General features: G+C 40.9%; 1 protein-coding gene across 2 annotated transcripts; it reads right to left on the bottom strand.

Moving 5' to 3' along the window:
* Positions 1 to 18,785: 18,785 nt before the first annotated feature.
* zfr (zinc finger RNA binding protein) lies at positions 18,786 to 63,464 on the bottom strand. Of its 2 annotated transcripts, XM_030723461.1 has the most exons (20): positions 63,354 to 63,464; positions 63,121 to 63,202; positions 56,588 to 56,870; positions 55,276 to 55,414; positions 53,665 to 53,883; positions 52,940 to 53,175; positions 49,919 to 50,122; positions 48,948 to 49,260; positions 44,976 to 45,169; positions 44,775 to 44,894; positions 42,107 to 42,252; positions 40,376 to 40,541; positions 36,770 to 36,972; positions 36,142 to 36,292; positions 34,449 to 34,590; positions 32,358 to 32,455; positions 31,409 to 31,504; positions 27,251 to 27,362; positions 25,099 to 25,196; positions 18,786 to 19,928 (listed from the first exon to the last, which is right to left on the bottom strand). In XM_030723461.1, exons 1-20 carry the CDS (start codon positions 63,388 to 63,390, stop codon positions 19,746 to 19,748), a joined length of 3,222 nt encoding a protein of 1,073 aa, XP_030579321.1. In that variant the 5' UTR covers positions 63,391 to 63,464; the 3' UTR covers positions 18,786 to 19,745. The 2 variants fall into 2 exon arrangements, 1 of the variants encoding a protein (XP_030579321.1); XR_004019408.1 differs by lacking the exons at positions 18,786 to 19,928; positions 25,099 to 25,196; positions 32,358 to 32,455 and having other exon boundaries at positions 27,316 to 27,362.
* Between the last annotated feature and the right edge of the window lie 6,243 nt (positions 63,465 to 69,707).

The raw sequence follows: 69,707 nt of genomic DNA, 5'->3' as shown, positions 1-69,707 counted from the left end.
TCTTCAGCATTTTTGTTTGCACACTGCTTCAAAGTGTCCCGTTTTATTGCATTTTCGGCACCTTTTGTTCTGGCTGGGCAGGCCTGCGTTTTCCCATGTTGTCTGTTACAGCGAGAGCATGGAACTGGATTTTGGACTCACCGAAATCCTGCTTTCTCCGCCAGTGACCATCGTTTTTGCCCTTGTTTGTATGAAAATGCCGTCTCCCTTGACTCATGCCGTCCACAGCATGTTCCGCACGCAGACTCGCGCTCTGCTGCTTGATTTGTTCGCTCTGGCGCGCTATTTGAATAGCTCGTTCAAGTGTGAGGTCTGCCTCGAGCTGCAGCTTTTGGGAAACATCACGGTCCAATATGCCGATCACGATCCTGTCTCGGATTTGTTCATCTTTGGTCCCTCCGAACTCACAATACTGTGCTAGCTCGTATAAACTTCTAACAAACGCTTCGACTGGCTCTCCGGCTTTCTGCACTCTCCTATGGAAGCACGCTCTGTCGTGAATAATATTCCGTTTTGGCACAAAATGGTCGCTAAATTTTGCCATTACCGCATGTAGTCCAGCTCGGGATGAGTTTCTGCGGGTTCCTCATCTGAAACTTCTTGGTTCGTCTCCTCCTCGTACACGAACGAGTCGTAAATAGCCTCCGCCTCTCTTCCCATAGCGTAGAGAAGCGTGTTAACCTGTACTTCCCCGCTCTCTCTGTCCAGCTTTGATGCCACTCTGAAACGGTCGAAGCGACGGCGCCACATCGGCCATTCCGCCGGGCGGGAAAAGTCAAAGGGTCTCCGTGAGTATGGGTGGGTGAGTGAATGTGTATGTATGGCATATCTGTGTGTGGGTAAGTATGTATGGGCATGTATGAGTATCTGTGTATAAATGTGTACACGGGTGTCTGGGTGTGTTTGTATGTATGGCTGGACCTGGGTCTGGGCCTTGTGCCTTGCCTCCTGGCCACTCCTTGCTGGTTGCCTCCTCCCCCCTACCCCCTGGGATGGGGTGCCTCGGGGTTCGTGGGTGGGGCTGGGGGTTCTGGCGTGGGTACTGCCTGCCCCCCTTGGGGGTGCGGTGCGGGGCTGCGTTGGCTTCTTCGGCGTGGGGGGGGGCTCTGTGGAGGGTCAGGGCGGTCCTTGGGTGCCGTGGGCCCGGGAGCCCTGCCGCCGGCCAGTGCAGGGGGCTGGCCGCTGGGGGGGGGCTGGCTTCTCATCGCCTTGGGTTCCCTGGAGCCCTCGCTCCTCGACTGGGGGGGCTCCGGCTGAGCCCACCCTCTCCCGTCTGCTGGGGTAGGTGTGCGGTTGTCTTGGACTGAGTGGCCGGGGGTCTTCCTGGCTCTTGGTGGGCTGCTGGTGGCCTGGGGTTCCGGGGGCTTCCCGTACCTGCCTCTGGCTTCTGATGGGTGGAGCTGCAGCGTTTTGCCCTCATTGGTAAGTACGTTCCATGACACAGACACAAACATGACACAGACACAAACGCCCACTCAATCACAACTCAACAAAATTGTTGGTGTGCGTAACATGCTTTGTTAGTTTGTTTTTCACACACAAATTTATTTTTGCAAGTATTGATAGTATTTTTTTATATGTTAAAGTGATGAAGTATCTGATTAATAGACTTGTGCTCTTTCCCCTTTTTTTTTGCTCCCTTTCTCTCTCCCTTTTTCTTCTCTTTATTTTCCTCTTCTTCAGCCTGTCAGCTCTGGCTGTTACATAGTATGTGGAAAAATAACTCAGATAAATAAAATAAAGGGTTAAAACATCAACAAGAAGAGCCTATTGAGAACCTATAGAGCTCATCTTGAAATAGCAAATATGTTTGGCACAACAACGCATTCAGATCACAGTTCTGCTTGCAAGATCTACCAGACATGACAGGCTTTAAAAAAAAAAAAAAAAAAAAAAAGAAAAGTCAAAGGGTTCTGGCGGTCCGAACTTTGCCATATCTCACTCCGTAGGCGTCCTGTCGGCCACTTCTGACACCATGTCATATACGGCTATTGTTATTAAAGAGACGACGTGGACTATAGTGGTGCAGCTTGTCGAACTCCTCTTTATTCTTTTAGTGCCACCTGTGGATGTACAGCGCATTCTCACCAACAACTCCCGCACTACGGAAGCCTGTTGTGACATCTCACTACACCTTTAAATCCATTTAGTTCAGTTTTCAAGTCTTCATCTATTTCAGCCTCATCTTCACTCATTCACATCATCTCCAGGATCTGGACATTTTTCCATCGAAAGTGTGTTCTGTGTCTAAAGCTTCATCCAGATCAGTGTGATGTAACAGTGATGTTACAGTAACTACAGTAAATGTTTCAGAGGAACTGACTGACAGTCTGACAGCTGCAGCTGCCTCATTATAAATCCGTGACATCATCGCTGTCTCCGTCCTTACAGCCTGACGAGTGAACGACTGTAAAAGCTTCATGTTACAAAAATAACAAACTAACGTCTAACTGGGATTTCAGAGCTTGTAGAAACACAAACATCTGCAGATGAATTGGCTCCTCTGATCGCTTTGCAGCGTCTTTATGAATGAGGAAATGAATGGAGTGTCAGACAGGTGGTTCAGGTGCAGCAGGAGGGGAGGAGTCAGAGAGACACTCAGAGTTTGTTGGATAAAACCTGCCAGCGAGCAGGTTCACAGAGTCTGTTACCTCGGTAACAGTTAAGAAAATGTGTGGCTAAAACAAAATACAATACAATACAATACAATAAAAAGTCAGCAAGCCTTGAAATTTCCTGTAAAGCAGTACCCTAAACAGACCAATAAATGGGGCTCTTGCACCATTTACTCTGTGAAGTATCTCTGCTATACCCATTTTTATACTGTTTATGATTATTTAGGTGCATTGGCCTCTCCTTTATGGAAGTGACAAAAAACCAGAATAAAGAGAAAAACTCTATAACATAACTTAGACAGGGGTAGATGCCAGAGATGTCCAAAATTTTAATAGTAGATGTTCATATATCTACTAAATCTTTTGAAATTGACATAAACAAAAACATAACATAAAACCAAACAATACAAGACACCCATGCACACAGACACACAGTGTTGTGATCTCACATATGTGAAGTTTTGAATATGTAGAAAGTTTGGAAAGAAGGAAATCTTACTGTAACATATTTAATGTATACAATTCAGATATATAAAACAAACATATAATGTGTCACATTATGTCACAAAAATGTGTTTGGTCAGTTTTAATGAAAGTGGAATGTCCTGGAATAACATTAATTAGTGTTTAATAATTCAAAATGAGTAATCAGTATAAAATATGGAATATGTAAGAGAAGGAGAGACACACTTCAGACTTTATGGACCTTTTACTGCAGTGGCCACCATCGTTGTTTGGTGCTGATTGTACTTCATGGTTTGTGCTGCTGTCTTATGGTTGGTATTCAGAAATGTCCTGCCATTGGTTTATGAAATCCTGTCAGTTGCTAAAGTGTTTTCTTTTTCTTTGTGGTTTGAAATTTTGCTTAAAATAAAGTTTTGTTTTTGAAAGAAATGTTTGTGTATTTTATTTTTGGAGTAACCAGACTGTAATATTATGTTAGGCCAGCTTGCTGTCAGAGAAGAACAATGAGTGAGACCAACAACTGCAGCAAACTGCGCTAACTTCATATTTGAAATAGCATAACAGCTGGGCCCACTGGAGCCCACAGTGAAACATGAAGTTGACCCAGCCAGAATAAGGTAAGGCAAGGTTTAATGCACCTATTTATGTCAATGAAAAGTGACGCCTCTTTAGTTTCATTTGTAAACCTCTACATTTGACTGCAATGGGGCCCTATTTCAGGAAGCTGGTTTAGTTACCAACTCTGGGCTTGCTAACCCTAAAATGAGGAAAACTCAGGTTTTCACTTTCAGAAAGAGCATTAATTTCAACTCTGGGTCAGTTGTGGGGCTCCAGACTCTGTGAACCTAACCTGCTAGCTGGTAACCATCTCACTGGCATGTTTTATCTAACACACTGAGTGTCTCTCTGACTCCTCCCCTCCTGCTGCACCTGAAGCACCTGTTTAATGTTCCAATTCATTTCCTCATTCATAAAGTCGCTGTCAAAGCGATCATAGGAGCAACTTAATTTGCAGACATTTATGTTTTTATAAGCACTGAAATCCCAGTTAGACATTAGTTTATTTTTTGTACGTAACATGAGAGCTTTTATAGTCATTGTCAATATGGCAGAGACAGCGATTACATCACAGATTTATAATCAGCCCATCTGCAGCTGTCAGACTGTTAGTCAGTGCCTCTAAAATATATAGTGTATTTTACTGCAGCATCACAGTTCAATTTCAGTTCAATTTTATTTACATAACGCCAAATCACAACAAACAGTCACCTCAAGGCACTTTATATTGTAAGGTAAAGACTTACAATAATTACAGAGAAAACCCAACAGTCAAAACATCCCCCTATGAACAAGCACTTGGCAACAGTGGGAAGGAAAAACTCCCTTTTAACAGGAAGAAACCTCCAGCAGAACCAGGCTCAGGGAGGGGCAGTCATCTGCTGTGACCGGTTGGGACTGAGGGGAGAGAGACAGAGATTAATAATAACAAATGATTAAATGCAGAGTGGAGTATAAACAGAGAAAAGGAGGCCAATGAAAAGAAATACTCAGTGCATCATAGGAACCCCCCCAGCAGCCTCTAGGCCTATCGCAGCATATGTAAGGGATGGTTCAGGGTCACCTGATCCAGCCCTAACTATAAGCTTGATCAGAAAGGAAAGTTTTAAGCCTTCCTTTCTCTTTCTAGTCCCTGTCAGTACTCTAGCTGCAGCATTTTGGATCAGCTGAAGGCTTTTCAGGGAGCTTTTAGGACAGCCTGATAATAATGAATTACAATAGTTCAGCCTAGAAGGAATAAATGCATGACTTAGCTTTTCAGCATCACTCTGAGACAGGATGTTTCTAATTTAGAAATATTGCTCAAATGCAAAAAAGCAGTCCTACATATTTGTTTAATATGTGCATTGAAGGACAAATCCTGGTCACAAATGACTCCAAGATTTCTCACAGTGTTACTGGAGGCCAAAGTAATGCCATCCAGAGTAAGTATCTGGTTAGACACCATGTTTCTAAGATTTATGGGGCTGAACTTCAGTTTTCTCTTAATTTATAAGCAGCAAATTCTGAAACCTGACTGAAACTGTTGAAATAAACCGTTCCTCTGCAGATGATCAGTTAGCTGTTTTACAACTACTCTGTCAAGAATTTTTGAGAGAAAAGGAAAGTTGCAGATTGGCCTATAATTAGCTAAGACAGATGGGTCAAGTGATGGCTTTTTAAATAGTGGTTTAATTACTGCCACCTTAAAAGTCTGTGGTACATAACCAACTAATAAAGACAGATTGATCATATTCAAGATTGAAGCATCGATTAATGGAAGGACTTCTTTGAGCAGTATAGTAGGAATGGGGTCTGATAAACACGTTGATGGTTTGGAGGAAGTAACTATTGAAGTTAACTCTGAAAGATCAATTAGAGCGAAAGAGTCTAAACAAATACCAGCAGTGCTGAAAACAGCCGAACATGAAGATAAGTCTTTGAGATGGTTATGAATCATTTTTTCTCTAATGGATAAAATTTTATTTGTGAAGAAATTCACGAAGTCACTACTAGTTAAAGCGAAAGGAATACTCGGCTCAACAGCGCTCCGACCCTTTGTCAGGCTGTTCAAATCAAACTGATTTGAACAGCTGCAGAACACACTGATCAATGATCAATCATTTGTTGTTTTGTAACACTGATGGAAAAATGTCTGGATCCTGGAGACAATGTGAATATTGGAGTGAACATGAGAGTGAAATAGTTTTAAGGCTAATGTGTTTGAAGTGGCTTAAATGTTGTCATCATTTTGAAAGTTGTGGTGTCTGAAATTGAGAACATTAATCACAACATAATTTCCACTGAAAATGACTTCAATCTGTGATTTTGGTGCTTTGCTGGATCCATCCGATGGGATCATCAGCTCCGTAACAGATCAGCAAAACATGTCCGAGTCCAGCTCCACAGAAGGAAGGATCCAAAGCAGACGAGGGTCATGGATTCAGACCGGATAAGTCCTAGATCCACTTCAGGCTCCAGCCATTTCCCAGCTCATCCCTTCTGGATCCATTCATAATGGCTTAATTTTTCCTGACACGCTCTGCATTTGTTATTTTAAATGGCTCGTCCTCCCAAAACTGTACTGAAATATTTAAAACCTATAAAGCTGAGACATTTCTGATGTTTGACTTTTATTGATTTACCTTTACATTCTGTGCATTGTATAAAGCGCTTTGAGTGCTTAGGTGGAGTGGGAAAGCGCTATAAGAACCAGTCAACTGACCATTCACTATTACAGATTTGGAAAGCTGCTCTACAAGTTTTCAGTTAATATGAAACTGTGACTGAACTCTGACCTTTAACTCAGTGAAATATCTCCACTGTGGTTGTCAGACAGCCATCATGAATCAGTGAAGCTGAGATTAGATCAGTTGAGAAATGCTTATACTGAGGAATATTAAAGCAGTTTTTCTCAGCATTTTTATCCAGTAAGCATTTTTATCTAATGCTAGAAATAATGACAGATGTTTAAGAAACATTTTAAAAAGTGAGCTTGCTATTCCATTAATAAATGAAATTTCTACTGAATAATGATTCAAACAAAGGAATTGTCATAAACAGGAAGAAAAAGTGAAAAAAATCTCATGTAAAATAGGATTCAGCTTCATCTGGTGAAAATTCAAGTTGGGTAAATGATGACAACAGACATTGTAAAAGAAATTATATATTTGACATCAAACTTTTATGCTATGATGATGACAGAGTGGACCAAGCTGATCAAATGACTGGCTATAATCATAGACATATATACGTAGATGCCGCATTGAGCGTTAACTTTGCCGCCATATTTGATGTGGCAAACATAAAAACAGAGGAGCATTATTCAGGTGCTGCGTGGAGTTGTTCAAACCGTTTTACAGTCCAAACTGGATCACATGCTTACCTTTCACAGGTAAGAATGAACAACAACAACAACGACAAAATATTGTCTTTGGCCATTAAAATATTTTGAAAACAGAATTTGCAGACGTTGCAGTAATCTTGTAGTCCCGCGTGAAACCAGCCTCCAAACAATGAAGTCAATCTTACTTAACTACATTGCCCCGAACAACTACTACTAAGATTTTGGAGTGAGAAATCATAAATAATGAGTAGAAACAATCCCAAGGACAAAGGAGGTGCCATTTTGATGCAACTGACATCTGTGTGAACCATGTTTGTGTGTTTTATGGAGCTTAAACAGAAGCTCCACTTCTATGGCAGTTTCATTAAAGTGATCTAAGGCCACTGAAATGCAGATTGTTTTATCCATAGAAGCACACTGTGAAAGGCAGACTCTTATTTTTGCCTGATGTATACATTTTATCCTTGTGACAAATCATTTATCATCCAAAGTAACTTTATCACTGATATCTTTTCTGCAGGCAGCTGAAAGGTCAGAAGTGCTGCGTCATCCTCATAATTCCCCAAAGGGTGTCTTCCTTTTTAACAACCCCACAGCCTCAAAGTACACTTGCTGTTTTACCAGGTTACAAGAGATTATTATTATTACCCAGTCCTAACACTAATACTGGTTTCCAGTTTATAGACAAACAGGCTTACAGTTGCAGTTCTGCAGAAAAGAAGACGCGTTCAGAAAAATTTTATTTTTTTTTTTATGCTTATTTATTGAATGGTTAATATATACAATTGGTGGACAGAGAAGGGTTTCTGTGAGGCTGATGACTGAGCCTCCATGCTGCCCGTAAAGGGAGCGAGAAGAGAAGTGAAGAGAGAAAGAAAGAGGAAAGGGAGAGGGATCAGAGAGGGAGAGAGAAGAAAGGAAAGGGGTAGAGGAAAGGAGGAGTGAAGGTGGAGGTGGAGGGAGGATCACGGTGGAAACTACTGTCCTCCAGCCTGAGCAGAGCCACCAGCAGCTTCTTCCACACTTCTGTCATGTGAATGTTTCTTGTATCTGGCGAACCAGCGCCAGCCACCTCCTTTCTTCTTGTCTGCTTCTTCTTCCTGATCCACTTTTTCTTTAGCTTTCATGGCTTTTTTCTTGCCCTCTGCATCGCCTGACTTGGACCAGAAGAATTTGGAGCGTTTTTTCTTTTTCTTTTGTTTCTCCTCGAGCTCCCTGTTCTTCTCCTCCAAATTTGCCACTTCAAGCACAAATTTGACATTTTCCTCCTCAATGTTTTTACATTTCTCCCTGAATTTGTTGAACTCTTCAACCACTGCCTGGAATTTTTCTTCAAGCTTGCTATATTTCTGCTTGTTTTCTTTGGTCTCCTCCTGCAGTGCTGCTTTTCTTCTCTCCAGTCCCTTATGCTCTGTTTCAAGTTGAGTATATTTTTCCTCCCATTCCATGTTTTTCTCCTGGATTTCTGCATATTTGGCCTCCAGTTCTTGGTGCTTCCTCACCAGTTCCTCATAATTCTTCACTTCTTGCCTCTGCTTGATTTCTTGATTTCTTTTCTCCCCTTCTTGCTTCTGCTGGCGCTTCACAAAGTTCTGCTTTAGCATTTCGTGCATTTCTTCCACATCTTTCTTATTCACAAATTCTTTGTCATTCTTTGCTGGATTTCTTTTCTCCCATTCTTGTTTCTGCTGCCGCTTCACAAAGTTTTGCTTTAGCATTTCATGCATTTTTTCTGCATACTTCTTAATCACAAATTCCTTGTCCATCTGTTCTGGACTTCTGCTTTGGACGAGAGCCTCTTTCAGTTTTGCTATGTCCCATGTCTCTTCCACATTCACGTTTGGTTCCTTCATACTTTTGTTTTCCTCTTCCAGCTTTTTGTTCCTTTCCTGAAGTTGCTTCATTTTTTGGTGATTGAGTCAACTTCATGTAAGTGGACCAATTCTCTCCTTTCTGCTAGGAGCCCATAGATGCGTCCTTTCAGCTTGTGAGTGCTCTCTCGGAGGTTGCGGTTTTCCGTCCGGAGGCGGTCAATTTCATTAAGCGGAGGACGCTGTTCTCGTGAGCTCCACTGAGGAGGAGCCTCACCACTTCTCGGAAAGCTGGTTCCTCTGGACATGGCAGCAATCTGAGGCTCTGTCTTGTTGAAAATGCAATGGCAAACCAATGTTAGGGCGTTATTGCAGTCAACAACTTTTATTTTGTCAGGCACAAACCGCGGAAGTAGGACCTGTCAGAGATCGTTTTGCTGAATACACTTTCAAACTGGAAACTCACGGTGAGTGTCTGTGTTTACTGAATGCTGCGTCCTAACAACCAAGTTTAGTGAAAACGTGTCAGATACAAAGTTACTACTACAGCTCCAACCTTAACTGCCTTTGATATTTGATCCGTCGTCATAAGGGCGCCACAGAACGTTGGAATCTTTTTTTACACAAAGTAGTTTAAATGGTGCGTTCCATTGCTACCACTTGACATTAATGATTAAAATGTATTCATTCACAGTATTTGCATGGCGGAAGTACCAATAACGTTTCAGTCTCAGGAAAGTGAAATATGAAGTAGATCAGTGTCTATTGCTGTGTCTTAATTTAATTTAATTTTTTTTTTTTTTTAAATGACTGAAAATAAAAATGTGTTTTCAAATTCCTAAAAGCTGCAGATGTTATATCTACATGTCAGGATCTGGTTATTGTAGACATGATTACAGTAACAGTGTCACAACATTGGTAACAGAAAACATTAGAAATACATAGGCTGCTCTGATGCCTGCACCCTAACATACGTGGAGAATTTAACATTTATAATGATCAGAGAAAGTTACGTTATTTTTGGTGCCTCTCACTTTCCCAGAATATCATCGTGCACGTATGAATGAGACGCATTAACTTAAAGAACTTTGTAGAAAGGCGCTTTTTTTTTAAAAAAAAAATTTAATTTTATTTTATTTTGATCTCCATTAGCTGTAACAATTACAGCTACTCTTCCTGGAGTCAGTCAAACATAGTGCTCCTAAAACAATGTCTTTACAAGCCGTCACCATACCACCAACACAGTGACATAATTTTACCAATAAAATAAAATAAATAAATAAATGAAGTTCAGTCCATTTACTTGTGTTAGTTTACAGCGCAGATCTGGCGGACGCGCTGACGTCCCGCTCAATGCGGAGTAAAATCCTCGATCCACTGGATTAAAATAGAGGATGCTCGTTGCCACGGTGAATCCTTGTATCGGAGCTCCATTGATGATGGCTTTCTTTCCTTATATCGCGCACGCGCATACTCAGAGTTGATTGAACTGACTTTAATCAGCGATTCTGGGAAACTCAGTTATCGATTTCAGAGTTGATCAACTCAGAGTTTATTTTCAACTCAGAATTTGCTGAACATGCTTCCTGGAATAGGGCCCAGATGTGTTGTGTTCAGTCGCACGCAGCATGCTTATTCGGGCATAATTTTTAACTGAACTTTATTACTTTGTCTTCTGCATCAATCACCAGCAGTAGGTGGCTGTCTCCAAAATGAGTGCTGATTTTGGAGACAGCCAGAACCAGCATTCATCAGCAATACCCAGTTATTTGAGGGATGAGGGTAAAGAAAGTGAAAAAAAGAACTGCATATCCCACAATCCTTCGCGTTGAGATGATCCATATTTCAACAAGTTAGAAAATTTGAAACGACAGCTGCCTCCATAATGTAAATCACTATCTATTCACTAGCCTGTTGATATTATTATTATTACTGTTATATTATAGAGCCCATCGTGATCACGTGAGGTGGTCCTGTGTTTGGGAAGTACGGTGAGGAGGAGGCGGAGCTGGGGCCTATTCCAGGAAGCATGTTCAACAAACTCTGAGTTTAGAAACCTGCTCTGAGTTGATCAACTCTGAGATCGGCAACTCTGAGTTTCCTGTTCCAGAACAGCTTTTTTTTTTTTTAAGCTTTATTTATCGTCAGAGTGTCACAGTAACAGTAGTCATGAAAGAAATAGTGTACAGTAATAAACAAAGGACATAAAATGAAAGAAGAATATAGTCATAAAATACAGAGATAGAAAACTGTCAAAACGGAACAGAGGAAGAAAAAGAAAGGGAAAAAAAAATTACACAAATAAATGCGAGTTACAACAATAAGTTATAGTCTTTCCAAATACTCATTGTTTTTATAGCTTTTTTGTTAATTGAGTTTGAGATTGAGTCAAGATACAATTTTACATCTATTACGAAGAGGTCAAAAAGTGGTTTCCTGTGCATTATTTTACTTTTATGAATGTGAAATTTAGCAAGCAACAATATTAGATTGATAAGGTATGTGGGAGAGGAATCTTTCACCTTGAAATCTATGATACCAAAGAAAAATCTTCAAAAAAAAGAAGAAAATCTGGTTGAATATAGTTGGATATCAGAGCGACAATGTCTTTCCAAAACTTCTTCGAGCATGTACAGTTCCAAAACAGATGAACAGAAGTTTCTGGGTAGAGCTTACAAAAAAGAGCAGGAAATATCAATATCAGCTTTGTATTTCTGAAGAAAGTGCTTAGTTGGATAAAATTTATGAATTAATTTAAAAGAAACTTCTTTGACTTTGTTAGTGAGAAAAAACTTGTGTGAGAGAGACCAAACTTTTTTCCAATGAACATTCTGCACAAAGGAGTTCCAATAAGATACACAAGATGGGGATGAAACCAGATTTTCTTGGAATAAAGAACGGATTTTGGAATTAACAGTTTTTAATTGAGTTGAGAAACAAAGCTTACCAACAGCGGTCTGTTTAGATTTATAAAACTGATAAAATCTAGTTATTCAGCCTGACGGACAAACTGCAGGAGACAGAAAGGGAAGATAAAACTGTGGAGAAACAGCTCAGACTGAGTTTACTGACCGACCTGTGTGTTAGAGACTGAGACAGCAGCAGACCCCGGGGGCGGCGCTGACCTCAGGCCAGTCTTTATTTAATAAAAACTGTTTTTGCTGCAGTTTATGACAGTTCAGTTTATGGTTATTTGTTTAAATAATTGTACAGTAAAAATGGAATCTACTGATGGAATAGCAACCTCACTTTATTCATTTATTTAATTGAGGATTTCATTATTTCTGCCATTACTGGATAAAAATGAGATTTGGAGAAAAACTACTTTAATGTTTCCAGTTTAACCATTTTAATCTGATCTAAGATCAGCGGATAGATGACGGCTCTCTGACAGCCACAGCAGAGATGTTTCACTGAGTTACTGTTAAAGGTCAGAGTTCAGTAATAGTTTCATATTTAGCTGAAAACATTCAGAGCAGCTTTCCAAGTCTGTAATGAATGTAAAGTTTTACCAGTAAAGCAAACATGCTGTGATAAATGTCTCAGCTTTATACGTTTTAAAATTCAGCACATTTTGGGAGGATGAGACATTTTAATTAAAGAATGCAGATCGTGTCGGGAAGATGAATCCATTATGAACACATCCAGACTGGATGAGCTGCAAAATAACTGGAGCCTGAACTGGATCTGGGCCTTATCGCATCTGAATCCGTGATCCTGATCCATTTGGATCCTCCTGCTGCGCGGGTGGACTCGGACACAGTTTGCGGATCCGTTATAGAGCCTATGATCACCGATTTTGGTGATTTTCAGTGGAAAATATGTGGAAATTCACACTCTGAATTTCAGACAACGTAACCTTCAAAATGACATCATTTAGGTCCCTTTAAATCCATTTAGTTCAGTTTTCAAGTCTTCAACTATTTCAGCCTCATCTTCACTCATTCACATCATCTCCAGGATCCGGACATTTTTCCATCGAAAGTGTGTTCTGTGTCTAAAGCTTCATCCAGATCAGTGTGATGTAACAGTGATGTTACAGTAACTACATAAGAACCCATAAGAACCCACACCCATTTCTCCTTGGAGGAAAATTATGTGGGTCATCATTCTGAATGAACAGATCACAAAGAAAATATTTCTGACATTTTTTTCAAAACAACTCCCCCCAGAGTCAAAGATCTGAAATGTTACTGATATGTCACATCGGGCGTTAAAGGTACATATTATTCTCAATATAAAATGAATTTGCTTGATAGTCTTTTCTTGCTTTGTAACACTTACTCCCTTTTTATTATCATTTCCACAACAGTGGGTCAAAATAATAACTTTAGCTCTTGGATTCAACAACAAAATCCTCCTTAGAGTTGCTTTACAACACAAATATTTGCGCACAGCTACATATTAGAAATCTTCTTCACAAATAAGTGGAACTGTTAACAAAACTGAAAAAGTGACCAATAAACTACTCTTGGTCAAAACCTTTGTGTATGTGAGGTCCGCTTGGACCAGTGTGAAACCTTTTCCAAGTGAACATCTTTCCAAGCAAACTCATACTCTCTTTGGTGGTGGAGGTGGAGATGTGGCGCAGAGTGATGGTCGACCCCTTTGTGAGTGCAAGAGAATTAAGCTTGATGCCACCTCTGCCTGGAAGCACCTTTGTTTCATTGGCTTGTTGACTTCAAGTAGATTACAGTCGCGATGGTAGAGCAGCCATGCATTTACCACGGCCAGCATTATGGTCTGCCAAAACAGGTACAGGTACCACCTCTGTGACCTCATGTGGTACTTGTGTCTACCAACACATGCATCTAGGAGGTCTAACCCTCCCATGTATGTGTTGTACTCCTTCACAATGTGTGGCCTGTTGACTTCCACAAATGCTTTGTCTGATTTACTCCAGTGTTGAGCTTTGTCCTGAGGTTCTGCGGCACAGTAAGAGGAGATCAGGGCAACACATCTGTTGTCATACCACTTGACACCGGCAATGCTTTCTTTTTTTTCCACTCTGACATCAGCAGCCCCTCTGCCTCTCTTGGCAAGGCTTTTCTGATCCTCAAGCTGACAGCCAGCCAGGCGATTGCTTCTGATTGTTCCTACAAAGTAGATCTGCCACTGTAGAAGCTCAAGAACCAGTGCCACTGAAGTGAAAAAGTTGTCTGCAGACACTGTGTAGTTTTGGTTTGATGGCAGAGTTCTTCCTTTAACACCAGTATTTTGCTGGGCAGGATTCATCTTGGGCTGTGGTTCCTCATTTAATTCACTATCGTCTGAATCACAGGACTCACTAGACTCATCCTTTTCAATGTCTTTGCTGCTGGGAGTATAGTCAGGGTCTTCATCTGAGCTATCTTCACATCCCTCAAACTCACTGTCATCTGCTTGAATGATTTCTAGTGCATCCTGGACACTGTACCGCTTTTTGCTATTCATGCTACAGAAACTAATAAAATGGTAATGAGTTATAGTCAATATATTTTGCAGTAGAAACTTGTTTATTAATTAATTTTATTAATTTATATTTACTAGGGGAGCAGTAATTGTTTCTTAATTTAAATCAGCCAGATAACCTCAGCAGAACATTACTTCATTTCTTTTTGTGACAAATATGCCACATGGGGTTTTTAATGAAGATTTTTTGTGTAAAGTCCCGATGTGACATATATGTCACAGCTATATTTTCCTCATTTGTTTTATATCAAATTACTGAAAGAATTTGATCAGGACAGAATGAATACTATCAAGGACTTGTAATTGAAGGAAATCAATTGATAAATGGCTTGAATCTTACCTTTTGAAACAAAAAAACAGCTTTTTAAAATTGGCTTGCTCTGTGACATGAGCCAGTCAGGCACACGGACATCTTGGAAATGTTGTCAAGGTAACTTAAACTCACATGACATGTCACATGACCACATCAGGTTGTTCAGTATGTGTCACTTAGGGACTCCATGGGTTAAAATATGAGAAACAGTTGAAAAGGAAAATTTCCAGAACATTTGAAGGGGCGGTGACACCTGTGTCACGGTGGGTTCTTATGTCCATGTCAAAAGACATCGCGAGGTTGTGGAAAAGATGTCAAAGGGTCAAATCATTGGCATGCATCAAACATCTAAGGAGATTGCAGAAACTACTAATATTGGGTTAAGAACTGTCCAACGCATTATCAAAAACTGGAAGGACAGTGGGGACCCATCGTCTTCGAGGAAGAAATGTGGCTGGAAAAAAATCCTGAATAATCGTGATCGGCGATCACTAAAACCTTTAGTGAAATCAAATCGAAGAAAAACAACAGTAGCACTCAGGGCTATGTTTAATAGTGAAAGTAAAAGCATTTCCACACGCACAATGTGAAGGGAACTCAAAGGATTGAACTGCTGTGTAGCCTTAAGAAAACTTCTGAGTGAGGCTATCTGGAAAAAAAGGCTTCAATTTGCTACGGAGCATAAAGATTGGAGCAATGGAAGAAGGTCATGTGGTCTGATGAGTCCAGATTTACCCTGTTCCAGAGTGATGGGCGCATCAGGGTAAGAAGAGAGGCAGGTGAAGTGATGCACCCATCATGCCTAGTGCCTACTGTACAAGCCTGTGGGGGCAGTGCTATGATCTGGGGTTGCTGCAGTTGGTCAGGTCTAGGTTTACCAACATTATGTGCTCACAGAATGAGGTCAGCTGACTACCTCAATATACTGAATGACCAGCTTATTCCATCAATGGATTTTTTTTCTTCCCTGATGGCACAGGTATATTTCAAGATGACAATGCCAGGATTCATCAGGCTTGAATTGTGAAAGAGTGCTTCTGGGAATATGAGGCATCATTTTCACACATGGATTGGCCACCACAGAGTCCAGACCTCAACCCCATTGGGATGTGTTGGAGAAGGCTTTGCGCAGTGGTCAGAATCTGCCATCATCACTGCAAGATCTTGGTAAAAAATTAATGCAACACTGGATAGAAATAAATCTTGTGACATTGCAGAAGACTATCAAAACAATGTCACAGTGAATGCATGCCGTAATCAAAGCTAAAGGCAGTCCAACAAAATATTAGTGTGTGACCTTTTTTTGTTTTTTTTGTGGCAACGTTTTTTTGGCCAGACAGTGTAATTTATAAGCCCTTCAGTCACTACATCGCTACACAATTCTGTACATCACTTTCTACAGTTAAATATTGTATCATAATATTGATTTTCTGGCATCTAAAAAAAATTATGTAGGCAGATTAATTTAATTTCTGTATTGTGAGCAAAGGGACAGCAAATCATCTTGAAAGTTTTTCTGTGTGAAGACAAATGGGCCTGTGCCTTCTTTAGCAGGAACCGCAAAATTTCAATCCATTATGGTGTAGTGCAGGGATCCTCAAATCCAGGCCTCAAGGTCTGGTGTCCTGCAGGTTTTAGATGTGTCCCTGATCCAACACACCTGAATCAAATGGCTGAATTACCTCCTCAGTATGCAGTCAAGTTCTCCAGAGTACTGCTAATGGCTTCTATATTTGACTCAGGCGTGTTGAAGCAGAGACACATGTAAAACCTGCAGGACACCGGGCCACGAGGCCTGGATTTGAGGATCCCTGGTGTGGTGCATTACCAGTGGTGTTGTTGGTGACTGTGGTCTCCTCACCTGTAGTTCTGGGCTGATCTACCACCTTTCTCATGAATATTCTCACCCCATGAGGAACAATCTCACATGGACCTCCAGACCGAAGGCGATAGATGGTAATTTTTATATTTCTTCCATTACCCATGAGAGGTTTGAATGGAAGAAACTGATTCTGTGGACAGGTGTTGTGGTGTATTTTTATCATTCGACATCAGTATTCTCTAGCAATGTTTTTATATCATGGGCAGCACGGTGGCGCAGTGGTTAGCACTGCTGCCTCACAGTTAGAATAACATCTGGAAGGCCTGGGTTCGATTCCACCTTGGCCCAGGCCTCTCCCTCTCTCTGTGTGGAGTTTGCATGTTCTCTCCATGCTTGCGTGGGTTTCCTCCGGGTACTCCGGTTTCCTCCCACATTCCAAAGACATGCACTTACTGGGGTTAGGTTAATTGGCTAATCTAAATTGCCCATAGGTGTGACTGAGTGTGTGAATGTGAGTGTGAAAGGTTGTCTGTAACTCTGTGTTGGCCCTGCAACAGGCTGGCGACCTGTTCAGGGTGTACCCTGCCTCTTGTCCTATGACAGCTGGGATAGGCTCCAGCCCCCCCAGCGGAAGTGCGGAAGTGGGTGGATGGATGGATGTTTTTATATCATGTAATGTTACATATATTAATCACCCACATTGATTTAATGGTCACTTTATATATTATATGTCACCTATATTGTCACTCACACACTGGAACACTACATGCTTTAGGTGAGTGGAAAGGACTGAAGCCTGCTCTGCCCAAGGCCTTGGGTTTTTTCCACGGGTAGAACTGCACTCATTCATATTTAGAGGTTCACTTTTGTACACAGTGCACTTTTGACACAATATTGCCAGAGAGAAGGTCTAGTAGCGGGGAGTGTGTGTCCTGAAGAGGGGAGTTGATGCTCCACCTGAGCTACTGTTATAATGTAAGGAAAAGATATTGTGATATTGAGATAAGACCCCCCTAAAAGTGTTTCTTATAATGTGAAAATATGGATAGGAGTGCTCTGGTGGGAGGTATTTTCACATGGGAAAAGTTGTTTGTTTATAGCAGCCCAGATAACAGTCATGAAGCCAGTGCATGAGGATCGAACTAGTACGATACATAGTGGATTGGGAGCATTCTACTATGCCCATTGTTCCTGATAACAGCAGGAGGAGCGAGTTTGGGCGATAAAAAGCAGAGGCAAAGTTGAGAGAGGACTGCTTTTTTTGGCTCTATCGGACTCCTTTTAGTGCACTTGTTGCACTTTTATCTCCCTTGCAACAGCTCTAAAGGCACACACTCCCGGGAGGGCTTTTTGCTTTCTTGTACTTTGTTTAACTTTGTGCTTCAATAAATCCTGGAAACGAAACCTGCTCTTCTCCAGTGAGTTTTTGTAAGGTGTGGAATTTCTATCAAGGTGCATTTGCTGTCATTGGTCTCACTTCCGCCTGGTAAGAGAGGCAGCGGGAGAGAGCCGCAACCACGACCCGACAGTGTGCTTTGTACACATACCGAGCTGAGATCTGCAGTATCTGCAGTTGATTAATTGTAATCTGTGGGAGCCAGAATTCTGTCAGTGTTGTAGGGGATCACTCAATGACATGCAAATCTATTTATAACATTTTTTTTTTTTTTTTTAACTATTCTAAAATATAGAGACTGTTGTGAGCATACTTACAAATTCAGCAGGGTGATAGACCCTAGAAAGAAGTGAACCACCTTTGTAAAGCTGAAAACCCATCATTAACCCTGAAGCTGCATCTTAAAGTACCCTAAATAAGACAAAATCCTGCTTCATAGTGCAGGCCTCAGGCACCATTCTTCTTCCATTAAACAACTGTGGTAGGCTCATGTGAACTGTAGCAGTTTCCTGTTCTTAGCTGTGGTCATCTGCTACTGTAGCCCATCTGCTTCAAGGTTCAAGATGTATATCCAGAGATGCTCTTCTGCACACTTTGGTTGCAACATGCAGTTATTTGAGTTACTGTTGCCTTCCTATCAGCTTGAAGCATTCTGTCCATTCTCACCTAAACAACCATTTTCTCCGGGAGTCCTGCCGCTCAGTGGATTCCTCGTTTTCTTCTGTAAAGCTTAGAGATGAATGTGTAAGAAAATCCCAGTCAATCAGCAGTTTCTGAAATACTCCAACCAGCCCATCTGGCACCAACCAGCATGCCATATTCAAAGTCACATCACCTTCACACCTCTATTCACAAACTCAGTTTGAACGTTAGCAGGTCATCCTGACCCTGTCTAGACGCTACCATGTGATTGAATTAAACTGCTTGTTGAGACAAATATCTAACAGCTATATAGAAAACAAAAAAGGCCAGTGAGTGTATGTATAGACAATACTGTATTTACACAGGATTACACGAGAGAAAAGTGTATTCAGGAAGCAACAACTGGAAACGTATTTATTCTGCTGGAAGCAAAAGCAGAATGCAGAGCACAGTGAGCATTCACAGCAGGACCTACACTCATTATGTCAACCTTCTCCCCAGTACTGAACTGATTTAGCACCGACCCAGGCTAAGAGGTAAGCAAGCAAGCAAATATAATCTTCATTAAACAAAAAAACCAAATTAAAAAGCCAAAACAGTATGCAATGTGAACATGGCCACTTTTTCCACAAATCAAAACTTCTCTTTTTTACATCTATAGATTACACAAACACTTTATATATGCAAAAGAAAAGACAAAACTACATTTTTGGGCTTACAATGTGACTACTAACAAAGTTATATGAACATTTAAATATTCTTCTGAATCTGCTGCATCCCATAGGTCTTCAAGTGTAGCTTAGCATCGAAACGTAACAAGACCACAGCATCAAACAGCACTTGCATCAAGCACAGCAATACATGTTCAAAAGAGGAACTTTGAAATATCTGTGGGCCAAATGAAAGCTTCACAACAGTAACAACAAAAACACAAACCACCTCTGAATGCAACTATACAGATGAATGAAGGCATTGATATTTATCCTTACTTTTCCTTCTGATCCACATTATAGTTTAGTCTGGCTCCACTTGTGATCCTCAGATCGCCACCTGCTCCCTCAACTTTAAACAAACAGTTAAGAAGGTAGCAGTGACAGAAGCTTAAGCACTGCTGTATTCAACTCTGTGTAAGCACATCAGGTAAAAATGGCTCTGTCTAACACAGAGTTCTTAGCCCCAACGGTAAGAAATCTACAACTAAAACAATACACATCTGTGTAATACAAAGTGAGGCTGCAGTTACACTGGTACATTTGGAGCTAAAAACTAAAGCCAGTACACAGGAGACAAGCATACAACATTTTAGTACAGCTGGTATGTAGATTGCTTTAAATTAATAACAGAAGCTTAGAAACTGTCATAATCTTTTTTGTCTTTTTTGCCTTCACCCTCGAAGCTGTCCGTTCCATCACTGTTGTCACGGCGACGTTTCCGGCTGTTGCGGATGCTGAAGCGAGGGTTCATCTGCGGTAGAGGGTCCATACCCAAAACTTTATGGATCTGACGGAATGCCAGCAGCCTCAGAGCAAACTGAACACACAGGAAGACAGTTTCAAAACATTTTTAGTGAAAGCCAATGTAGCCACAAGAAATCCTTTTAACACAGTCTTAATCAAATGAAAGCAGGATTTGTGTTTTGGGGGATCCATTTGCTTGTTATGCGAAGCCTGACCTGATGAACTGAGCTGAATTGAATAAACTTTATTGTCCCACACGGGAAATAAATTATAATAATAAAAAAAAAAAACTACACATAGGAAACCAAAAATTGTTTCCCACATTCACTCCAACAAATATTCAACTTTGATAAACATTCCAGTTCTTATTTAACAGTGAAATAGATAATGGGAGGAAGGAGTGGTTTGTTTTACAGCTACTTGATCTAGAACATCTTCCAGAAGGTAATCACTCATACGCTGGAAAAAGGATATGGGATGAATTTTTCAGGCTAGTGTACAACAATCATCTCATATTTTGATTGAAGAGACCGCTACACTTTGTTACCTACAATTTTTCCATGACAATTTCAACCACTGAAGCACTTGGTCAAAACAAGAGATAATGACAAAAGGGGAGAGCCAATGAATCCACTCTCAAAAAAGTACAAAAGAATCCAAGAGTACTTAGTACTCAAGACAGGCAGATGAGACAGGAGGAGGGTGGAGGTGAGAGCAGGGACTATGTTAAAGGGAGAGACAGTTGGCTGATATGATTGAGAGAAAGAAAGTACACACAATACCACATGTGGAAGAAACCCGGGTCCTATAGTACAAAGATTCTGGCTTATCCAAGTAACTTTAGGGTTAAACCTGGGTTTGGTGGACTACGAAGGTGGTACAATTTATTTATTTTTTTTTAAAAGATATTTTTTGTCCTTTTTGACTTTATTGGACAGAGAACCCTCAGACTGGTATTGAGGGGTTGAAGTGCACTCTCCACTCTCAGTGGCACCACTGTGGGCCCTTGAGCAAGGCCTTTAACCCCCAGTTGCTCTCCGGGCGCTTTCTAGCTGCCCCCTGCTCCACATGTTGTGCTGTGTGTGTGCTTGATGTGTGATGGGTTAAATGCAGAGACTGAATTTCACTGCATGTGTGTGACAATAAAAAGTTCTTCTATAATCCATGTAACCAAAAGCGCATTGAGGTGACTGTTGTGATTTGGTGCTATAGAATTAAAATTGAATTGCATTGTTTTTTAGAATCTGTAACAATAAGCCAGATATAATGCATACTTACAAGCTAGTCACATCATATTACAATCATGTGTTTACAGGGTTATTACTACATAATGCACCTTTTTCAAGATGGCGCCGGTGAGGTCAGCAGCCGTCGTACCTGCTCCTATGCTTTGTTTGTTTATATTAGGTTTAGCTCTAATTTTGGACTTTATAATTCCGCCTGCTCTGTGTCATATCACGTATGACAGACAGACTCTTTTTAATATCAGAATACAGCACTCTGGCTGTATTCTGACACCTTTTTCTCCCGACCCGACTTGGCCTCAGGAAATACTTCGTTTCCAGTGGGCCAGCTCAAACAAAGGACCCAGGTCATGGACAAGGCCCCGAGGGAAAAGAGCCGGCGTAAGAGAGAGGCTGAGGCGCAGAGCGCACCAAACGCCACTGCCGAGCATCCTGTTGGCTAATGTCCAGTCACTGGATAACAAGCTGGACGAACTCAGGGCCAGGATACAGTTTCAGAGGGACATAAGGGACTGCAACATCATCTGTCTCACGGAGACATGGCTGACTCCCCTCATACCGGACCACGCCGTACAGCCGTCGGAGTTCTTCAGTGTTCATCACACGGACAGAACGAGTGAGTCTGGAAAATCAAGAGGAGGAGGTGTGTGCCTAATGATTAATAACAACTGGTGTGACAGTAGGAATGTTGTCCTTCTGAAACAATCATGTTCACCTAACCTGGAGCTCCTAACCCTGAAATGCCGCCCCCACTACCTGCCCCGCGAGTTCACTTCGGTCATCTTCAGCGCCGTCTATATTCCACCTCAGGCGGACACAAACACTGCACTATCCGAGCTACATGAGGCTATTTCCACCTATCAGGCTAACCAGCGTGATGCGGCTCTCATCGTAGCCGGGGACTTTAACAGTGCAAACTTGAAAAAGCTGATACCGGAGTTGATTCAACACATCGACTGCCCCACCAGAGGAGAGAGGACCCTAGACCACTGCTACTCTCCATTCAAAGATGGCTACAAAGCAAAGCCTCTTCCGCCTTTTGGGAAGTCTGACCACACCTCTGTCCTTCTCATGCCGAAATACAAACAACGGCTCAGGCAGGAACCCCCTGCTGTGAGAGAAGTGACACGGTGGTCTGATCAAACAGAGGCCGCTCTGCAGGGTGCGTTGGATTCAACCGACTGGGACATGTTTCGCAGCAGCGCGGGCGGAGACATCGAGGTTGTGGGATTTATTGGGAAAGTTGTTGAAGACACTTCACTTAGGAGGACCATCAGGACTTTTCCCAACCAGAAGCCGTGGGTGGATAAATCTGTCCGCGACGCCCTGAGGTCCCGCACCGTTGCCTACAACTCCGGCCTCGCCTCTGGGAACATGGAGGACTACAAGGTTGCATCATACAACGTCCGCAGAGCGGTGAAAGAGGCTAAACATCGCTACGGCCGCAGACTGGAACAGCAACTACAACAGTCTGACTCCAGGGGACTGTGGCAGGGACTACGCACCATCACGGACTACAAAGCACCACACACACACCCGGTGAGTGCCGACGCTTCTGTGGCTGATGAACTCAACATCTTCTTTGCGCGCTTTGAGTCGGGAAGCCGACAGTCCGCTGCGCTCCCGGCCGGAGGGGCGGAGACACTCACTGTGACGGAGCGCGACGTGAGGAGGGCGTTTAGACGTGTAAACACCAGGAAAGCGGCTGGACCAGACGGTATTAGTGGACGTGTCCTTAAGACCTGCGCTGACCAGCTGGCACCTGTGTTTACACTGATATTCAACCTCTCACTGAAACTGTGTGTGATTCCCACCTGCTTTAAAAAGTCCATCATAGTCCCTGTCCCAAAGAAACCACACCCCAGCAGCCCCAATGACTTCAGGCCCATAGCACTCACCTCTGTGGTGATGAAGTGTTTTGAGAGACTCATCAAGACATTCATCACCTCCTCACTGCCCACCACCTTCGACCCACTACAGTTTGCATACCGGCCAGACAGATCCACAGATGACGCCATATCCTTCCTCCTCCACAAGACCCTTTCACACATAGACACTGGTAAGGGGAACTATGTGAGAGTGCTGTTTGTAGATTACAGCTCAGCATTCAACACCATAGTTCCCTCCAGGCTGGTCTCTAAGCTGCTGGACCTGGGCCTGGGCCCATCCCTGTGCAGGTGGGTTCACAGCTTCCTGACCAGCAGACCACAGGTGGTACGAGTGGGTCACCTCACCTCATCCTCCCTCACCCTCAACACTGGATCCCCCCAAGGCTGTGTGCTCAGCCCTCTGCTGTACTCACTGTACACCCATGACTGCGAGGCCACGTCAGAGTCCAACATCATCATCAAGTTTGCTGACGACACTGCTGTTGTGGGACTAATCTCTCACAATGAGGAGACAGCCTACAGGAGAGAGGTCTCCCGCCTGGAGAACTGGTGCCAGGAGAACCACCTCCTGCTCAACGTCAGCAAAACAAAGGAACTGATCGTGGACTTCAGCAGGAAGCAGCAGAGGGACTACCATCCACTTGTCATCAGTGGTGCTGAGGTGGAAAGAGTGGACACTTTCAAATACCTGGGAGTGACCATCTCACAGGACCTGTCCTGGACTCATCACATAAACATCACTGTGAAGAAGGCCAGACAGCGTCTCTACCTCCTCAGGCGGCTGAGAGACTTCAAGCTCCCACTCAAGGTGCTCAGGAACTTTTACACCTGCACCATCGAGAGCATCATGCGTGGGAGCATCACCACCTGGATGGGAAACTGCACCAAGCAGGACTTCATGGCCCTAAAAAGGGTGGTTCGTTCAGCTGAACGGACCATCAGAACCACCCTCCCCAACCTGCAGGACATTTACACCAAGCAGTGCAGGCTGAGGGCCATGAAGATCCTAAAACAGCCCAGCCACCCCGGACACTCTCTCTTCTCCCTGCTCCCATCAGGCTGGCGTTACCGCTGCCTGAGGACTAAGACTGAAAGGTTGAAGAAGAGTTTTTACCCACAAGCCATCCGTCTGCTCAACTCTGAGCCCTAACTGGACCATTATTGCACAATGTAAATATTATAATTTATAAAAGTGTGTATAGTGTATAGTATATAGAGTATAGTGTATAGTGTGAATTACTTTTTTTTAATTTTTATTCTTCTTATTTATATGTGTGTGTATATATGGTTGCAGGTACAAAATACATTTCACTGTGCATTGTACTGTGTATAACTGTGCATGTGACAAATAAACACTATCTTAATCTTAATCATACTACATATCTGCTGATATCAATGCATTATGTATAACATCACTATAATCATAAGGAAACCATGTACAAAACATAATGCAACCACATTTACATTTGAGCAATATTGCTGAGCAGCAGGTATGGCTTTAATATTGCTCAATGATGAGTCATATTCTGTACTATTAATGGCCATGAGTCATTCCTGACTAACATGTTAGACAATCCTGAGCCAATCAGAAGATGGCATCACAGACTAATCAATAAGGCTGCAGCCTAGAATTGATGAAACTATAGACAGACTGGCTCTTTACCTAGAAATTTGGGAATCCCCAGTTTCTCACTATCTAGCTACTGCCAGCTGTTCACTGACCTAGGCCTGTTACTAGATATGTTGCATCCCTACTTTCTCCATTAGTCAATAATGGTCAAGTAGGTACAGCCAGTCACACAGCACAATAGCATTAGCAGCCTGAAATCCTCCATGTTGTTTAATCTCCACTTCAGATAAATACAGCCAAAGTCTACAAAGGGTAGTAAACACCCAGGAATATGAATATTGTGTTGCACATCTCTGGTTTTGCATTCTATAGACCAGAAAGGTAAAACCTCATGGACAGAGGGACGACAATATCCGCCCACTCCTTGTTTAAAAAAAAAAAAAAAAATCCTCCCCTACATAATAAAAAGTAGCAGCACATATTTGATTCTAATTTCTATATCTGTCAGCTCATTTACAAATATATTTGAAGAGTTTTTACTTGGGCACTTGAGGTAATGTCCTCTCTCTGCTGCTCTCCCATAGGCGCCAAGGTATCCACAGGCTTCTTTTCACAAGGATCTACCAGTCCTGGTCCACCTATTAGGACAAAAATAAATAAATAAATAACAACTTTAAAAAAAAGGGATGGTCAAATATCAATGATCAACTCTTCAATACGCCTTCCAGACACAAGTTTTAATATTCATCACAATTTTAAATGTGAATATAAAGCCTTAAATAACTTTGATAGAAGTGTTGCCTTATATTTGCAGAAACTTGCATCAGGCATTTGACATGTATAGTAAACGCAGCATATCACATCAAGCCCTTTACTCTCACTGCATCCAGTGTGGATCATCACTTTTTCACTGCCAATTTTCAGGCTTCTTTTCACATTCTTTAGCAAGATTTCTGCTTCTTTCAAAACTAACCAAAATAAAATAAAACAGTGTCTTTAGTTTTGGTCTTTGTGTTTACAAATTTGACCAAATGAATAAACATAAGACAGCATTCCTGCATATGTTTAATAAGGCAGCGTGCTCATCATAGCTACATGATTGAGAACACTACCTGCAAACAGTATTCTGTTGGTACAGTGATTGTGCCAATGGACAATGTTGCCGGGAATCAACAATGGTCAGGGTAATTGAAGATAGCATGTCAGATTTACAGTAAAATTAAACTGCCTTGCAATAGTTTCACATTGCATCCCTACATATAGTCGACTTGCGACACAGATCTGTCTGAGCATGAAAGGGTGCACACAAGTCTGTGCTCAGGTATCTGCACACTTTGAAATTTGTGTGTGACATCAAATGAGAGACAAGATGATTTTTTTATTTAACTTTTTTTAACCAACAAAGTCCCAGCAAGATTAAGAACCTCTTTTTCAAGGGAGTTCTGGCCAAGACAGGCAGAAACAAACTCAAAACACCTTCACAAAATTACATAGTGGAAACACGAGCAAAAGTCAAAATAATTCAATTTTATAAACAAATTAAGAACAACAAGTGCATCTTATGGAGTTAGCTTTTAAATCCAAACTGCAAATTCTTTATACACTCAGTGAAATTAACTCCATCAGTTTGCAGTCTTTCTGCAACATGTTCCATGTGAAGGGATCAAAGTGAACAAAAGCCCTTTTAGCCAGTTCAGTACGGGCAAATGGAACAGAAAGCAGCAACTGGAATGAGTAAGGATCATAACTTCTCAGTGCAATTAAAGTACAAATTCCGCACCCACCCACGCATACAGGCTGGATAAAAGACGCCCTTTCCTTTAAAAAACTGGAAAACATAAAATACTCCTTAAGCGGTTCGGATGATAAATTTTATGAAATCTGGCTGCCTTTTCAGAATCATGTTATGTCTCTGATCATTGAGATGACTCTGTAACCACCAGGTTCCTTTCTTATAATTTTTTTTGTCCTCTGGCCCCCACCTTCCCTCTCCATTCTCTGGTTCAGTAATGTCTGATACACTTACGCCCTAGCATACTGCTCGCATAGTCTGTGTATAAATAATGGTTAGCGTAGCACCCCCCCCCCCCCCCTTTTCTTTGTCCTGTTTTTGTTTGCTTTTTTGTTTTGATGTTGTTTTTTCTATTTAAAAAAAAACCCTTTTGATATGTATTTATGTTATGTTAGGGGAGAACAATGATACCTGTTGAAGTGGAAATGTACTTGGGTGCTTTAGGGCTCACGTTTGCTGCTCCCCTTATGTTGTTTCCTTACTTGTGCTGCTGTAATGTGCAAATTTCCCCGTTGTGGGATCATTAACGTTTTATCTCATCTTATCATAGTCCATTTGCCAATAAATAAGGAAGGAGTAGTGATTGACATTAAACATCACTGTACAGCATTTATTAAAAAGGTTGAAACTTTATGGGACAAAACAAAACACATGAAAATCTATCTGCAATATTTTGTAGACCATTGCCAAATGAATATTCATGACAAGTTTCAGAAGAATAGGACAATAATTAAGGGAGAAGTGACTTTCAGCTGACTTAGTTTTGGTTTTGTTCAGAAATAAAGTCAAACTTCTTAAGTACAAAACTAATAATGCAAAAAACACACACATACACACAAAAAAACAAAAACAAACAAACAAAACAAAACAAAACAAAATAAAAACCACAAATAAGCTTACCTGGGAGTAAAATCCCAGAAGAAATACATTCAAAGACACGTCTCAGTGCATCACCAGGGCTGAGGGGAGCGGAGGCACTACTGATGGCCTTCTCAACCAGCAGCTCCATGGCCTGAACACAGTCAACATACAAAATGTCTTAGATGTCTGGAAAACACCATCATTGCTTGCCTCACATCAGTTTTTATAATCATAGTAATTGTCTCACTAATATTTTACACTTTCTTTACATTAAGATGAAGCCCAACGCTCAGTTTCAACAATGAACATCCCCCCCCCCCCCCCAAACACAAATTGGTACCACTTTAGAAAGATGACAGAAACTTGTAATCTGTGGATACATGTTAAAGAATGTAACAATTTAATTGTGGTATATAAAATGTGGTGTATGGACTGATATCATCTAGCCAGTGCTGTAATCCTGGAAGTAAGACTGCAATGCAGTGCCTTTTGTTGAATGCTTTAAAATAAATAAATAAAAACAACAACAAACAAACAAAAAAAGACCCCAAAAATCAATATCCACATTTAGCACATCTACATACTTCTCTGGTGTGCATTACAGAACATTTTATTATAATACATGAAATCTGTTTATTTGTCCACCAGCTGAGCAGCCAAACTTGACACAGAGGTGCACTACTGTTCAAAAATCTTGACCCATCCCTCATTTCTTTGCATTTTGCTTCCAGTGAACCAGACTTTAAAAATTCCTGTGAAAGTGTTTTTGAGTATTGGTTCTCCAGATTTTCTAAAGGACACCAACTGCCTTTTGCCTCATGTTTAGTCCAGTTCTTGTACCTGACCACTTTCAGATGCATTTTTGGTTGTTGAGCCACCTTTAACACTGACCTATGAACATTCAAATATAAAAAGAAAGGGGACCTAACTTGATGAACCAGTGCTGTGACTACACATAACAGACAAATTAGCAAAGAGCCTAGTTTAAATGATATCTTTAGGCACTTTGCTACTTGCAGCCTGTTGCAGAAACATTTGTTCCCATGTTTTTAGTTGAATGTATGAAATATTCCAAAGAGCCATTAGCTGAAAACTTGACATATTTCTGCATGATGTGCAGTGTGTCCTTAAAAAAAACCCAAAAAAAAACAGGAAATTGAACAAGTGGACAAAAGAAGTGACAGGTATAATAAACTATGTACAGCAGATTAACAGATACAAACAAATAAAAAAACAAAAAACAAAAAAACAGACCTGGCATTTAGAGCTCCACTGTCAAATATTTTACTTGACAATCTGATATATTGGAACAAACTAATTTGGTCATAGGTCAACCATCACGGAGGTGATCCTTTATTTAAAAAAATAAATAAATATATAAAAAATACAAAAATCTGCACTGACTGTCATAGTGATTTGCACATTGAATACTCATACCAGGTTTCAAAAGAATAGGCCTAAAAATAAGGGAGTAGCGATTAAATGTAAACATCAAATGTACAGTATCTCTTAAAAAAAAAAAAATTTAAAAACAACAACAAACAAACAAAAAAACAAAATTAAAAAAAATAAAAATAAAATCGAAACTCTGTCTCCCCTTACCCAAGAGTATTTGTGGCAAGTTTCATATGTTCCCAAATATAAATTACAGAGGAGTAGCAAATTTAGTAAAAAGTTGAAGGGTGGACGCTGAACAACAGACAATGGGCAAATTATGGATGGACAACGGACAGAGGCCAAACAGCTCGGTATTAGATAATCTCTGCTGACTGTTGTTGACAGTGGTGCTAATAAAGGTCCAGCAAAGGCCTGACACAGAATGTGAGAGATACATCTGCCCCTTCAGTTGATCCATCCAACCAAAGCCTCATCAGAAAGAGTTTTAGCAGAAGGGTGGCTGTCAGGAAGCCATTCTCAAAGAGAGAAATGGGAGAAAAGGCTGAAATATGCCAGATTACACAAGCTGGAAAATCAGTGGCAAAAGTTCTTATGGAGTGAAGAAACCAGATTTGAAATTCTTGCTGCCAATCTGTAACCCTACCACCCACAGGAGGCAATGCAGGAGTTGGGTGCAATGTGTGTCAAGGGCAGAGGGCCTGGTGGATCGATCCCCGCATACCAGTCTGAAGTCTGTTCTAGTCTGAAGTTGCCCTCAGTGAGAGGCAGCTTGCTGGAGTGGGCATGCTTGTATCCCCTCAACTTGCTGCCTGTACGTTGGCGTTTTCACCAGTGGATGAGAGGATTGTTTCTCTGCGCCTTAGGGCTGGGGAACAGGCCCTGACTGTTGTCTGTGCTTATGTGTCAAATGACAGAGCACCCAGCTTTCTTGGAGTCGCTGGGTGGGGTACTTGAGGGTGCCCCATCCAGTGAAGCCGGTGACGTCAATACTCATGTGGGCAATGACAGTGAGACCTGGATGGGCGTGACTGGGAGCAACAGCCTGTCTGATTTGTATCTGAAAGGTGTTTTGTTACTGGACTTCCGTGCAAACCACAATCTGTCCATAACAAAGACCATGTTCGAACATAAGGCTTTTATAATCGTATCATCAGATCTGTGGCTGTATGTTCTGGACACTCAGGTGAAGAGAGCCGCTGAGCTGTCAACTGATCACCACCTGGTGGCGAGGGAGGATGACGGACAGACCTGGCGCACCTAAACATATAGTAAGGGTGTGCTGGGAACACCTGGCAGAGGTCCGAAAGGACCACGATCTGCAACTTTATTGTTGAGACTGCTGCACAGAGCTGCGGCTACAAGGTGTTTGTGTCAGGTCCCTTGGGGTAAAAAAAAAAAATTTGTCAGATAATGATTCACCATGCATTAGAAAAAAGCCCAGAGAAGTGGCGGTATGCTCTGGAGAGAAGAGGAATGAAAGTCAGTAGAAGCAAGACAGAATAGATGTGTGAATCAGAGTCGAAAGGTGTAGAGATGGTGAAGATAGAGTTTAAAAACTGGGGGTCACCCATCCAAAACTGTTTTTGTCTTAAATAGTACATTTCCATATATCTTTGGATGCTCCACCAAATCGTTGCACCATTTTATATTTTTCTAGCAAAATATAAAGAAATGACGGGTGGCTCAAGACTTTTGCACAGTATTGTACATCTTAGGTCCCCGAAGGTTCTTATTTTATATAAATTATGATGAAGCACCCACCTAGCAAATAACCCAATTTGAGCATTTATGGAGCTATAACACCTTATAAAAACATTGCATCATTTTTTTCACGACAATCATATCATTTATAATCAAAAAACTTTCAACTTATGTATGAATGAAATGGATGAATTGAAGACCATGCATAATTTGATCTATTTTTGTTTATATGTACCTACAACATCTTATGAAAATATTATTTTAATTTCATGACAACAGCATTTAGAGCCACAACACCTTATGCCATGTTGCTTAGCAACCACCTAGCAGGTGGCATTTACTCACGTGCAACACCTTATAAAATCACCTGAATTCCCTTTCACAACACAAAACAACACTATGGCGTGGGCATGTAGTCGGTTTAATAATGTGAACGCACAAATTAGACCAGTGACAAATTCCATAAAGATTTCTTATTTGAGAAATTTTATCTTTTTCAAGCCATGACACAGCAACGCTTTGAGAGGAATGAAACTTTGGTGTCACTATAGTGGTGTGATCATATTTCATTAAAATCTGGCTGTCAAATTTGTTAGTTGGTCTTTTCTGAACTTTAGCTGGCAAAGGCAAGATGTAACATTCATCATATAGTAATAACTGCAAACTGGTCAAAAAAATCATAACACTAACCGTATGGAATCTTCTTAGGCAGTAACAACAGCTAAGGTGCACTGGGATACGGGTAAGTGATCTGGCTCCCTTATATTGTAGATTTGAAATATGAATTGCATTTTGAAGGAATCGCACAGCTCAAGTCTTTAAAAGGTAAATTGACTGGAGCACTCAAAGCATTTTATACAGCATGTCTTATTTATTTTTCCATTTAAGTGCTTTCTATGTAAAATTCTCACACACAACCTTGCCCAAGGATACTTGGGCACACACCAGCTCTCATTGGTCAGATTAACCCACACAGTGAGACTTCGGAGAGGATACTCAGGACCACCAATTAAATTTCTCCAAATTTCACATTTCTCCTATAAATACCCCAAATTGCTATAATGCACTGAGGCCTATAAATGTTAATGACACACTTACCCATCCAGGGAAGGCTGACCATGTAGGAACTCGCTGACAGAGGTCTCGCAGGATTCGGATGATGATCACGCAGGACTGAAGACCATTGGCTCTAGCCTTTTGATGCAATAAAGTTAGGTTTATGGAGTGACCCAGGGTGACAAGAGATGGACCAAACAAGTGAATCAGTTCCATCATAGAGGTCCCAAATACTACTGTGCATAATGGAAGCTTGAGTATGGTTTCATTTGCATATAAGCCATAACAATTTGCAATCAGCTGCCATTCCCAGTAGTCTTGTACCTCACAGTTAGTAAGGGAGGTCACAGTTTGCAAGATGCACAAGAAATGAGGAATTTTCTTGCCATCTTCTAAACCCTGACCCCAGATTTGTCCAGGTATCTCACAAACAGGGACTTAAAAATACAAGAGTCCACCTGAGAGGAGAGTATAGGGACTGAAAGAGCCAAGAAAATCTGCTCTACTTTGCCTGTGCTTTTGCTCAAGTAGCAAAATCACAGGAAAATATTCAGATATTCCCTTTTCTCTCAATCCCCATTTTACAAAATATATAGAATAAAAACAATACAAACATTGAACATGAAAGCATTTCTGGATGGCACAACCTTGTGCTAGTTACTGTGCAGCCTTATGGAATCACATGTAACTATAATGCAGTACTTGAAAAATTGAATAGGGAATACAAGGATGCCAATTCTTTGCTAGCAGCTTTTTCAGAAGAAGTTCAGATGAACTTAGGTTTATCATCATTATACATATTGCACATTGACCAGATTCTTGTTGGCATAGGTGGCATCCTTGAATATATATACATTTGTTTTTTGCTTCAAATAGTTTGACTTTTGATTATAAAATAAAAAACCAAATGTGTAAAAACACAAACAGATGAATAAACTAAAATAATGCATCTCATAAGGCTACAAGAAGAAAGTAAAATGATGTTCCGAACCTGGAACCACTTAGCGTGGCGCAGAGCAGCCAGAGCGTCAAGGCATTTTTGCCTGTCCAAGACGTCCGCTGGGTCTTTCACCATACCCGAGGTTACATCTAAAAATGGATTTCAAGGGTCAAAATGGTGATGAGGAATGGGTGTTTGACCAGGTCAGCAAGGCTGATAAAGAACAAACACATTGCCACACATACCAGTGTTTCTGTCCATGACAACCTACACCCTGTTGCTTTTTTGGAATTTTAGAAATATTACTGACATTAAAAACAAAAATACAAACAAAAACAAAAGAAACAAACAAAAAAAACTCCTTACTACATAAATGAACACATTGTCAAAGTTATGTGCATAGACACAGATTGTGTCCATTATATTCTCTTCATTTTACTGACAACACTGAAAAACAATAGTGCAGCTAAATTGGGTTTGTGCTCACAAACGTTTGAAGCCAATACAATTTTATCAGGTGATTGTGTTTATTGTAAATTAGCATTGAAATTTTGAAGAATTAAGGGATCTCATAGCTAATTATTAACTATGGTAGAATCAGAAAGAATGGGCAAATGGCTAATATGTAACCTGATAAAAAAGTGGCACAGCAATAGTAGGTGTGGCAAAGTTTTTGGGATGTGAGAAAACCTTGGTCAAAAATCCTTCCGAAGCTGCTGGGCCCTACCAACCCTTTTTATGGGAGACAATGTACTAGTGCTGTGTGCTGAAAGAAATGAACTCTGTGCTGGAGTTGTATATTACAACAGATATCCTCCCCCCCCCCAAAAAAAAAAAAAGAGGAAGCATTGGTTGCTGAAGAAGAGAACTACCAGAAAACAAAAAAGGTTAGGATACCACTGCATGCAAAAACCTAACATCAGTAGGTTGGAATAAGACCCCAGCAATCATTGTATACCAAAGGCTGTACTCAGGTGCAACCAAAGATTCCTCTGCCATAGCCTCCTTTCCTGAACTTTTAATAATACTCCCCTAAGAATAATCTTCAAAACAATCATCACAGTTACTGATTCATGAGATAGTTGACCATCTTCAAATTATTTGTCCTCCTTTTTCCACAATGCATGAAATCAAAAGGGCAGTCTTTGCTTTTAGCTAAATATTACCTCCTATTGAGCCCAATTTTGAGTGCTATACGAGTAAAAAGAAGACATTAATCAACTCAGGGGAGCACTTTAGAACAGGGGACCTCAGCATGGTGAAGTGTTCACCAGTACACAAAAGGAAGATTTGTTTCCTGTGAGAAAACTACAACCAATTTTCGCTCTTAGGCCAAATCTTGATTACTAAAAGCGATGTAAAATTGTATAACTAGTCCAGATTAAACTTGAAGAAATGATGTGGCTCCTACGTCTATCTGATCATTCATCATTTATAAGAATAGCCTTTTTTGGTCTCTATAGCTCAATGAAAATTTGGAAAAAATGCATGTCTCCCAACAACAAAATGGAAACAATCCCCTGGGACACAGGAAACAAAATAGAATCTCACCTGGGAATAACTAGACTTAACACAATGCAAACACTGATCATGCTTTGTTTAAAGGATAACGATAGCATCTGAGAAGTAAGAGTTACAGAGCAAAAAGCACAAGAGCAATACTGCTGGCACATGCCCCTTTCATTTTTTCCCCTTACAAAAGCAGTGATCTGAACCATGTAATTACCAGTATTAGCTGAGAAAGTATTTAGGTTGGGTGTCACATGGGAACACACCTTAGACAAACAAAAGTAGATTATATAAATCTAATGGTTCATTTAAAAAATGCTGTAATAGTTGGTTGTTTAAATAAATGTAATAATGAAATTATTTTCTGAAACTCATACACTGCACAGCAAAGCCTAATGGTAAGAGACAACAACTCAAGTTAATGGGCTCTTTCAGTTCTGTTTCTGACATGCAGATGAATCAAAGAAAGAACATGCCAGGATGATACGATTTAAAGACCAACAAAATTATCTTGGAGTGCCAGCAGGACAATGCTCTTCAGAGTGTCAACCAACTTACTGAAACTGATTTTATTGAGAGAGAACAAAGACAAAAAAACAAAACAAAACAGAAAGGCTCTGATGGGTTTCCAACCTCCGTCCCGGCCATTTTCCTCTCTGATGACAGGTGAAGTCAGTGTGATTGTAACTTGCATCTTTGGCTCAGTACAGGATGTCAGAATGATGGCTGCTTCCTGGACAGACCCTTTAACTTCATATTTTTCTGATGTTACAATCTGGAGGATTTAAAAAAAAAAAAAGTAGATGCAAATAAACCAACATTATTTCAAAATCAATTCAAATCATTTTTAAAAGGAAATAACGTGAAGAGAATATCTAGTTATCTCAGTTGCCACTTTTGTATGTGTAATTGTTAATTCCTGTGATCGTTATGGGAAAACTAGCTTTATAATTGTGAGGTTACTCTGATTTCCACCACTAGTCAGTCTGTGCATGATAATCATGCTATCATCATAGAGTTTTATATAACATAGTGCAAGAAAATCTGAGTTTCTTCACTGCAAGTTAGTGAACTTCTGCTCAATTTACCCTCATATTTCATAAGGGAATCATGATGCAGTGACTGGCAAATATCTGGTGGGGCATTGTTTTAATAAAACTACTGATACTGGTGCAAGCACATAAATATTACCATATCAATACTTTGGCTCTCAGCTAAGATATGCTATATTGCCAAAAGTATTCACTGTCTGCCTTGAGCATATGAACTTGAGTGACATCCCAATCTTAATCCATAGGGTTTAATATGATGTCGGTCCACCCTTTGCAGCTATAACAGCTTCAACTCTTCTGGGAAAGCTTTCCACAAAGTTTAGGAGTGTGTTTATGGGAATTTTTGAGCATTCTACTGTTCTCCTGGTAACCGGTAAACCCAGACTCATCCATCGGATTGCCAGATGAAGAAACATGATTCGTCACTCCAGAGAACACATCTCCACTGCTCTGGGGTCCAGTGGCAGCGTGCTTTACACCACTGCATCCAGTGTTTGGCATTGTGCTTTGTGATGTGAGGCTTGGATGCAACTGCTCAGCTGTGGAAATCCATTCCACAAAGCTCTCTATGCACTGCTCTTGAGCTAATCTAAAGGCCACATGAAGTTTATAGGTCTGTAGTGATGGACAATGCTGGAAGTTGGTGATCTCTGCACATCACGTGCCTCAGCATATGCTGATCCCACTCTGATTTTATGTGGTCTACAGCTTCATGGCTGAGTTGCTGTTGTTCCCAATAGCATCCACTTTGTTATAATAGAAGAAGAAGAAGAAGAAGAAACAGCCTTTATTGTCCCACAGAGGTTGTAATACCACTAACAGCTGACTGTGGAATATTTAGTAGTGAGGAAATTTCACAACTGTACTTATTGCACAGAAGGCATCCTATCTCAGTACCACACTGGAATTCACTGAGCTCCTGAGAATGACCCATTCTTTCACTAATGTAGAAGCAGTCTGCATGCCTAGGTGCTTGACTTTATACACCTGCGGCCATAGAAGTGGCCTGAATTCAATGATTTTGATGGGTGAGTGAATACTTTTGGCAATCAGCGTTGATTACTCTATGAAACATACTCAAAACTAAACATTTAGGCAATCTGATGAAAGAAGCTGATTTTTATAGAGACACCCTGTTCATCACTATAATTACTTCAGACATTCTGTTTGTGTGCCCTGAGTTAAAAACTGAAGAGAGATGTTCCTGAGTGCAGGTGTCTATAAAGTTGCCACTAAAGAAAATACTTGTGGCGTGACACTGGTGAAGATATTACTGTTAGTTGTTTGGGGAGGTGCTCCACAATGCAGGTGAGGAGGCTCTTTGTGGGCTTCTCAGAGCAGAGCAGGACTAGGTTGACATTTTTGTCCCCACGAAGCAGCAAGCCTTTGGCCAGGACTCCAACCCTCATCACACCCTTCAGGGCTCTAGACAGTTACACAAAGAAGATTGTCAAACTTGCAAACTGCAAACCCTCCGAAGAACTGGTTTTCCATAAGGTAGAGAGCCATGTCACTACATCACTGTGTAGATTTGCCAGCAGTGCTAGCACCACAATAGCAGATTACACTGTGCTTTTTATTAGGCTTATGCCAAATTATCCCATTTTTCCTTTTAAAATGACAGTCAAAGATTGTGTTATTTTGATCACGAGAACACCAACTTCAGATCTTGAGGTAAGAAGTTCTCAGTAAAATGTTAACATTCTCAAACCCCCCCAGCTCTTTGGTTTTCAAAACTTAGAAACAATTTGAGGTTAGGCACTGGCTCCTAACTGACGTTCAAACTGCCTTGGTGGAAAATGGGGTACATTAAAGAGATAAACATGCAGGTGAAAAAGATAAAGACAGTTCTACTTGCATTTCTTGACAAGACCGACCAAGGATTCTCATCCACCCACAGACCTGTCTTTTGAGGGTTCTTTCTTCTCTTTGTCCTCTTCTTTGGTCTTTTCCTGGTCTGTAATTATGTCGGATACCAGTTTGAGTGCACGTTCTGTAATTGACACAATTTTCTGGATGGACTGAAGCTCATCTTCTGACGGGTAGATGGCCGCATGCTTGGTCATGACATAGCGGTCATCTGAAGAGTCAGGCCGGCGTGGAGGCTGAAAGACATAACGGTTTGAAACAGATTTGGGTTTTATTAGTTAACATGCCAGAGCTGAGATGAACATCAAAACTAAAGTTTAAACAGCTGTAACAAACATACACATTCCATTTTTTATATATGTTTTTTTTTGTTTTAATCATGGTTATCTATAAGATTTTGTTTGTAAAGGTTTCAGGAAGAGTATTTTCAGTTTTTCAAGCAGTTAAATCATTTGTTTTGAAATAATGGCTTTTGAATAAATGTCAATGGATGTCGGGACCATCTTTATGTACTTTGCCTCAGTCCTGTTACCTACAGGGATTAGGTATCAGAAAGGATAGTACAAAAGTACAAGATTTTGCACCATCCACTAGGGCTGCTTATTTAGGGCTGCAGGGGACTGTTTTGCCTCGACCCCTCTGAGGCCACAGCCAGGACATCCTGGCAATTTCTGCAGTCCCAGCTGGAGGCAAGCTAATCTGCAGTTACCCTGTGTGGTATGGTGGCAGCAATTCAGGCAAGTCATGATGGTTGCTCAGCACTCAACTGGGATGTATCATCTCTGATCTCCTAGTTTCTTAAAGGTGCCCAGAGGCTTACAGTTCACATGTCTGAAGCCTTGGTTCTCCCCCATAGTCCTTGGCGCTGAGTGTCTTACAGAGTTACCCCCATACATATGGAATATGCAACAGAGTAGAGAGATAAGGAGCATATGGTTATGGTTATGTTGTAACCTTGGTTGAGTGAGACTCTCTCTTGCTTTAAGGCCACTAAGCGACACATTCCAATTTAACTATCAGTGACTTCACACCAGCCCAGTTTTATGGATAAGCTGTGGGGTGTCTTAAAGTATCTACATGTATTGTAGAATAAGGTATCACACATTCTGTTGACCTATTGAGTGTTCTTTTGTTTTTATTTTGTATAATTGGTTAATGACCATAATTAGTTAAATCGTTCAGTTCAGCTGTTTGTTTTATATGAACATTTTCCTGTTGCCCACTACATGGACATGCTGAAAAAAAATATAATTAAATAAAATTTCAAAAAAGTGAGATGTGTCTTTGACCCCAAAGATGCAGGAAATTAGAAACTTATTTTTCTCGGGTCCCAGGAGGACATTTTTTTTTTTTTTTTTTTTTTTTTTTTTTTTACACACAGTTTTTTTGTTGACTGGAAATGACACAGGCATCTCTCAGAAGATAATAGCACGAAGTACAAGAGGCATCACTGTGGGAGAAAAATATTTCTCAGGTTTTATTTACATTTGAAGTAAAAGTGGTATGTCCAAAATTATTCATAACCTTCTCAATAATCAATAGAAAAGTCTTTATTGGCTATTTCCCTCCACAGATTCTTAATGTATTCAAATCAGGACTCTGGCTGGGCCACTGCAAAACTACCACTAACCATTTCTTCACCACTTTTGCTGTGTGTTTTGGGTTGTTGTCATGTTGAAATGTCCACTGGTGCCCAAGGCCAAGTTTCTCTGCAGACTGCCTGAGGTTGTTGTTGAGAATCTTGATGTATTGCCCTTTTTTCATGGTGCCTTTTACTGTGATTAGGTTCCCTGGTCCACTGGCTGAAAAACACCCCTAAATCATTAGGTTCCCACCACCAGTGCAGATGGCATTTTTAGGATGGAGGGCTTCTCCTTTTTTACTCCAAAGGAAGGATACTTCATTGTGGCCAAAAAATTCAATTTTTGTTTCATCTGACCATAAAAACAGAAGACCAGAAGTCTTTTTCTTTGTCCACATGAGCATTTGAACAGGCCAAACAGGCTTTTGTGTGCCTTTTCTGGAGAAGTGGTGTCCTCCTTGGTCTGCGTCTGTGGAACCCCAGCAGTGTGCCGTGTCCTTTGGACTGTCTGCCTTGGTGGTGATCCTTGGCGGTGATTCTTTTTCACTTCTCTCACTATTCTCCTGGCCAGCACAGGTGTCACTTTTGACTCCGGATAAGTCCTCTGAGATTTTCCACAGTGTGGACTATCTTGAATTTTTAAATAATGTTTTGCAGTGTAGCCACTGGAACTTGAAAACATTTAGATATGGACTTATAGCCCTTTCTTGAATTGTAAGAAGCCACAGTGCACAGCCACAGGTCCTTAGTGAGCTCCTTTGTCTTAGCCATGACTGTCCACAAAGCAACTGCAGAGAGAGCTGATTAAAACTGCTGCTCCCAATGAATCGCGGTAATTAGGATGCTTTAAAACAGCTTGGACTATTTGAAATGGTACAGGACTTTGGTTTTTCCCATTGACTGTGACAGTTTGCAAAGGGTATGAATAATTTTGGACATGCCACTTTTTCTTCAAATGCCCATGTCATTTCCGGTCAACAAAACAAAAAAATTGCTGGCTGAATAACAAAAACTGTCAGTCAAACTTTGCCAGGGGTATGAATAATTTTAAGCTTCACTGTGTGTGTGTGTGTGTGTGTGTGTGTGTGTGTGTGTGTGTGTGTGTGTGTGTGTGTGTGTGTATACACACTTTTACAACTCTACTGTATGTTCTGTCACCCATGTATGGTTCCCAGCAGGATACTGACCCACACATTTTATTTAAAAAAAAATTCATTAATTTTGTTTACCGTATTTTCCGGAGTATAAGTCGCACTTTTTTTCATAGTTTGGCTGGGGGTGCGACCTATACTCCGGAGCGACGTATATGTGACATTTATAACACATGAACCAAAATACTCCAGCCACTTGACATCTCCGTGAACTGCAGCTTTAAGGCAGTCTTGCGTAACCTGTGGGCGCAGTGGATGATGGATGGAGAGCACAGCTTAACGGCAACTGGGAGAATGCGCCACACAACTTTCCTGGAAGTCATTGGATGGATCAAGAAAACATGGGCTTCAGGGACAAACCATCCTGTTGGGATTCAGAAAGGCTGGAATAATTGGAACTGCAGCTGACGACGAGTCTGACTAACGCGACACAGAAGAGGAAGCGGCGCTTCGTCTACGGAGTGTACGGAATTGTTTAGAAGTGACACCGAGGATGAAGAATTCAATGGATTGATGGTTTGGTTAACTTGTTAGTATGTTCTTTATGCTATGGTTATCTGAATAACTTAATGTTACGTTAACATACCGAACACGTGTTCGTTGTGCGTCATGTAGCTGAATGTGCTACGTTAGCATAACGTAGGCGTAACCGTGTTCGTCCTGTTCTTTAATCCATTATTATTTTAAATTGCCGTTCAAGATGGAATTTCTGCTCTGGGTCTCGGATTCTATCAACCCCCCCCCCCCCCAAAAAGTGCGACTTATAGTCCAGTGCGACCTATATATGTTTTTTTCTTCTTTATTATGCATTTTTTGGCTGGTGCGACCTATACTCCGGAGCGACGTATAGTCCGAAAAATACGGTAATAAAATTAAACAGAAAATAAAACACAACACATATCCTACCACAGGCCCCTGAGGCTGCAAGCCAGGCATGCCAGGGCGGACTCCGAGTAGACCAGGAGGGCCAGGAGGACCTTGTGGATATCCTCCATCCGTCATACGACGCCGCTCATCCCAGTGGTGCTGTTCCTCCTCCATACGTCTCCAGTACATGTCTTCTTCATAACGCCTGAAAATATAAACCACAGTTCATCTCCCTGCAAGTTTAAAAATATTTCATCCATCTAGTTTGAAGATGGAAGGTAAGCAAGCCTCTCAAAGCTTTTGCACAACGGATTTGCAGACTGGAAGTAAGGGGTGGGGCCAGAAGCGGCCTGCAGGCTGAGTTTGGGCACCCCTGCTGTACAGTGTGGCGGCGTGTACATTTTGCATACATGCAGTGCAGTACATATTCACATTAAAATTCAAATCAGTTTATTGCGCCCTATAAATTCTAATATATATAGGTATATCTGTCAATTACAGGGTGTACCCTGCATCTCACCCTATGACAGCTGGGATAGGCTCCAGCCCTACTGGAAAGGATAAGTGGAAGAGAATGGATGGATGGATTTTTATTAGTGCAACAATACAATGTTTTAATAGATAGGAAAGTGTATATTTGATACCAAGATTTACAGAATTTTTCAACACCAGGATGTGTTTTTACAGAACCCCGCAAGGGACATGGGAGGAAAAGAAAATGAGGGAACAAGAGAGAGCTGTACTTTTGCATGATCTCTCTCTCACACACACACACACACACACACACACACACACACACACACACACACACTCAGCTTGAGCTTTTATTTTATGAATATATATGATATAGGTAGGTGTTTATGAGTTGAGTGGCTGAAAGGAGAAGGGGGCGGGGCAGCGCTGTGTGTGTTTGTCTCGCTCTCACGCCATCACTGCTTCACTCAATCGCCGCAATCAGTCAGATTCATTCCTGCATGTTGATACAGTTTTGGTTACAGGAACCGCTGAATTATAAATTAAAGGTTACTTTTCCTGCGATCTCTCGCCGATCCTTTTAATGCCTTGATGGACGCTGAAAAAGAGTACGCTTTGTACGCTGTGGAAAATGTCGGTATTTGCGAATCGGCCCTTACATGAGTGTGTTCCTTTTGTTTCCCTTCAGCCTTAAAGGGAACAGAAGTAACACACATGTGGGTGACTCCCACCACTCACTGTGTTACAGTGGGTGGTGGGAGTCAAAGGGTAGGTAGTAGTCTGTGTGTGGGCTTCGGGTAAACTTCAATGTTGAGGATTCCATCTTTCCCAGTAAGCTATTATCCCTGGCGCCCTCCCTTTTGTGTTCATCAACTGAGTTAAACAGACACTGAGTGCCAAGACAACTCTGATAGTTGTTGAACAACTACGAAAGGCCAGAGTAATTTAGACTGTTAATCTGGTTAAACAAATTGTCTAAGATTCAAACTCTGAGATTCAACTTCTAATCCATTATTTGTCTTTAAAACATTTTATACAATTCATATTTATGTGATATTATTGTAGCACATATTCTGATAGCATAGGCAGTGCTGGGGAAAAAGTACATGACTTGATTGTATTTTATGGAAGTAAGACTTAACAAGCAATTTTACACAATGAGACAAGGCAATTTAAAATTAGTCTTACAAGCCAGAGGTGGGATCTTCCCAACAAAGGGTAACCTCATATGATAAAGCAGTTTATGGATATGTAATTCCACCATCTTTACTAACTGATAAAAGATCATAGCCATACCGCATCTCCATTCTCCAACGCTCCTCCTCCTCTCTTCTTCTCCAGTACTCCTCTTTCTGCATCTGCTTTCTCATCTTCTCTTCCTGAATTTTTCTAGCTCGGATGCTGGGTTTGACTTCAACTTGAAGATCTGGGTTTACCTTTTTCTAGAAAAAACAAAAAAGTGAAATTAAGCTTTACATCAATCATGTTTAAGGAGTTCTCACTGTGGTATTGTATCTGTAGTGGAAAATCTGTGTTTCAAATCAAATAACCTCTTTAGACGTGTAATTGCACAACTAAAATGTAAGCCATGTCCAAGGTCATGACGCAGGTCATTATCACTCTGGTGCCTACGTGATGGTGGGAAGAAAACTCCCCATAGCTGGAATAAAGATTGTATCCACACGAGTATAAATGAGTTATTTTTCCTTTTCAACATTTCATACATTATCTAAATCACCAAATTTATACATGCATCTTCATGTGACAATGCAACACAAAGTCCACACTTCATTCAATGGTTTTAGTAGTGGTTTTAGTAAGATACAGCTTAACAAGCTGCCCATATAAAATGTATTCCCCCAGCCGAGAACCTATATTACTCTTAAAACCTGTTGTAAATAAAAGTATCTATGAAAACATGGCTATTCAAAATTTGTTTTAACTGAAACTAGGAACATAACCTGCTCCTGACAATTTTAGTATGTATTGACTCAGCTGCAGATTCGGTATTGTTCAAGGGTTTGAGAGTAAAGATTAATTATAAACACAAAACAATGTAGGTGTCCTGTATTTGGATCATATTTTAACACTGACAAAACAATCAAAATGAAAAATTGTTTACTGCCAACAAATATACCGGAAACAAATATATCGGAAACCTGACAGATCCATAAATACTCTGAGCAAAGCATAAATAAATGCTATTTGATCTTTTACTTTCTTCTTTTTTCAAATGTTTCCTGGAAAAATAGTGTTGTGTACACCTATATTATTGCATGTATAATTTACATATGTATATGTTTTATAATTGTAAGACGTGGGAAAATTGTGGATTTGGTCCTTTGATGGATTTGGTTTGTACAAAGAAGCAAAAAAACTAGCGAAACAAACGTGTTTGCGCCTTAAAAACAGAGTAAACACAGTGGGACCCAGGAGGGAAAAAAGTGCCAGCATTTTATGTTTCTTGACAACTTTTGACATTGCCCATTAAACAGGCATAAAATTTAATTTGATATGAGTGTTTCTTAGGTTTAGACTAGTCAGTCTAATTTTTTTTCCTTGTTTAGTTGACTATGAAATTAGTGGCCAGGAGCATCCCTAGTCAAAGACAATCTACACAAAGGCATTAGAAACCATTAATTGTATTCTTCAATAATGAATCGCACTCTAAACACTGTGTGGCACCGTGCATTGTGCATTATGAACACTACATGTTATACTCCAAACAGACCATGAAAAAAAAGAAATAAAATAAATTAATGTTAAATATATGAACATGTTACTGCAAAATTTTTTTTACCTACTATTAAAATATGATAAAACAACAATCGAAAAATGAATAAATTACAACTTAAAACTGTGACCCATTGTGCCGCACATTTTGAACGATGCTTGCTCGTGACATGGATCACAATAAAAGTTAAAATCTAAAATGATAATAAAACAATACAATACAAAGATCCATCCATTCATTTTCTTCAACTTTCCAGGGCCAGGTTGCGGGGGGCGCAGCCTGAGCAGTGAAGCCCAGACCTTCCTCTCCCCAGCCACCCCCTCTAGCTCACACATGATTCAGATTTCTGTGCTGGGTCTTTGTAGAGCTACGGTGTAGCCTACTTAAGTGGCCGATGTTGTTGCCGGCATTTATGTTTGTGCAAAGTGTATTGCTTGTGTTAATTACCTGTCGGTTCTGTCCCGGTGTTTTACATGCGGTGCCAGCCAACAGAAACATGAAATGCTGGCACTTTTTCCCCCTCCTGGGTCCTACCCTTTGTTGTGGTCAGTTTTTTTCTAAGGTTTTAAGGCTTCTTTGTACAATCTTGCACAGAAATGCACAGAAGGAAATGACGGTGTTTCTCGGGAGGTGCGCTTCAGGTTGTAAAACTTCAAAAATAACTAACAATATTAGACCTAATAAAAATATCAAGCCAAGATTCATAGAGTTATGGCATATTTCTATAATGAAGCTCTACCTGGTGGCAGATGGCTGCGTAACATTTAGGAAAACCATTTACCGGCACTGGGCATCAATTGAAATCTTAACAAGGCTAACCAACTATTACATCTGGGACAGACTAGTGACAATAAAGATGATCAGTCGTCTAGTCATTCACATCCCTAGTCAGTAGGTGGTGATTTCATAGCTGCTGATCTCTAATCTGGTGTACAGCATAAGATACCATGTCACTATGGTATCTTTGGTGAACCCTGAAGTTACCTGGATAAGCCAAAATTCTGCTTTATAGAAGAGTGCTCAGGTCAGTTCACCTGTGCACTGCTCAAACCCCAGAGAGAAGGCCGGTCAACTTCCCCATGTTCAAAGATAACTTTGCTCAAATGTTTATTATAGGAATAGATATCTTATCAAAAGAGCATTACCTTCTCCAACATTTAGGACAACATTTGCTCCAAGGACAGTGATAACTGCTTTAATTTTAATTTGGGGAAGTGGTAGAAGACAAACCTTGTACTGCAGGCGATGCCGCCGACCTTTTAGATGCATTTCCTTCGCATTTGGATCATTGAAACTACATTCACACAGCTTGCAATGGAAGCGGATAACTTTGCCTTCATCGTTTCGGACCTAGAAAAGAAATTCACATATTACACCCAAGTTTAAATGCATTTATTCTCTAAAAGTGTGCACCAATTTATCAAAACTTACTTCTTCAACATAGTCGTGGCCAACAGGCTGGACATCACTCTGCAGTGCAGCCAGGGCCGATGTGGAAAGAGAATCTTGAATGTCACTCTTGGGTTCCTGGGACCCTGAAGAGGGCATCACAGGCTTGGAGGCTTCTACTTTGGCCTCTGCTCTGGAATCTTCCATCTTAATTGCAGTCTGTAATTTGTTCCCACCTGCATTTCACAAATTACACTGTTATTTAATCATCGTACAGTCTGAAAACTTGATTTCACTCGTAATTTAACAACTCACAACTCCTGTTATTTAAGGGGATTTAAACAGTGTTGGAGTTATTATTAAAACAAGAAACCTGTTGGCCTATAGAGCTCTGCTGTCAAATGTTTGACTTGTACAATATGTTGTATATTGGAACAGAACCTAATTTAGCTGTAGGTCAACCGTCATTGAGCTGATACTCCAAATTAAAAAAAAAAAGAAATTGTAAATGTCTCCCCTATTTTGTAGAGCCTTACCCAAACAGTATTTGTGTCATGTTTCAGAAGATTTCAAACATACAATGGGCTGAAAAGTTCATAGGCTTACTGAGACGGAGTGATCATACAGTAATTAAATTTTGCATGCCATAAAGTCAACCTTTACAGATGCTAATGGCATGTTTTCTTTCCAGATAAACCCACACTGAATACAGAATTGAGGACTTGGAAAAGTAGTACTAGAGACATTTTGGGAAAATGGATAAAATTTGGCACTATGGTGTTACCAAATATCTGCAGAAAAAATGGTTAACCTCCAAAAACATTCATGCTGGCATGGTTGCTACATTAGGGATGATGCACCAGCTTTATCAACTGTGCAAAAGTGGGCAGCTGAATTCAAGAGTGGTAGGGAGAGCCTTGAAGATGACCCAAGGTCAGGACATCCTACTACAGCCACCACCCAAGAAAACATTGACAGTGTTCACCACATGGTGATGGATCATAGACTGTTAATCAGACTGCTATGATGTAGGCATTTCCCATGAACGAGTTGAGAACATTCTGCGTAACAAACTTGGCACGTCTAAGGTTTCCGCTCGGTGGGTGCCACGACTTTTGATGCCTGAACAAAAGTGCACCAGGCTGGTCACGTTGCAGGTGAACTTGGTACTTTTTGAAGCAAATTCAGCCGGTTTTCTTGAACATTTCCTCACCCAAGATGAATGTTGGGTTCACTTTGAGACAGAGACCAAACGGCAGTCCATGCAGTGGAAACAGCCATCTTGTCCCACACCAAAGAAGGCCAAGGTGGTGTCATCGGCAGGGAAGGTGATGGTCTCAGTCTTCTGGGATGCAAAGGACATCATGTTCATTGACTACCTTCAAAAAGGCCATACTATCAGTGGAGAATACTATTCCATTTTGCTTCGTCAGCTGTAAAAGACAAGTCAAAAACGGCCGGTCAAATTGAAGAAGGGGGTCCTGTTTCACCAGGACAATGCTCCTGGCACACAAGTCTGTGGTTGCAATGGCTGCTGCGTGCAACTGTGGCTTTGAGCTGGTTGAGAACCCTCCATATTCTCCTGATTTGGCACATGTGACTATTTTCTGTTCCCTAACATGAAAAAAGAAAAGAAAAAAAAACACTTGGCTGGGAAGCAGTAGCTGACCCATGATGAGGTCATCTGTGCTGTTGAGGACTTTTGAGGGTCAGGATGACAGCTTCTATACCACGAGAATCCATGTGCTGCAACATCGATGGAAGAAGTGTGTGGACCGTATGGTGGCAACATTAATTGTCTCTTACTTAAGACAGAAGCATATTGGATATATACCCTCAACACCTTATCTCCCGTCGGTCTTAATGAAGAATTTGATTTGAGACCCTTTCTGTAATTTTCTCTTTTTAATATTTGGTCATTATCCCTTGCCACTCCTATTTCATTGTCTATGTGTTTCATTCCATTTTTCTTGGAAAAATTATATATATCTGTCCTTGTCATTGGCCTCTAATAAGATTTCTTTATTTATCTCAACTTTCCAAGGCCTTTTCGGTTTGTAATACACGTTAGGATTTTATACAAATAGTCTTTTTAATGTTTTCAGATTTACTAATTTATTTTGACTATTCTTGATTGTTTTTGTGTGTGATTCCCTCCCTTTTTTTCCTTATTTGGGCATTGACTAACCACATGACCACCTTAAGAGTGGGCGGATATATAAACATGTGCATTGCATTACTTCATTAAGTCTGAAGAAGGGCATGTTGGCCCGAAAGGTCACGTTTTAAAGGTCTGTGTGCTCTGGTGTGTGGACTGATTCTCTGTTTTCCTGCACCCTTTTATTTTTGGATGTGCGTGTTCTACTGAGACCCACTATAAACAGACTGGCTCTTTACCTAGAAATTTGGGTTTCCTCACCATCTAGCTACTGCCAGCTGTTCACTGACCCAGGGCAGTTGCTAGATATGGGAAATCCCCACTTTCTCCATTTCAGTCAATGGTCAAATAGGTATACCCAATCACACAACACAATATGATCATATGATTAAGCTAAGCCAACAATATCCTCCTGCTTTATTTTGTGGCAGAGGATACTAACAATTATTTACTTACTAGACATAAGCTCAGATATATACAACATAATTCTACCTCACAACAAGGTAGAATTATGTTGTATATAATTATACAAGGTAGAATTATATACAACATAATTCTACCTTGTTGTGAGGTGTTTGATGTGCTTCTGCATGTTTCTCAGATAACTTCCATCCTCTGCTGGAATAATGCACCAGCTGCATCATGCTTTCACACATGCGTACTATGGTTGACTCATCAGGAGCCGCAACCATAGTGCGCATGTGTGAGTGGCCCCGTTTCCAAAAAGCATCATTTTCATCCATTTACATGAAGACGGAGGCCAGAGCGTTTCAGAAACACTCCACTCTAGAGCCCGTTTCCAAAAAGTATCACTCCGTTCTTGTGTAAACAGGAGGCTGAAATGCATCAAGACTTATGCGGTTTCATTTTGAAACAGTGTCATGTAAACAGGGTCTCAGTGTGGTTATCACATTGTCCTTAGTTAGCAGAGAGAGCATCACCTTTTTTCAAGCCATTCCCAACTGAATATTCAGTGCAAATATGATCAATATCAAAATAATGCAATTTTTTCTCCTCAGAGACTCTCCTTCATTCTTGTTTGGTGGAGCACGCTGCAATCCTGGTGGAATCAGGTGCCGTGTTACAAATCATGCCACCAGTCAACACCGCAGTACCATAACAAAGTGTCTGTATTTATGTACAAGAACAAAGACAGATCCACACCTCCTTCTAGCAAGTAGGCATAGGAAAAAAAGCAAAAGAAAAGCATGAACGGTTCTTATATAGTGCTTGTCTACTCTACGTGAGCACTCAAAGCACTTTATATAGCATGTCTCATTCACCCATTCACACGCACATTGATACAAGCACTTTCAACATCTAAGTTTTTTCTATCTAACATTCAAACACACAATCACACTCCGATGAACGCATTAGGAGCAACGTGGGGCATCCTTGGGCAAGACACTAAGTCACCAAGTCTTGCCCAAGGATACTTTGGCATGCAAACTGGAGCAGCCAGGGATCGAACCACTAACCTTCTGATTAGTAGATGATGTGCCCTACCTCCTGAGCCACAGCCACCGCCAAGATGGCCCATTCATTTCCTAAATGGTTAATACAAGGTTTTATTTTAACCCCTTGAATAAAAGGGGTTACAATCTTGACTGTTCAATTTCAGATCTACTGCTGTGGTGTTTAGAACAAAAAAGTATGAAAACTGTCACTGCTCCCAACATTTTCACACCCAACTATACATCAGTTTTTATTCGAAAGAAGCAAACTATATGGCTGGTTTTCCCAATAAACAGCTTTTCGAAAATAAAAGGATTGTTTTCCTCTGCAAACCTGTTCCAACTTTCCATGAAAATTAGCAAATGAGAGAAGAGTCCTGCTCTCTAAACGTGTTTACTAACCTACAAAGTTGATCTTGGGGGTGTTGACTTTCTTCCCAACTGTGGCAGCATTGGCAGCAGAGAGGCTGTTGGCTTGGGGGTTCTTGACACCTGCCATGCCACTGCTAACCAGGTTGATAGGCCTTAGGTAGGAGGAGCTGGCAGCAGGAGAGGAAGAGGTAGCCACACATGGCGAGCTGGTGGTACTGGAACTGCTGAAAGTAGCTGAGGTGGTTTTGCTGGTAGCAGCTGTAGTGGCGGAAGACGTCTGAGTGACCATACTGGGTTCAGTAGATGGAATGGGCTTACCAAGTTTAGTGTGGAGCTTTACAACCTGGAAAAGATAAATTAATGGAGAGACATTTTCTGTTTATTCTATATACAGCAGACAACTGCCCCACTTGAAGCAATCCTGGTGTAGAGCCAGTTTTGCCCGAGTACTCAAAATCATCGTGGACAGAACCTTCTGCAAATCATTGACATCACTTGTTCCAACTTTGAGACCAGTGATTTAATCATATCATTTTAACACAGGTAGAAGAAATTTAACACATTCTTTCCTTATTAAAATGTGTGGAACACTTTAAGTCACAGCTATTAAAATTAAAATTCTTAAAATAATCTGCTTTAAGTGAAATGTAAAATGGGATGTTTAATCCAAGACAGCTCACACATAAATCTACATGTACTGCAGCACTGAGCCAATCTGTGCAACTGTTATTTTTTACTTTAATTCTGACTTCCTGTCATAGAGGGGGGGTTCTGTGGCTGTGTAACATCTTAGAACCCACAGTTAACTGGTACTGTACACCAGTTAAAATACGAATACTTAGTTTAACCAACTAGTATCTCTGATGGCTGCTCATGAAAGCACCATCTCAAAAATCCCGTTGCACACAAAAGTGGTTCTAGTTTTGAACTGGTACTACATCTCTGGAAGAGAGGCATTTTTGACACCAAAATAAAAATATAACGCATGCAATAGTCTCTACCTTTTGATGCTTGGCGCCACGTATATGGGCAGCATAGGCATCAGCACCGGTGCATGAAACATCACAAAGTTCACATCGGAGCTGGTTTTGAGCATTGCGGGCCAGTGCCCCTCCACCACTACCGCTGCTGCTGCTGCTCTGGGAAACCTTCAATGCCGCTTCCTTCTTCTTGTGCTTCTGGCCTTCCAGGTGCTCCTTGTAAGTCTTAAGCAGTCAAAATTGGAGGGAGACAGTAATTAGTCACTAGCTGAAACACTGTTTTTTTTGACATGGTCAATTTTGATACCATGTCATCTAAAGGCCACAAACAGCGCCACCTTGTGGGAACATGAACTATCAGTTCTCACATTTTCAGGTACCGCTTCTAGGTGGAGCCGAGCCGTCTCAATTTTGGGCAGCAAAGCCTTAAGGAATTTGGGTTAATTTATTATCCAAACTGAGTTTTCATCTATGATGTGTCTATAATGCGTCCATGGTGCATTTAGATGTCTCAACATCTGCACCAAACACCACTGGTTTGATAAGACTTCCAACCTGATCACATTGATATGCATATAGTCAGTGACTAGAGCGTCACCTATTTGGCGACACAAAATATCATGTGTTATACTTTAATGTACTGCTCCTCCCTGGTTGACTGTATCCAGGTCAAAAGCAGTCTGTATAAAATTCAGACGCTGATGATGCTTCAGAGAGACAACTGTGACTTTTCATTTAACAGTAGCGCTTTGTGGTATGCTGATTAGCCATGACGCAGGAAAGCTTAAAACCAACAACAACAAAAAACCCCCATCATGAAATCACATCCATTGTGATCAAACCTTTCAGGTTTTATGGATCTTTTATGGATCTTAATATCACTCCAATGTAGACTGAGGACCAAATCAGTCCAGTCTTTACTGCACTCTTTACAAATTATTTCACATTGATGGTCTTTGTTTTTTTATACCTGAGCATTTTGCCAAAGTGCTTAAAATACTTTTTACATCAATGTTTTAAAAAACTCTAGTAATTTGGCATATTATGGGCAATTTTCATTGTAAATGTTAATCACAATGAAATTAAAGGAGGAAAGGCAGTAAAAACTCTGGAGCTGAGCTACAGTTAAGTACGCTGGCGTTCCAATTGTAAAATGACTGTGCTGCATTCTCCTGTCCTTGGGAAGTCCAGACTGCTGTGCAAACTTGCCAAGTGCAAACTAGGTTCATAAACATTGTTAACATTAAAAGTGCCTGTATGACTTTCTATAAGTTTTGTTTTCACAGGAAAAATAAAGATAATGCATTAAACAGTTTGGCAACTGTGGGCTTGTGTCTGCAGTAGATTTAAATTGTCATAAGTGTTAGAAAACAACCATATGAACAAAAAGTGTGAAACTAATCAGAAGGCACATGTGTAAAGTGATTTACAGAAAAAAGATTATTAAAGGTTATGTAAAAATTATAAAATGCAAAAATCCCCATGTATAGAAATGAAATTTGCAAATGATGGCAGGATTCCACAGTTGTACGATTTTTTTATATTATAAATGAAAAAAACCCTGGAAAAAAAAATTAGACAAATGAATGTATCAGCCTCTCCATAAAAGGTATGTATATGTAAGTTTGACTTTATTCTGACAATAAAAAGGTACCTTTGAAATGAAAACATATTTTCAAAGACCTAACTTTATACAACAAAGTGCTGTTGCTGTTTTGCTTGTAGTTTAATAACTTCCACAGGAGTATTCCCATTCTTTTTTCTTAAGTGAGAGAAATCAAGTCTTTTTTGGGCTTGAATACATGCATCAATATCAGGTTCAATGTCTGAGATGGATATGCAAAGGGCAGTCACATCAACATGACATTTAAGATCCATTCCACATCTGAGAGCTCTGCAATGTCCTTGCCTTTCTTCTCACGAAACTTTTCAATTTCTGGCTCTCAGGTACCATGCTTTTTAGCACTATACCCAGGCTGAGCAACCTGACAGCTTGTGGTAGCCTCTGTCACCATATTTAGTCACATGTTCCTCCAAAAGTATCACAAACTGTATGATTCGGAGCTCTTACTCTGATGAAGTTAACTATTGATGAACTAACTATCATATAGTTACAACATCAGCATGGTTAATTTTTAATACTGACTTACACAACACCTCCTGGTGTTTAATACAATGCAAAAATACCAATTTCAGCACTGGATTCATTTCTCTCACATTATCTTGCATCTGCTACAAAAGTCTGACATTGTTTCCCTGTCAGATTTGGACAGCCAATGTTTGGAACACCTGCCAGTTTGTCCCATTGCAGCCCCAGCTTGTCCAAGCATACACTTGCCTTTATGAACAAATCACTCCCTGTCATAGTCCTTTTGATTGAGCACATTGCTGTCAGCTACTTCGTAATCTTATAACGTTCGGTTGAGATGTCCATTCCCGCAGTGCAGCAGTTGAGTTCTTCTATTTAGTCTGGTAATCTGGTAATATGTCAGTTCTAACGCATTTACTGAGAAGCTGCATTCACTTTGTTTATATATGCATATATAACTTAAAAAAAAAAAATCACTTTAAAAAAAAAAAAATTTTTTTTAAAGCAACAAAGTTGCTTTTATTTTGTAATTTCTCACAAATTCACAAAACTAAAAAGAAATAACAGCAAAGAGTGGCTGAGAGGCTGAAATGGATCAAATGGATCAGCATGAACCCTGGCCAGCACTACAATGGCCAGGGTTTTAAGTAAAGACACACCCATGTATAAATAAATAAAAACAGCAATAACAATAAACTGAAACTGTCAGAATCTTAAAAAATATATATATATTTTTTGTCAATGCCAGTTTTAAGTGACCAACAGGGTCTGAGGCACTTGGCAATTTTTTTTGAACTGTTGAAATATTTAGTGGCCAACACTTCGGCATAACAAAGAAAACAAGTACAGAAAACAGAAACCATTTTAAATTAGCACACATATCTTAGAATTTAAACATATGGCTTCATGCGCTCATGCACTTAATGGTGCCATTTTGGGCTAGCAAAACTCACCTGTGGGCCAGCACAGCTGATCTTACAGACATCACAATAGTGGATCTGAGGGGGTTTGGGCGGCTGTTTGGGCCGAAGCTGTTTACTCTGAAATGGGGGTTTCTTGGTAAAGGTGTTCCCCGTCCATGCTGCTGTTGCTGCTACAGCTGCCACTGCCTGCTTCTGCTGTTGTTGCTGCTGGTAGTAACTGGAGGCTGCTGAGTAAACTGCAGCTTCATAGCCAGAATATGAGGTTCCTGGAAAAGATGAACCAAATATTCCAATTAAGACTTACTGCTGCCTTTTTATGGCCTTTTCAAAAGGTTCCCAGAAAAACATTTATTTACATAATGTGACCATGTTCACCATTTTAATTTAACATGATACAGAATAAGATTAAAAGTCTACATCTATGCTGAGGGATCTTAAGTCCTATACTGGTTTTATGAATAGAATCAAATTGTGATGTTAAGCAGGAACATTGTTTACCATTCTTATCAACACTGTCTCATACGGCTAAAAATAAATACATGTCAAAAACAGATCTTCCAGTCAGCTGTGGCCATGAACTGTTCAATATTAAACTACTCATTTGTTATCCAGATCTCCACTGACCAGCTACATTACCATTTATCTTCATGTTACTTACTGCCCTACTACACTTAAGAGTGAAAACTACAATGAAAAAGAGTTGCTAGTTTATCCTGGAACAGCATTTTTGTAATATATTAAGTGACAAAACTTACCAGAGTAGGTGACAGCATTTGTGCTGTATGTTGGGCTTTGTGAGTAAGATGGGACAACAGAGGCTGCAGCAGCCACAGGCTGGACAGTGGAGGTCACTGGGTATATGGAGAAAGTTGAAGAGGCTGGACTGGGAGCAGCTGGCTTTATCACAGTCACCTGTCGAGTCTGCTGACTCTGGGTGTATGATGTCACCCCCTGGCTGTACACTGATTTGGGGGCTACAAAACACAGAAGTGGATACACATGCTTTAAGTGTATGTATAAATTGTAAAGTTCTGCAGCAAGTTTTGGTGTATCCATCCCTCCATTCTTACTAAATACTGCAAGCTACAGGCTGGGCAATTGAAAATAAATCAAAACCGACATTCAGAACCTCTAATTGATGCAATCTTGCCCATGTCTGTTACTTAAGTTTGTTTTTAAATTCTGTTACTACTTCCTCCATTACGTACTCATAGCCCTGAGAAGCACGCACAAGGCGGCTACGGAAACCCAAAGAGTGGAAAAAGTCCCAGCTGGCACCACATATGGAACACCAGCACGATAACAAGGTAATACACATAATCCAGCTCACACAAGCATAAATGCGAACACGGCATCAGCCACTTGCTTAGGTTGTGTACAGAGACCCTGCTGAAGTCTAATTAGCGAGCATCTAACCAAGCTAGCTCTCTGAGCAGCTCCGACCGGCTTCATCGATGGATAACATCAGGATGCAGCTGGATTTGAGCTTTGATTCCTTCAAAGAGTTCAGTTTGTTTTTGTCAGACATTCGCTGCGTTCTGATGTTCTGCACCACATGTTGGTGTTGTTAATCTACTGCAGTGACACTGAAGTTCGTTGGGAATTAATTGGATTTTGGAACTGAATTAGAGAAAGAAGATTATTTATGTGGAGTCAATATGCTGTTGTCAAGAAAGGCACGTGTGAAATGTAAAAGTAAGATGAGAGGTCAAATGTGACATATTTGGATACAAACTATCCCCATATTCCAGCATAATTTCCCTAAATGTTACAATACAAATAAAAAGGCATTAAAATTTTAATTATAATTCTAAAGAAAAGACATTTTATCAAAGTTTGACCTAATTTGACATTGAAGAACTCAGAGATCCAAAGTAACATGATATTTAGAATCCCCCATATATTATACACTGTCAGTATCAACAATGGTAGAAACAAACACTTTCAATAGCTCTATATAGCTTTATTATCACTGTGTCCTTCAAATCATTCTACTGATCTTGAAGAAGAGGTCAGAGGTCAAATGTGACATTTTAAATCTTTACAATGGTGCCCATCTATATGTTTACAATACACACCATACTTGGAAGAATCAATTTTTAAAGTTATAAAGGCTTTTTGTCAGCTTTTGACCAATAAATCATTAAATTGAGCTTTAAGACCTTGGTGGATGTAACATGGCCCCACTCTACATCCCTACAAAATTTCAATCAGAATTCATTCAAAATCTTTGAGTTATCATGTTTGCCGAGAGAATGACATGCAACACACTACTAAAAATCTAACCTCCTTAGAAGAGGTAATCAGTGTATTTTGTTGCAATGGGGTTGAAAAATATAATAGTGTTAAGTGTGCATTTAGCATACCTGTCTGGTAATAGGTGTCTGCCACACTGGGCTGTGGCTGTGCAGCAGCAACAGCTGCTGTGGCAGTGGGTTGTTGGTAATACTGCTTACTGTCGTAAGCTACAGCTGGAGCTGTTGAGCGGACGTAGGAATAAGAGTCCTGCAAAGCAAAATGACAGAGGTTAAGAGATTGTTAATTATTCCCTGGTTTCAGTTTAAATTTCAGTGTGTCTGTGTGAAAAGAATCAACTCCAAATGACTCCACATGATACCATCAATGTGTGAGGGAATGCAATCTTCTACTGAAGATCTTTATACCAGTGGTTCTCACGTAATAATATTTACTCAGTAAAACTGAATACTGGACCAGAACAGACGTGCCAGTGCATCCAAATGACATCACCGATTTAGTAGGCTTTAGCAGGAAGCTGCCTTGCTGTTGGGTTTTTAAAATGGTGCGGTTGATTCTGGTGAAGGAGTCGCTCTCATGACTCAACTAGTGACGACACTCCCTGGCCAATCAGTGGCATGCTGTTCTTTCACATCACATTTTCAGACTGCTTGGAACCCTGACTGAGTGGGTGCCGAGCTGAGTCAAGCCTCGCTAAGTAGGTACTAATGTAAACATGGCTTTTGAAAGGTGCATTGCATTTGCAGGGCTTCATTTGGCCACTGCTGCCAGTAGATGTCACCCAAATGTATTGAATGAAAATTCAAGTAGTGAACCAATTTCTGATACAATGGTAAGAAAACGGTTCAGCGCTTCAAAAAGCCTCATTTTGCCATCACTATCCGTGAGCATAAAGTTTTCATTGTTGGGTGCAGGCATTACACACAGCAGCTTTACATGTTATTAGTGAGCACTTGCTCGCACCACCTAGTCGGTGTTGGAGATGTTCAGTAGCCAAATGACAACACCCAAGTAGTCTACTGGGCTAAAAACATTCACAGGACCCCGTGATGTTTCTGACCATAGCACCCACAAACCGTAGCGCATCTCAACCACACCACAGCTTGGCATACATCTGGGTGCATGGGCCCTCTCATCACTGCTTGCAGCTTTCATTTTAATTTATTATTACTTTTGATAGTTTCAAGGTTTTTCGGTGACCATTTTGGGGTTTTCTGTCTTTAACTTAGGGTACCATTTTGTCAGTGTCTGTACATGACACCTGTATGTGCTGCTCTCATTAGCGGCACATCCAGCACGCCACAATATTTCTCAGAAATGGTGGAAATCAAAAGGTGACTACAAAGAATGTGCTCACAATTGCAAAAACACAATGTCTTGTAATCTGTGTCTCAATCTTCAAAGAAATATTTTGTAGGGTACCTGGTAGTTCTGTGAGGTGACCGGAGGGGGTGGTGGAGGGACTTCGGGCTGCCGTTGAGGGTAGCCATAATCAGTGGCAGCATGCGTTGGCTGGTACCCTCCATAAGCTGCAGCAGTGGCAGCAGCTGCCACGGCAACAGGCGCAGGCCTAGCTACTGCAACTGTGGCTGCAGCAGGGGCATAGGCTGCTGCCACAGTGTGTGCTGCCACTGGTGCTTGATGAACCGTGTAACTGGCCACTGTGGTGGGATGAGTGTATGCTACCCCGGCTGCTGGCTGCTGGCTGAGAGGGCAAGACAAAAGGGAAATATCAAGGTTAGCTAGACAGTCACAACCTAAAGACATGTAAAATGGCTCACTGAAAGTTTTGTCTTCCTTTAAAAGATCTTTTTCAGACTGCAGTGTTTCCAACACTTTACAGGTATAAACAACCAAAGTATATATGGCAACAGCATTAGATTTAGCATTAAACTATACATAGCAAACCTTGGTAAATCACCTTTGTATGATTTGTTAAATACCCCCCCCCAATGTTTAGTGCTATGAAACGGAAACGCCTAAAAATGCCCATGCAATAAGGCCAGCCACCAAAATGTCCGAGTCCACATCTTTCAGTTATAAAACTGACACTACAGCCCTTCATTAAATCCAGACAACTATTTCAATGCCAAGAGCATTTTGCTATGGTGCAGAGCATCAGTAAATCTGGCCTGTGGACAGTTATTCTTGCAGTTAATTTCATTAAATATGCATTTGTAGGCATTTCCCTTTCAGAGTCTGCAGAGGAGCCACAGGGATGCAGGTATTCAAGATATTTTTTTATAGCCACTACTCCTCTACATCAAAAAGGACCCAGTTCAGGTGGTTCAGGCATCTAACTAGGATGCCTCCTGGGTGAGGTGTTCCTGGCATGTCCTACCGGGAGGAGGCCCCGGGGCAGACCCAGTACACACTGGAGAGATTATATCTCTTGGCTGGCCTGGGAATGCCTTGGTATTTCCCCAGATAAGCCACAGGAGGTGATTGGTGAAAAGGAGGTCTGAGTTTCTTTGATTAGGCTGCTGCCCTCATGACCTGGGCCCGGATAGGCAGAAAAAGATGGATGGATGGTAGCTGGCGAATCTCCAGTAATTGCATGATGCTATAACGTCAATGCAGACCATAAATCTAAGGAATATTATTAGCACGTTGTTGAAACTTTGTCACAAAGAATTGAGGGTGTTCAGAGGGCAAAAATGGGTCCAACCCAGCAATAGCAAGGTGGACCCATTTTTGCCCTCTGAACTCCCTTAACACTAACTTCTAAAATTTAGTGAATAAAACAAACCTGATATTTCCACATAACAGTTATGAAGCAGAAGAGACAGGAGAGGAAAAGAATAGAGTGTGCCACAGAGACAAGGAAAAAGAAAGCCATCAAAAACACTAAAGACACTGACACAAATCAGTAAGATGCTGACAGTGAAAGGAAATGGAAACATGGACAACAACTAACATGTACACGTTTTAGCTGAGGTACTCCAGGCTGAGAATTTCAGCTGTTAGCTACCGGAACAAATTGCTATCTATATAGTTAGGTGACTACAGTTAGCTAGCTACAGTTAGCTCACTAACTAAATGTAGTTTTTAATCCTGTTGAGAGTGAGTATTATAAATATCCATTTTTTCAGAGTCTGGGCCATGAAGTAACCTGAAGTGCACCTCCCGAGAAACACCTTTAATGAATTTATTTCATCGTCCGAGTGATGAACATCGTTTTGGGAAATACACTCCTGATCAAAATCTTAAGCCCAGTTAAAAAATTGCAAGAATTTGCATTTTGCACTAGTGGATCTTAAGAAAGTTCTAAGTAGAGCTTCACAATGCTAAAAGAAGAAATCGGCGCAAGAGACAAAAACTTTTGAGCAGGGAATTTACTGAAAACTGCATTTACACTCAAACATGATTTTTTCAGCTGATCAAAAGTTTAAAACCAAAAGCTCAAAAAACCCCGAAAACCCCCTCAAAACAGCTCCACCATTCTTGTTGATCACTTCAAACAATCGTTTAGGCATGCTTGATGGGTTTCCAGGAGGCTAGTGGGAATGTTGCTCCAAGTGTTGAAGATGGCTTCATGAAGGGCATCCACTCTCTGGAACTGATGTCCATTTTTGTAAACTTCCCTTGCCATCCATCCCCAAATGTTCTCAATCGGATTTAGATCAGGGGAACATGCAGGATGGTCTAAAAGAGTGATGTTGTTCTACTGGAAGAAGTCCTTTGTCAGGCGGGCATTGTGAACTGCAGCATTGCCCTGTTGAAAAACCCAGTCATTACCAGACAGACGAGGGCCCTCAGTCATGAGGGATGCCTGCTGCAACATCTCCACAAAGCCAGCTGCTGTTTGACGCCCCTGCACAACCTGAAGCTCCATTGTTCCATTGAAGGAAAACGCACCCCAAATCATGATGCCCCCCCCCTCTGAGAAAACATCTCAGGTGGGATCTCCTTGTCATGCCAATAACGTTGGAAGCCATCAGGACCATCGAGGTTAATTTTTTTCTCATCAGAGACAACTTTCTTCCACCTTTCAATGTCCCATGTTTGGTGCATCCTTGCAAAATCCAAACGGGCAATTTTGTGGCGTTGAAGAAGACGTTTTTTTGTTTCTGAAGCCCTTCCCGCGCAGATGCTGTCTGATGGTTATTAGGCTGCAGTCAGCACCAGTAATGGCCTTAATTTGGGTACAGGATTGTCCCGTGTCTTGACGGACAGCCAATCAGATCCTGCGGCTCAGTGCTGGTGAAATTTTTTTGGCTCTACCACTTGACTTTTTTGTTCCATAACCCTCAGGATCCTTTAAAAAAATGCAAAATGACTGTTTTACTGCATCCAACCTCAGCAGCAATGGCACGTTGTGAGAGGCCTTGCTTATGCAGCTCAACAATCCAACCACATTCAAATTCAGTGAGCTTTTTTACTTTTGCCATCAGGAGGTCTTGACAGTGTAAAGACTTGACAGAAAATGACATGGAATCCAAATTGTTGCACAGCTTTTGGCTTTTAAAGGCTATGGTCTTAAACTTTTGATCAGCTGAAAAAAAATCATGTTTGAGTGTAAACGCAGTTTTCAAAAAATTCCCTGCTCAGAAGTTTTGTCTCTTGTGCCGATTTCTTCTTTTAGCATTGTGAAGCTCTACTTAGAACCTTCTTAAGATCCAATAGTGCAAAATGCAAATTCTTGCAATTTTTTAACTAGGCTTAAGATTTTGATCAGGAGTGTACCTATATACCGCAAAATCCCACAACATAGTGAAAACTCTGCAAAACAGTAATTTTTTTTTTTTTTTTATCCGCAATACAGTGAAGTCGCAATAAGTGAACCATGATATAGCGAGGGACCACTGTACTGGATAAAAATGAGTAATGGGATTTAGAGAAAAATTGCTTTAATGTTTCCAGTTTAACCATTTCTAATGTGATCTAAGATCAGCTTCAATGATAGATGACAACTCTCTCCACAGCAGAGATGTTTCACCGAGTTACTGTTAAATGTCAGAGGTCAGACATAGTTTCATATTTAGCTGAAAACATGCAGGGCAGCTTTCCAAGTCTGTAATGAATGTAAAGTTTTACCAATAAGCACAAACATGTTATAAGAAATGTCTCAGCTTTATGGGTTTTAAATATTTCAGTACAGTTTCAGGAAAATGAGTCATTTAAATTAAAGAATGCAGATCGTGTGGGGAAGCTCTGATGAAAATTAAGCCACTATCAGCGGATCTGGAATGTATGAGCTGGGAAATAACTGGAGCCTGAACTCGATCTGGACCTTATCCGGTCTGAACCCATAATCTTGATCAACCTGGATCCTCCTGCTGTGCAGGTGGACTTGGACACAGTTTGCTGATCTGTTATAGAGCCTATGATCACTGATTTAGGTGATTTTCATTGGAAAATGTTGAGATTCATACTCTGAATTTCAGACATCATTCCTTTCAAAATTATTGACATTTAAGTCACTTTAAATACATTTAGTTCAGTTTTCAAGTTTTAAAATCATTTCAGCCTTATCTTCACTCAGTCACATCATCTCCAGGATCCAGAAATTTTTCCCCATCAGTGAGCTTTTACAGCACGATCAATGATTGATCGCTGATCAGTGCGTTCTACACCTAAAACTTCATCCAGATCAGTGTGACGTAAACAGTGATGCTACAGTAACTGCAGTAAATGTTTCAGAGGAACTGACTGGCAGTCTGACAGCTGCGCTGATTATAAATCCGACACATAATCGCTGTCTCCGTCCTTACAGCCTATTGACGAGTGAACGACTGTAAAAGCGCTGAGGTCACGTACAACAAATAACGAACTAATGTCTAACTGGGATTTCAATGTTTGTAGAAGCATAAACGTCCGCAAATGAGTTCGCTCCTCTGACGCTCTGACAGCGACTTTACGAATAAGGAAATGAATTGGCATGTCAGACAGGGGGTTCAGGTGCAGATGGAGGGGAGGAGTCAGAGAGACACTCAGCGTTTGTTGAATAAAACCTGCCAGCGAGCAGGTTAAGTTCACAGAGTCTGTTACCATGGTAACTGACTCAGAATTGACATTAGCTCTCTTCCTGGAACAGCTTCCCTCATGTTAGGGTTAACAAACCCCGAATTTTTAGCTAAACCTGCTTCCTGGAACATGGCCCTGGGCCTCCCAAAGAGCAGTTCAATTTAACCGAAGTTGTTAGCGGTTGAACTTGGACAGGTCCCTATTCCCTTGTTCTGACATCAGCCTGACTGCCATGACTGCACACTAGGGCTGGGCGATATGGACCAAAAACGGTATCTCAATATTTTTTAGCTGAATGACGATATACATCGCAATATTTTTCCATCCAAAAGGTATAAACAAAAAGGCACTTCTGAGTCAAAGCTGCACGTCCCAAATGTCACACAGGTATTCAACTTTCAACTGTAGCTGTACATGAGAAATTGCTCAAAAATAAAACTATTGGCATATTTAAATGACAATGCTCTTCAAATAAATTAATGCTTTTTTCTTCCATAACAAAAGACTCACAGCTGTGATATTAAAATATAAACAGAAAAGATAGAGAGCAAAAATAGCAAAAGGCTGACTTATTCTTTAAAAAGCCAGTCTGCAGTGAAGTAGACTTCACCAAAGTGCTTCCTACTGTGTGTACTCCTGTACATCTAGTACTCTGTGCAAATAACAAAACATGTAAACAGACTGAATGAACAAAGTTCCATCCTTCAGTCAGCCAGTGGTCGATCGCTTGGTGCTGCACCTTGCTTAGGTGCCATCGCGCCAGGCTGAGTACTTCAGCAGTTATTGTAATAGTTAGCTAGTGACGAGGCCATTAGCATTAGCATCAGTAGGCATAGTGGAAAAGATTAGTGCTCTGACCTTTTGTCGGGACTTGTTTGTGGCATTCTCTAAAGAGTACATTATTCTGCTGCTCATCTGACACTTTGAATCCGCCACCTCCAAATAATTGAGCATTGTTTTTCTTTTTACTAACCAGCTCCTCTTCAATAACTTTGTGTCTCTTTACTTCTCTATGCTGTCGCTTCCTGCATGATTTGTGGGTGAAGCAGTGAGGGAGGGGTGAGTTGCGTGAGGGAGAGATGTGAAACAGTGTGAAGTTGTGCAAAGACAAATTGGGAGAAGAGAAAAGTGAACTGGTGGATCTACAAGTATGATTGTAATGCAACACTGACTACATCGATATAAACAATATTGTCTCATCTTATATCTCGTATGAAAATATATTGATATTTCTGAAAAATTTGACATATCGCCCAGTCCTACTGCACAGCCAGTCACCACCACACACCCACACAGCATCATCATCATAGTGGATAAACTCTATGAAGTATCAATTATTGCCAAAAAGTTAAGTATCTAACTGACCAATTCTATTTGGTGCAATACACCCAACTGGACTAGTCAGGTGTCAAACTATTAGACACAGCTGCCAAAGCAGACACTCCTGCACTTTCCCTCAAATACTATTAGTGGTTTATATTTTAGATTATTGTTTGGTGGCCTGTGAACACCATGGACAAAGATTTTTGGTATGATCTGACCGATCGCATACAGTGGCTTGAATAACTTACTTAACGAGTATTCATACAATGACACTACAGCTACACAGTTTACTTTGTCCTACTAAATACCTGTTATAAATTCCATCCTCCTAATAAAGTCTAATGATGTTATACATATGGTTACTGCCGTGATTTGGTGTCTGACCACCCCATGAAATCGCTTGTGTGCTACTGAAGCTACACTTGATTTGTGACAGCTCAGCTTCGCCAGTGAACCAGCGCAGTCTTTGACATTTATTTACGTCGTTTAATCCCCAGTTGGAATTCCGGATAACATCCAACTGCAGTGGCCCCTCCCCCAGCTCCAACAATGGAAGCAAGCCTTACATATTTGCACAGCATTTATAAACCAAGCTGCTACAGTTTTAAAACAGACACATGCAGCATACTGGAACCAGAAGAGCCAAGTATTCACCGTCCTCTCACCTGTACTGGGCGGCAGCGCCGTGGGTAAATCCAAAGTAATTGCCGGTAGCCATTTTGGCATCTTCACCAAGCCGGCCAGGCACTGCGGAGGAAAAGCTAACCGTTAGCAGCTCAAATAAGCGGTCCAAGGACGATCCATTAACGTTACTATTTTATTGCTGTTTCCACGTCTGTACAGATATCAAACTCTTTGAAGCTGACTGTCATATAATCACATTTTTATCGATACTCACCATAGGTGAAGGATACTACTGGACAAATGGGAATCATTGGTTTCGTATATTCTACCGACTCCCGAGTGGTACACCAACCTATATATATTTCATGTCGTACCCGGAAATGTCGTGTTGACGCATGCGCGGAATGCTTGACTGGACACGTAGGGTGCGGTCCTACGGTGAACTCAGACTCCGCTGCTGGCACAAGAGATACACAGAGACATCAACAGCGACACAAGTTGCATGTCTATGGCGTAATTTGATCTGTGTGAGGCTATATTTTGTTTTAATTTTAGCTTACATTATTATAATTTTTCTTAAGCGGTTTAGCTTCTTAAATAGCAGTATGCAAAACTCTTCTTTCAGTTATTAAGTTCCCCCAACATCATTTATATTTGTTCACTAAACGAGGATTTGCCTTGCAATGGCAAAACAAAGTTAATAATTTTAACACTGTATGTCTTGTTTTGTTGTTTTTGTTTGTTTGACAAGTCTAGAAATGTTGGGATCTTGTGTAAAATGTAAATAAAAACAATGCAACGATTTGCAAATTTCATGAACTTATATTTTATTTTTATTTTTTTATATCAACTGTTTAAACTGAGAACCCATTTTAAGAAAAATACACACTTATTTTCAATTTGATGGCAGCAAACTGAAAATAATTGAAATTGAACGAAGTTGGTACAGGGCCGTCTTTACCCCTGGGTAGAGCATCCTCTCTTCTTTCAACAGCAGTCCATAAACACCTGGAAACTGAGGAGAGGAGTGTTGTCCCATTCTTGTCTGCTAGAGGATTCTAGCTGCTCAGCCCTCCTACATCCACTTTGCCTCAGTCCATTTTAAATGAGCTTTGGCCCAGAGCACAGTATGGTTGTTTGGTTAGCTGGTTTATGTTCTGTGACCCAGAGAAGACAGCAGTGTTTGGGATCATGTTTGTATGTGGCTTCTTCTTTGCGTTATGGAGCTCTAGCCTGCATCTGTGCGTGACACAGTGAACTGTGTTCACGGCCAGTGATTCCTGGAAGTGTTCCTGCGCACATGCAGTGATTTCCATGACAGAATTGGGCCTCTTTTTAATTTAATGCCACCTGAGGGACTGAAGATCACAGGCCTCCAATTTTCCTTGTCCTTTGTGTACAGCTTTCTCCAGATTCTCTGAATCCTTTGTTGATGTTGAGGAATTATTCTAAAAAGGTTCCACAATTTGTAGTGCTTTTTTTCCGATTAGCAAAGAAACCAAACCAGGCAGTGTGATGATGTTGATGACACCCCCCACTTTCAACAAAGTCACCAGAATCACCAGAGTCCAAACATCACAACACAGGATGGAGATGAGAACCCAAGTGGCTGCAACCTACATCAAAGGTCAAGAATCAATGGACATGTGCGAGGCCAGAGAGCACAACCCGGTCCCACGCAGGCAGCACAGGCACCCAGAAAGAGGAGCCCACAGCACCACACAAGCCAAGAGACAGTGAATAGACCCAAAGCCCAGGAAGGACACCAGCCAATACAACCATGGCACCTCTGTGCAGGCCCAGCGGCACAAGACGACCAGATCCACAGGATCATTGGTTATAAATATATAATATATGGAGTCTATGCATTTATTATCTATAGTGCTCTAGGTAAATATAATTCTCTTGAATCATGGGGGGCTGGAGCCTATCACAGTTGACACAGGGTGAGAGGCAGAGTACACCCTGTACAGGTCACCAGCCTGTCGCAGGGCTAACACAGAGAGACAGACAACCACTCACATTCACACCTATGGGCAATTTAGAGTGACCAATTAACCTAACCCCAGTAATTGCATGTCTGTGGACTGTGGGAGGAAACTGGAGTTCCCACACAGACACGAGGAGAACATAGAAACTCCACACGGCGAGAGAGAGGCCTGGGCCAAGGCGGAATCGAACCAGGACCTTCTAGATGTCATTCTAGCAGTGAGGCACCAGTGCTAACCACCACGCCTCCATGCTGCCCTATTCATTTTTTATCAAGGTAAAAAAAATTTAATATTAATATTTAATTAATAATGAAAATATTGATATTAAAATGTATTTTTAAACAAAAAATATAACATCAAAGTTCTATAAAGATATTTTAAGTGGCCAAAAAACACTGGATTGATAATAATGAAGGTACAAAAACACAGACTCCTAAAGATTCTTGCAAAACAAGTTATTTCATCAGTTTATATATAAGCCCTTCATAAATCATGTTGACTGTGCTCTATTTACCAATATAAACAAAGATATTACGCATAAAAGCACACAGAAACATCGGAATCACTTTTTGGCAGACAATCACTTTTTGGCACAACACCAGCAGCTGTTGAATGTAACTAATAAATTAACTTGTAATCTAACTTAGTTACTTTCAAAATTAAGTAATCAGTAAAGTAACTAAGTTACTTTTTAGTAATCAGTAATCGGATTACTTTTTCAAGGTAACTATGCCATCACTGTCCACCACTGAGTATGAGTGTGTCACTGTGGTATGGGCTAGAAAAATGGAGGTATTACCTAAAGGGGAGGCATTTCACCCTTGTGACAGACCATTCTTCCCTTTTCTGGATTTTTAAAACTCAAAAACCCAGTACAAGGTTGATATAGTAAATGGTTCTTATATAGCACTTATCTACTCTTACTGAGCACTCAAAGTCCTTATACGCTGGTGGGCTCTCCTCCAAGAGTTCTCCTTCACCATGGAAAACTGACAATACAGTGTCAGATGCCCTGCCTAGAGCACTTGTATAACACCTGCAGCCACTCAGCTGTGCTGTTGTACTGGGCTCAAAGAAGGACACCTCCAAGTATTCCAAGTATACAAATCACAGATGAGGATATCAGGAAGGGACAATGGGAGGATCCTGATATACAAAGCCTCTATGACAGAATTATGGAAATAGGAGAACTCATTGAGAATCCCACAACCAAATTCACTGTTGGGAGGACAAAGTCGATCCAACTACCTCATAAAACACTGTACTGGAGAGAAAGTGTTGACATGCAGGATGAAAAATGATATTAATCAAATGTCTGTGCGTTAAAAGCAGGGAGACCCAAACCTGGATCAACCTCCTCCCCATCACAGGTGAACACCTGTATCATCAGACCTGTATAAAGGGGATGATTTGGCTAAATATTCCACAGCTTCATCTCCACCCTACTCTGATCCTGAAAAACAAGCTTCAACATCAACCAACCTTCCCCAGCTCACACAAGACACTTCCAGGTCAACTGCATTAACATTAATGTCTCCTCATGTGAATGGATTGGGAAAATATTTTTTTTTTTGTTTGGATGACAGCATCACCGCAGTACTAATGCTTGAGGGTGTGGGCTGAATGTAAATATTGCTTTGGGTCACAGACCACAGAACACCTGCCCAACCCCAAAGACAACTGTGAGGACTTTGTGACCCAACTCAACTCTTTTCTGGTGGAATTCAAATCAACACCAACTGAAGTAAAGACAGATTCTTGGAAAGTGAGGTCAAACCCTTTCATCAAAATCAGCAACAGGTGGCCAGACAACAGCATTGCCCTCAACCCTGCAGCGTATACAAATGCCATAACTACACTGTGTAGCAACTTCACCACCATGTGGCCACGGAGATTAAACTCTTGCTCAGTATCTACATGTGTGGAGCAGGAAATTGAGACTGACAGAGTATTTAAGCTGCCTGATGGAAATATATTCAAAGCATAGGTGGAGAGTGTCATGGTCCTGTTTATTTACTTCCTGTTTTATTTTCCTAGTCTTATGTTCCCTGTGTGTTGTGTTCAGTTTTGCTTCCCCTTGTCTCATTAGCAGCATTCTGTGCATCTGCCCCTCCCAGCTGTTCCCACTTGTCTCCTCACCCTGATGTGTTTGTATTGTCTGCATTTCCCCTCTTGTCCTTGGTTGTGTCCTCGACATCTTAGCTGTTGTCAGTCATTTCCCTCTGTGTGCGCTGAGTTGTTAAGTCAGCAAATAAAGCTGTGAAAACTAAGTTACTTGTCTCTTGAGTCCTGCGTTGGGGTTCAATCCTGCCTGGGCAAAGCAAGGCTTTGTGAAACACTGAACCGTTCAACGCACTTGTGCCGATGTTGTGCCAAAAAGTGATCGTCTGCCATGAAGTGATTCCGATGTTTCTATGCACTTTTATGTGTAATGTCTTTGCTTATGCTGTATCTTTGATGGGTGTGTTCTAGAAGAAAAAAACCTCGCTGACAAAGTCTTGATGCATATTCAGAGTTTATTGCAAAAAACAGACAGTGTCAAAACAGATGCTTCTTGAGCCATCTGGGAGAGGGATTTCCAATCGCCCTAACTCAGTTCAGAAAAGAGATCACAAAGGTTATATAGTGTTGGTCAAACCCCCCACATTCCTGTTATTGTACCTACATTATAATCAATCTAGTGCTTTTTTGGCCACTTAAAATAACTTTATAGAACTGTGATGTTATATTTGTTGTGATTTCTGCAGCCTTCTTAAACTGTTTCTGTTTAAAAAGATATTTTTAATGTCAATGACAGTTTTTACCTTGATAAAAAAATGAATATATAAAAGTTACTTTGCCACCTATTAATCTACTTATGCTTATGGAAATTAAGGAAGAGAAAATCGAGTTGCAACTGTCATGTGTAAAGATTTTTGGTTAAAAATGTTATTTTTTCAGCTGTTTTTTTTTCTAACTACCTTCCCAGCCTTGGAAAAGATCTGTTGACACGCCACAGGGCAAAGGTATTTTTTTTTTGCCAATAAATAAAGGTAAGGATAAATAGCATGTCATTCTTGCCAATAAATCAGTGTACCATGTGTCCTTGGAACAAATGCATCCATTAGATATTTTTTAACCTCTACTGTTGCATCAGCAGTTGCACTGTGGGTGCTCTGTTTCCATAACCCGGCTGTCAAAAAGTTCCCACAAACTGTCTGTCGAAGGTTTTGTTGCTGTGGTTGACACTGCCACTTCTGCTGCTGCTGCTGGTGGTGGTTGTGGGCCTGCAGATATCGATGGCTGTCGTTCTGAATAAATGAAAACAGTTTTAATGGTAGGGTCAGCCTGTTAGTTATACAGTATAGGCATAACAAACACATAATTTCCATTATTTCTGATATCACCTCAAACAGTGAAATGAAAACAGAAACTGCTTAACGTCATTTGGTGGTAAGGTGGCTGAGCGCATTAGTGAAACACTTTCTAGTGTCAGTGTTCTCTCTGCTTCCTGGGCTTTCATCGGATTTCCAAAAGCTAGATTTTTAAACTTTGGTTTGAGCAACATGGCCAAGATAAATACCTGGAATGACTCGTATGTCCCACATCTGGTGTGCAGGCCATCCTTTAAGTGTGAGCCTAATGTAAAAAACAGGAGCAAACCATGAAATACTGATAAACTTAACTGACATAGCTTGATGTTTGCGGTCAATTATGCACCAACTCCAAGACTTTCCTGTTATTGCAACTTACCTAATTGTATAGCGGGCTCTAGTCCTGCATGTTTAACTGTTGCTGACAGTTTGTACTGCAGCATTCTGTAGAGTGGTATCAGTTTTGATGCCAACACTCTCAACACTCTGACATTTCTGCTGTTGCAGGCTTAAATGGTTGAAGGAGTGTAATGCATTCATGAATGAGTCCATATTCACAACTTGTCAGAGGAACAATATCACTGCTGAGATTGGCAAGTGCAGCACCCACGGGCTCACGTTGCTCATACAGCCGCTGCAGCATGCTCTGTTCCATGTTGTCTACATCTCTTGAATCAGAGCCTTCTTTATAATAAAGAGCGTGAGCAAAGCAGGGTACATGGCGGAGGTTTAGCAACTGTACACTTAAAGCCATGTTTGCTGCATCATCAGTGACCAGGCACTGAACTTTTGATGTTATTCCCCATTCAGTCATGAGCACACTTTTCGCCTCCATTATGTGCTCAGCTGTGTGTGACTGGTAAAACCTGGTCTCCCCAAGCAGAACTGTTGCCATCTTTGTGTCACTTGTGATATAGTGGCAAGTCACACCAAGGTACCCATCCATGTTTATGGAAGACGTCAACCGTAAGACCATCAAAATCAGCGTTCTGTTGGTCAGTCTTCACTTTCTCCTTGGTGGTGTTGTATTTCTCCTCCATCATTTCCTTGAGCACTTTTCTTGATGGCAAGATGTAGCTGGGGTCAGTCTTTTGTATAACGGGCCTGAAACGTTCATCCTCAACAGTAGTGAAGGGCTGAAAATTCTTCACCACCAAATTCACCAAAGCCTCATCCAACTCTCTCTGCCTGCCTTTTAAAAGAGAACATAAAATCAATTCCAGAAGAGTTACTTAGGTAAACGTAGCTTCAGAACCTGGTTTGGGTATGAGGGTATTACTTGAC

The sequence above is a fragment of the Archocentrus centrarchus genome, unplaced genomic scaffold (genome assembly GCF_007364275.1).
Source record: "Archocentrus centrarchus isolate MPI-CPG fArcCen1 unplaced genomic scaffold, fArcCen1 scaffold_26_ctg1, whole genome shotgun sequence".
Taxonomy (NCBI): Eukaryota; Metazoa; Chordata; class Actinopteri; order Cichliformes; family Cichlidae; genus Archocentrus; species Archocentrus centrarchus.
This window is presented reverse-complemented; position numbering and strand designations above follow the sequence as displayed.

What these genes read in the sequence shown, in the direction of transcription:
- zfr (XM_030723461.1), bottom strand. Translation starts at nt 63,390, where the DNA reads ATGATTCCCATTTGTCCAGTAGTATCCTTCACCTATG. An exon ending in TCAGCTGTGCTGGCCCACAG is followed by an intron (nt 50,123 to 52,939) that starts GTGAGTTTTGCT and finishes TGACTGCTTAAG; the next exon opens with ACTTACAAGGAGCACCTGGA. An exon ending in GCCACGCTAAGTGGTTCCAG is followed by an intron (nt 31,505 to 32,357) that starts GTTCGGAACATC and finishes TTGCATCAAAAG; the next exon opens with GCTAGAGCCAATGGTCTTCA.